This window comes from Polyodon spathula, chromosome 24, assembly GCF_017654505.1.
Source record: "Polyodon spathula isolate WHYD16114869_AA chromosome 24, ASM1765450v1, whole genome shotgun sequence".
Taxonomy (NCBI): Eukaryota; Metazoa; Chordata; class Actinopteri; order Acipenseriformes; family Polyodontidae; genus Polyodon; species Polyodon spathula.
Window position 1 is genome coordinate 21019813 of NC_054557.1, and position 72089 is coordinate 21091901.

Below are 72089 nucleotides of genomic sequence, written 5' to 3' on the forward strand. Positions count from 1 at the left end.
GCACAATATTTCTTTTTGTACAATCTGAAGGCCTAGCATTCTGCTTAATAATGCTTTCCAAAAAGGGAGGGTTGTTGTTTTGTGTTATTTGAGCATAGATCATTATTTGCCTTGCCAACCGCAAAACATAATTCTCAAAAGACTCCAACACTTATTTTCAGGCGTTCGGCCACAATGCTTTTACTGTATAGGCTTCAGTGCGCAACGCTGATATGCTTACCTAACGGATGGATAAGTCTTTTAAAAAGCATCATTAAAATAATTACTAAACGTGGCAACAAATTATATGCGCTCAAACAACAATAACACAGAACACGTATAATACAAAATAAAAAGTTAGAAAATGGGAAAATATATATATGTGTGTGTGTGTGTGTGTGTGTGTGTGTGTGTGTGTGTGTGTGTGTGTGTTAAACACAAATGTATTAAATATCACTTGAAGCACATCTACTTTTCTATATAGTCTGCTGTAATAATTGGTGTTGCATATTTGTAGGGTGTGTCTATGACATTCCATGATGTTAAATAAAAGATCAGAATGATGTCTCAACCCTAAAATTCTAGGTGAGGCTCAGCTTTTGGCCCTGGTTGTAACCAAGCATTTCTGAAAAAAAAAATAAAAAAAATAAAATAAAAATAAAAACTCTAAACTTAACTTAGAGTTTGAACATTTATTAAACAATAACAGCAAAAAAAAAAAAATGTATCAGAGGGTGTTTATAGAAGCAATGCACAAGTAAATAAATAAAATTCTGTAATAAAAACCTGCTTAAATGTTTTTAATTAAGCAATTACCATAGACAGTCATTCAGCGGTGGCCACGATTAACTTCTGCTGACAAGAGATATATTCGTACTTTATATGAGAAATAACAATCAAGTATCTTTAGTTCTTGGTGCACTATTAAGAGATCTACAGTTCGACTTCTACACCGTCTTGTGAAATAAAATGCCTTATTGTTACTGTCCTCTAAATTTGAACAGTCACTCTCCTGCTGTTTGAACGATTTCAATGTGGGAATTTGGACCAAAAATCTAATTCTATAGTGACCCACCTCACTGTGGCAGAACAACGGGCCATAGAGGCTAACTTGTGACATCTTCAGCAGCTCTTCGTAGGCAAAACTGAAAATGTCATCTTATAGATGCCATAAAAATGGCTTGGTACTATATATGTTCTATTAAGGCTGTTAAGTTCGTTTTTTAATTTAAAAAACCCTTTGTCGAACCCGGCTTTATAGAGAACCGCTTGGTTTGTATAAAAAGACCGGTAGATAAATATAAATCAAGATTTCAGAGACGTATTCCTAGACAGTCCTGAATGACTGACCCCTCAGTACCTGGAGATTAGCCTCACAACACCAATCTGATTAGTTTTACCTCCAAAACATAACCTAAAATCGCAATAGTGCTTCTCCTTATTTCAGGATTTTTCACTACAAAATGACTCTCCTGAAACGTGTCAATTGTTGATAGTGCATCGCTATTTTATATATATATATATATATATATATATATATATATATATATATATATATATATATATATATATATATTCAAATTTTTAAAAAGAGGATACATAAACTCGGCTTGCAATCTCAGAAGCTTGTCACAAATCAGGGGACAAGATGTGACAACAATTAAGGGATCGAGAGCGGGAAGCCGTGCAAGCTTGGGTTTGGTGGCTGGTGCGCCGGGGAAACGCAATAAAGAAGATATTTTAAATGCAAAAGCGCATTTAATTTATGTCAATATATTTATAAAGATACATGTACAAAAATCAATTGAAATAAAACAGGTGAGAGAGACCGAACGTAATATAATTTTTTTTTTTTTTAAAGGAATAGATAATAAGAAAAGAAAGGAACTATAGAAACCTTTTGAGTGGAAGAGTTGTGTATTACAATGTAACATAGAAGAGAAAGATTTGATCTGGGCAAGATGCCATGTCTTTCGTAATCTCTTGACCACTGTTTCACCCAGAGCGGATGTGATGATATTGTGGTTAAACTGATGTTTAACAACTAGACACACTACTCACTTACCATAATCCTGTCATTAAGGTTTATGAATAGGACCTCCGTGGAAGCCACAGCTTCACTGTAATAATGTACCAGCCGTCTCTTCTCAAAGTTTACCCTAGCTACACTATATTGACACCCTACACACTTACTCTTTGAACGTTTCACTATGTTCAGATAATGTTTTTATTTCTTAAATTGAAAATAGGTGGGCTAGAAATAAATTTGAGTGATGAACCAGAGTTATGATATTATCAGGATTGGCGTTTGATAAAGCGGGCGTGGCATTAACGAAAGTGGCATAAAGCGGGTTTGGCAGCATTGCGTGTCTGGTAAAAATAAATTAAATACAATCAATGCCAAGCCTTTTGACATTATTTCCAGATTTCTATTCTAAACTTTTATCAACAAATGTTTTTAGTTTATTTTGGTGTGTCTCTGTTTTTCCTCTATTGCGTGCTTTAGTTATGGATGAAAATATGTGCTTACCATTCACTTACGTACAGACAAGCAGTCAATTTCCTTTAAACTGAGTCACAGAGCACTGAGGAAAGAAATTTCCGGGGAAGTGAAGAACAGATCTCACCTAGTTAACTTTTACTTTGAAACATTTTGCTTTTTAAAACTTTCAATAAAAAAATGAAATATATATATATATATATATATATATATATATATATATATATATATATATATATATATATATATATAATATATATATATATATATATAGCGCCTTTCATAGTGGACCACCATCACAAAGCGCTTTACAAGATAGTGAGGAAGAATACATCATACGTTAAATACAATGAAATACCGGCCATGGTACATTAAATACAAACAGTAAAAAAAAAAAATACAAATACATTAAATACAGGCATAATACACTAAATAAAAGGCTAGGATGTGAATTCTAAACACTGCTGATGCGTGTGTCAGTCAGAATTATATGAATACGATGGAGTGAAGAACCTGAAATATCAATTTAGATATCTGCTAATAACAGATACCAGGCTTAGAGAGCATTCAAAGCAAGAGAGCGATTGCGGGAGCTGCACGCACTAAAGCTGGGAGAGAGTTCCAGAGAGTGGGGGCCATGAAGCTGAAAGAGCGCTCTCCTAGTGGGGTGCACTTTTGCTTGGGTGCAAGTAAGCCAGAGTCAGAGGACCTCAGCCTGCGTGCAGGGACATAGCGGGTCAGCGGGTTGGAGAAATTCCCTGAACCTGTATGATGAAGGGTCTTGTAGGCAAGCAGGAGAATTTTGAAAGTAATCCTGAACTTTACAGGTAGACAGTGCAGCTGTTATCCTAGCAGCGGCATTTTGAAACAGCTTCAATCGGTTTATGGCTCGGGACTGAAGACCGCTGAGTTGCTGCAGTCGAGTTGAGAGATGAATACACGACAGAGTATCTCCGCATCCTGGACGGGAAGGTAGGGACAGACCGTTGAGGTGTTTCAGAGGTGGTAGAAGGTGAATTTGACTACAGAGCAGATTTGGACATCAAAGGAGAGGTTACTATCCAGTACACCAAGGCTTCATATCTATCTATCTATCTATCTATCTATCTATCTATCTATCTATCTATCTATATATATATATATATATATATATATATATATAGAGAGAGAGAGAGAGAGAGAGAGAGAGAGAGAGAGAGAGAGAGAGAGAGAGAGAGAGAGAGAGAGAGAGAGAGAGAGAGAGAGAGCTGAGTGAGTAAAGCACTCAGTTGGTTGCCCCTTTTAAAAAATTTACCCTTTGGAGGTTTTGCGGACGTGACGCGCTATTTTTTATAATACATGCGCGATAAAAATTATAAACGAAAAAGAAACAATTTAATCTTTATTCTTTGTTTGTTTGTGATTAATCGTAATATATTATATATATATATAACTGGACCCTGTAAGACAAAAACCCATCAGTGTTGAAAGCTAGTGTTTGCTAAGGTAAAAAAGTTGTGATTTTGCTTCGCGTGACAACAAATAAAGTATTTAATTGCTATGCGTTAAAGTTCAGTTACACAAATATTAAGTGTTTAAATGCAATTAAATACGTGTTTATTAGGCCGAGCAAATTATAGAATTTCCAACGTGTTTCAGATACAAGCCAAACAGTTTGTTGCCATGACAAGCCCAGATGGATAGGCCAAGTGTTAAATAAATAAATAAAAACCTTCTGGCTCAATCCAGTCTTTACCAAATCTTCTCTGACAAGCAACCCCTATACTGGCTTCAGGCCAGGCCGGTTTTCTTCTACGTTTTTTTGCCAAGAAACAGAAGGTTTCATAATTGGGTAATTGTTTTTGAGGTGTTTGCACTAAGCCTAGGAAAGTGTTGAAACAATCTGGAAATCCCCAAAACAGAATGTGCAATTAGAGAAAAAATAAATAAATAAGGCAAAGGTTACAGGAAACAGGGGGGTGGGGGGGGGGGGGGGTGGGGGCGGGTGGGAGGGGAACGGTTATGCCAATACGTGCTTGCAAACTGATATATAATACCCTATGGGATTCTTATATATTTATCTAAATTGATGTAGCCTACTCTTTTAAAATTGGTCACAGAAAACATTCCTAAATTATGATAGAAATTTTCCCATTTAGCTCTTCTGTAACACTGCATATTAAAAAAAAAAACAAGCCTCCTTCCAACATACCTTTTTCTATGTATCCGTCTATTCCAAAGATTATGAAATACTTCTCATGTTAAAATGTGTGATTTACAGCTACAAGGTAACCACTTTGCGATTACAATACAATTTCAAAATTTGCATCAAACATTTGTTAGGAAGAGACTTTTTGAAGTGCACATTTTTTTATTCAAATTTTCCAGTAAAATAAATGTAACAGATCGTGAAAAATGAAAAACACAAGTTGATTTTTTTTTTTTTTTTACAGTCAGACACATGAATAGGTACATCTATTTTAATATACATAAATGGATATAAAATATAGAGTATTATACATATTTCTATTGTCTGACAGGAGAAAAACAGCTATTACCTTTACAAAACTAGTAAACATCTAAATAATAATTTTAAAGGTGTCTCCATCACATCAAGTTGTCATGTTCTTTAATGCAAACTTTTATCTTTAAAAAAATAGGAGTTAATTAAAAAGTAAACATTTTGAACACATGGTCCATGGGGTTAATGAACAAAACAATGGATGACCTTCATACCACCATCCTAAATGTTTTAAACCTGCTATTTTGTAGAAAAGTTTTGCATCACCCTATAGAATAAATTGATTTTGCTTCAAAGTCAAACCTGCTGAATAATCTTATGTTAACATACTGAATTGCATACCGCTTTGTAGTTTTCCATATACTTAACACAAAAGTGACAACAATTTGACATTTCAAAATCTAGCATGAACTACTATTATGGCTTCTGGTAGACTTTTGCGATATCATTTGGTGGTTTCTTCGATTGCATGATGTTAAATAAAAGATCTAAACTGTGTTCATATAAGTTTTTTTATGATGTCTCAATCCTAAAATTCTGGTGATGCTAAACTTTTGGCCATAGCTGTGTGTGTTTTTGGAACCCTTGCCAGTACCAGTCTTTAAAAAGTTTCTATGATTTAACTATTTCGCCTCCTGTTTGTGTAAATGAAGCCGTGCCGCTGAGCACGCCGCACCAGCTTTAGGGGTAAAGGAAGTGCCTCATTTATGACGAGTGTAGCACACAAGTTCAAAGTGAAAAAAAAAAAACAACAACAATGCCGTAGCCAGCTGCAATCCCGGCATTATACTTTGAATATAGTGGGATGAACAAGTAAGCTCTTGGTTTAGACTTGAATTCACACAGGTAGCCCTTTGAAGCAAATTCCAAAGCTAAGACTCTAAACTAAGCTGTCTGACTCCCAGTGTTTTCAAGGGAAATGACTGGACATAAAATTAGAAACACCTGCCAAACCACTGTCAATGCAGTCGATACGCAGGCTAGTGACGGTGCTTAAAAACTAAAAAAGCTTCTTATGGGTATATATATATATATATATATATATATATATATATATATATATATATATATATATATATATATATATATATATATATATATATATATATATAGATAGATAGATAGATAGATAGATAGATAGATAGATAGATAGATAGATAGATAGATAGATAGATAGATAGATTGCTTTTGCCAAAAGTTTTGCATCACCTAGAATTTTAGGATTGAGATATCAATTAAAAAAAAAAAAACTACAAAATTATATCACAAAAGTCTGCCAGAAGCTATAACATTAGTAGTACAGTATTTCATGTTAGATTTATTTTATTGTTTGGGTACATCAGTGGCTACATCGGCTGGTTAAATGAATAGATAATAATATAGGCCACCTCAGTACAAAGACCACCTCACATTTAAGGACATTTTTTACAGTCATGATTAGCTCCTATTGCCAACAATTTAAAGCCATCTTTAATATTAAGACCTCCCTTGCATTCAGTGTATACCTTACTAAGGCAAGGCTGTTACCCCTTACTAAGACAAGACTGTCTGACTTCAGCAGTGAGGTGATAACGACAACAACAGCACTAGTACTACTATCACTGTTTCAGTAGCCTACATTAATATACTTATTCACAGCTATGGCTCTCGCACTTGATAAAGGTAACCTTCATTTCATTCATTCAGTCTTCTGTATCTGTGGTTAAATTGACTGTGCTCTGGAGTGCATGTGTATTTTAAATGTAACACGTTTCAAATGTATGATCCATACATATGTTATTGGTATTTGTAAAATACCTGTATAGGTTTTTAGTATAGTGCAATAACAAATAATAACATTTATAGTGGGTAGATAAAGGTAGATAGATAGATGGGTAGATAGATAGATAGATAGATGTATTTTGTATGTAGCCTATTTAATTTATAACTGTAAATGATTATTATTATTATTATTATTATTATTATTATTATTATTATTATTATTATTATTATTATTATTATTATTATGTTTACTACTACCACATAATAGATGTATGAAAGGCAAGACATTTTCATTCATGAGTTCATTACGTGATTTAACTTCCTGTCTCGCCTATATTCAATTTCAAACAAACTTGTCTGTGACTGTATCATTGCCTACAAGTCTGATCTTGTATTTGCAGGCTGGTATTTTGCATTGAATCATACAATATGCTTTTTCTTTTTTTTTTTAAGCAGTTTCAAATGGCTCCAAAAACAAGTTGGTGCACAATAAATTGATCAAGATAAATGGAAGTTTCCTTCCTATTAAACATTAACTATATATATATATATATATATATATATATATATATATATATATATATATATATATATATATATATATATATCGAACATGCTCCTATTGTAGACCAATTCTGTTTTTGCTGAAAATTTGCTGCCTAATATAGCTGAGAATTGAGCTTTCATTAGGATGTTCTGACCAGCGTCAGTTAGCTAACCAATTCTTAAAAAACAGATACTGACTATTTGGTTTGTTGACTTGATCTTAGTTCATTTCTTTGCAGTTCTAGGTTTTTAAGCTCATTCTCTGATATGTTTATATGCCTTGCTGTATTACTAGGGTTTTGTAGCAGGTTTTCAACAGTGGGAGCTGGATCAGGTGTTGTAGGCGAGGATGGAAAAATTTACATACTCCGGTATTGATACGTGCCCAAATAAATCAAAATTTAGGTAGTTTGTCATGTTGTCAAAAAAGCCGGATTGATTTTAAATTTGGTTCACAGTTGGTGCTGAGACGTCTGTTAGAGCCGCTCAAACTGGAAGCTGATTGGCTGATGATACTGAGGTGGAAGCTGGTTGGCTGATGATATTGAGCTGGAAGCTGATTGGCTGATGATACTGAATTGTTTTCTAATTTATATAATTGTTTTAAATCTTGCGATAGCCTAGTTTTTCTAGGTGTTTTTACTTTTTTTTTTCACTGTTTGTTTGTAGTAACAATGATCTACCTTATTGTTAATTACAGTGTTGTTGTTTTTTTTTTCCTTTAGACTTGTGATTTCCATATTTTTTCCTGTTCTTAGTCATTAAACTTTGGATTGATTTATATGTAGGGATAACTTAATACATTTAAGTTTCAAATACATTCTGTGTGTTTAATATATTTGTCTTATTTCAAGATTATTATTATTATTACCTTTTATATTATTATTTTTTTAATGTATGAAAACCGATTGAAAAAAAGACATGACGGCTGACATTCCTGACTTTAGTAATAAAGTAATCGAACAATTTGATGTGTGATGTATGACTTCATTTCCATACTTTGATGGCAAACGTTGGGTAAATGCCTTAGGATGTCGATGGGAAAAGCAAGCGAAAACTACAAAATTGCTGTGAACATTTACTGTGGTAAACTTCAACAGGGATAGCCACTGACTTCTTCTGCACGTTAGCTTCTATCCTAGAAGCTAACCAAATAAAACGAGGAACAAAAATCAAATTGCAGAATAAAAGGAAGGATAAAGAACAATGAACAAGATGAAAACTCTCTAATTATTACAGAGATAACTGTCGCTAACCATCGACTATTACTAGGGATAACAGGTCTACCAAAAGCCCCATCTGATTTACCATGATAAGACATCACAGAGCAAACTTTTTGTATCGCTCCCAACAAGAAACAGATCCACCGGAAAGTGCTTCTACCACTGAGGCTGGCCCCTGGACCCCACCCCCTCACCTGCATCTGAGGTGTGAGCACCCACAAATTATGGCTACCAGCAGCCACTGCAGTGGGATAGTATTGTATTAAGCCACACAGACCATTGCACTGCTAGGAACTGTAACCAAATTATTTTAATAGTGTTTGTACACATTAAGCCTGACCAAACATGAAACGGTACATTAGTGTGGACGCTTTGAGCTGGATTAATTAAATTTTTTTTGAGTATGGTTCATGAGACCGGTTATGTAGTGTGGACAGGGCCTTAGCAATCAAACAAATGCTGTACTACTATTATGACTTCCGGTAGACTTTTGCGATATCATAGTTTATTTGATTACATGTTGATTACATGTTAAACAAAAGATGCAATTATGTTCATATATAACACCGTGTAACAATATAACACCGTGTTTTTTTTTTTTTTTTTTTTTTATTTTTTTTTTTGTTCCTGGGTAGTAAGTGTTATTTCCTAATTGCTTGTGCCTCAAAAGTATAGAAAATGGCTATTATTCCCCACAAACTTTGCTTTTGTGACCAGGACAGTGATATTTCAAAATATCACTATTTCCAATGGGGAAACGGGCAAATGTGTGTCTTTTCGTTCACATAAAGTCAGAAAAAAAACAACATATGAATCCAAATTAACATGTATTTATACTAAAGTAATACAAAAATGACTACAAAAGATTTAGAAGTGAGTAGTTTTTCGAGATTTACGATTATATATATATATATATATATATATATATATATATATATATATATATATATATATATATATATATATATATATATATATATATAATAATTTAATTAGGATTGAGACATAATTTATATATATATATATATATATATATATATATATATATAATATATATATATATATATATATATATATATATATATATATATATATAAATTATGTCTCAATCCTAAAATTCATGTATACATGTAGGTCTATAGTATGGTCATATTATTTGAATATAATTAGTAAAGCTTCTCAAAGTACGTTTTTAAAAAGAACATTTCATTATAGTAAAACAACTGGAGTTAATAGCAAATACTGTTCTACTATTCATCTAACTTTAGGGTATTTTGTAATTTTCCAGGAAGTTCTAATGATGTTACATTTGTAACTAATCTCTCAGTTATTAGATTCCAGTTTGGTTTGGTTTTATTTCAGTAAAAACATAGCCTGCAGCTGAATGTGTTTTGGCATGACATTTCCGAGAGAAAGTTATCAAATATTGGCACACGGCCTGTGGTGTATAAAAGGAGGCACGGACGACAGTAATTTAGACTCTTGGTTTTGCTGAGAAGAGAGAACTAAACTGGTACAGCAGCTCACACACTTTCACTGTAACTATCACTGTTTCAGTAGCCTACATTAATATACTTATTCACAGCTATGGCTCTCGCACTTGACTTAAACAACGAGGTATTCAGCTCCTTCTTATTTTACGCGACTCTGCTTCTACTCAAGATGTACGCAGTGGCAATCCTAACTGGACAGCTCCGTTTGCGCAGAAAGGTAACCTTCATTTCATTCATTCAGTCTTCTGTATCTGTGGTTAAATTGACTGTGCTCTGGAGTGCATGTGTATTTTAAATGTAACACGTTTCAAATGTATGATCCATACATATGTTATTGGTATTTGTAAAATAGCTGTATAGGTTTTTGATATAGTGCAATAACAAATAATAACATTTATAGTGGGTAGATAAAGATAGATAGATAGATAGATAGACAGATAGATAGATAGATAGATAGATAGATAGATAGATAGATAGATAGATAGATAGATAGATAGATAGATAGATAGATAGATAGATAGATAGATAGATAGATAGATAGATAGATAGATAGATAGACAGATAGATAGATAGATAGATAGATAGATAGATAGATAGATTCTATCTATCTCATAAAACATACTTCGGATAAATGAAATATTGACATTGATACTAATAATATTAATAATGATATTATGTTATATGACTACTTCCTACTACTCCTAATAATAATAATAATAATAATAATAATAATAATAATAATAATAATAATAATAATAATAATAATAATGCATCTATGTATCTATAAATGTCCATATCACAACATTAATTCCAATTATCTATCAAAATATCTGTGTGCGCATTTTATATGCATAGGCGCTATGTTACTAATCTGGTTCTGCAGTGTAAAGTTACACCAACAGTACTTTATTCCACGCACTCGAGAATTGTGTGTATTACAGAAATGTACGCTGAGTCTGGAGATGGCTGTTGCTATGAAATGGAAGCCCATGAGAACCAACTAGCGCATCTTGGACTGCATTTAACCACCTGTCTCACCTCCTTTAGGCTTTTGCTAACCCGGAGGATTCGCTGCGTCACGGGGGGTTGAAATTCTGCCGCGAGGATGCTGATGTGGAGCGCTGCAGGAGGTATAATCAGTATAATCAACTGCCTTGGTGCCAGGAAAAATCTGTTAATTGCCCCTAAAGACAAATGTTTCTCAGAAAGTTGATCCACCTATAGTAGGATTAATTTGTACTGTACAAAGTGACATTATCACAAGTGATATACATTATTTGGAAGCACGTTATAATAAGAACCAGTAATAAATACATTATTAATCATTTATAGACTACGTAGTATATAACCCCTATGAACAAACAGGTTATACATATTTATAAAGCAACATATTAGTGCTAATAAACATTTTATTAATGCTACCAATTATTTTAACATTTTGATTTTTGTGGATTAAAATCAGTACAGACTAAATATATATTTTTAATTCTGGGGAAAGAGAAAACACTTGTTATATTTAGTCTAGCAATAGAAAAAAACTAAGGTAGCAATTTCTAACAGAGAATAAAAAAGTCCTCTGCACTATCCTACTCTAGTAGAGTAATTACTGGTTGCAGTGGTTGGGTGCTTATTATCCATAATGATAATAATACAGTTGGTAGGAAACTGGATAGCTGTGTCTTCCTGCCTTCATAAGTGTGTTGTCTCAACAAGCCACAAACCAGAGCTTGTCACAGAGATAGAACAAGCCTGCACTGGATCGTGGCTACATTTTCTTCTACTGACATCATCTATTGCAAAATACTGTACCACCCTATAGCCCAAGAAACACCATACAACATATATCATACCATGTTTTAAACATAGATCATACCAACTTTTCAAGCAACTCATGATGCATTGTGTGCCTTATAACAATATCAAGATGTCAGCATGCAATATTAACCTTGTCTCTGTCTTCTTCTTTTCTCTTAGGGTTCATCACAATGATATGGAGTGTATCTACCCTTTCCTGTTCATCGGGGCCCTGTACTGCATGCTTGACCCCAGCCCATCCATCGCCAGGCTTCACTTCCGCATCTTCTTCCTGGCTAGACTGGTCCACACTGTGGCTTACCTGTTCGCTCTAAAAGCCCCTACCCGCTCTTTAGCCTACACTGTTGGGCAAATCCCCTGCTTCTCAATGGCCTTCAAGATTGTGGTCAACATCGCCTCCTACTGGTGAAGAACCCGTAGGAGCACAATCATGGTTTCAACCATTCCATTCATGGCAGTCCTTTTTGGGCTATTTGGTTTTGCTCTGCTGTAGTTTTAAGATGGAGAGGAGCTAGTCTTGAACTAGCAAGCTTATTTAAAGTGCATCCAGGAGAGAGCAAACAGGGCAGGCTGTCCCGCTGAAGTCCATTTTCAAGACTTCTGAATTAAACTTCCATTGGTAGATTGGTTCTACAGGGTGGTAATATACATAACAAAAGAATCACAAAGGGATGTAATACATATCATATCATATGACATCATACCATCAGATAGACAGTATGCTATCATTTTAGGACCACTGTTGGTACTGTGTACAAATTGTGAAGAAATGCTGTGGTTAGCTAGTGGCCCTGATTTTAATGTACTGAATTCATTCCAGTTAAAATGTCCCTGTTTGGGTTCATTCTACAGTAAATTAATATGTAAATAATACTTACAAAAGCCGTGGTGATTGTCAATATCTATTAATGCATTACTGTGTTTTGTATGTATGAATAATGTTTGAATGTGTATTTAAATAAATTAATGTTTTTGCTAAGTTGCTTGATTTGTAGTTTTTATTGTGTTTTTGCTCACCTTCTGCACAGGAAAGCAGTTTCTACTTCTTCAGTGTTTGTAATGTCTTTACATTACACATGGAAGTACAAAATACAAGCAGGGAACCGGAAGACAGTTAATAGATGAAAAGGCAGAATATATAATACTGTTCATGCTGATAAGAGTTAAGAAATAAATTATTCCAGCTACAGTTATTTGTTGCAAGGTTATTGTAACAGACATGCATTGAGAAGGGTTTTTTGCGCAACATTTAAAAGTAAAAGGTCACAGATCCACATAAGTGACAGTGCTGTTCTTATGCTATTCTGCTGGAAGGCATCAAATCATAGGTTTTAATTAAAATGACTCAAATATTCTCAAAATATAAATGTATTTACTTAGTGGAGGTATACCAAGATGTTAAGTGAGCAAGAAGAGAGAGGGTCTGTACTGTGGGGTAACAAGCAAATAATATCAGGCCATTTTTTCAAAGCGTTTATTCCACTCTTTAATTGAATAAAAAATCTACTGACTACTATCATATATCTCATTAACTATAATACATTAGTCATTTAGCAGATGCTTTTACCCAAAGCGATCTATAGAGGCTAGGGGGCGAACTATGCATTACAACTGCTGCTGCAGAGTAACTTACAATATGACCTCGGTTTCTCATCCACAGGATGGAGCACAAGGTTAAGTGACTTGCTCAGGGTCACACACAGCAAGTCAGTGGCTAAGCTGGGATTGAACTGGGTACCACCTAGTAACAGGTCCCTTTTTTAACCACTGGGCCACCAAGATTCCTACTAAAATACATTCAATTAATGTAATTGGATGTATCTTGAGCATTCTCCAGTTGTAGATTACTGTTAAACTCACCTTAAAAAAAAAACAGGAGTTGATTAAAGACTGGAGTAACTGCTTTGGAAATATGGCCCATCGTTACTTAAAAGGTTACAGAACACCTTGCTGTGGTCACATTACTTTCCCTTTATTCTATATTTGCTTTTAAGCATCAAAATGTTACTCAACATTATGTATGGGTTATAAAATAAACAATTTCTCATCTTATGTGGGTTCACCAGCACCAAGACAATTAGTCTTATGAGCAACATGGTGTAACCAGATTGTGCTCCCTCCTGCAACAACACTGCTGTTTTTACTGTTCCTACAGTAGACGATGCTAATCAGGGTCTGTGAAACCAACCAATAATATCTTTTGTTTACTAAAACAAAGTAGATGACTGAATCTCAAGACATTTCAATATATACAGTTATATTAAACTAGTCAGGTTTAAACACAAACTTTTATGTGTATTCTGACTGTATGCGCTTCTACCAAAGACTACTGAATTCTTTTGAAGTAGCGTTACCATATGACTCCATGTAGGTCAGTTTGGGACAGTTCAGGCTTTTCAACTCACATTGCAATGCAGTGCCCTAGGGCCAATTAAACTGGGTATGTAAGGTTCTACTGTATTGCCTATGATGCCTAACTAATGGGATACATGGTAATTCAATTAAAAAAATAACATTTCCATCAGCATTGATTTGAACTGCGCATGTTGGCTATCCACAGAAATCATCTTCAAATCTCAGCCTAAAGATATGGCACATTAGCGTAGCAGGGTGTACGCTGGGTGCGGACCAGCGACCATGCCCAGCACAAGCGAGCACCTTAACCGCTATGTAAAAGAGACATTCTCACCTGCACGCATAGTTAAAGTGTTCCTGACCTCATTTCACTGACAGGAGTCAGAATCCGTAATGGCAGTCTATCACGCATCACTGCCTGTTACATTATGATAAATCCAGATTGCCTAGCCACAATGCATAAAAGCATTACAGGACTGTATTGAAGTGCTACGGATATTTCCCAGTAAATTTATTTTTCAAGCCAGCCCGGGTCCAAGGTCTTACCGAGACTATGAACATGTTTCTGTTTAACAGTAGATCATTTAGAAGGAAATCCCATGATAAGTCTTTACGTTTAGACGCAGGATGAAACACGTTTGGACTGTGCTGGTCTACAGGTTGCCGTTGGGCTGCTGTGGCTCCAGCAGTTCTTGGTAGAGCTCCGAGCGCAGAAAGCGGGGGTAGGAATCTTTCTCCATTAGCCCGTAGACTCGTTTCTCAGCCTGGTCGAAGCAGGAGCGCGTGGGATTGAGGACCAACTGGGAGGTGATCTCTCTCGTCTTTGAATCCAAATTCACCTGGGGGAGAACAAGAGGCAAGTGTTCTACTGGTGATAATGTCATGTGTTCACTTCAGTTTAACATATGTGGCAAAGTCTTCAGGTTTGGATGACTTAGCAATTTACACAGTAGTTTTGTCCAATAATTTTTCCCCTCACAGGAGCAATTCCCCACACAGCTCAGAACTAAGGGTTCAGTGGACGAGCCAGTTTGCTCTTTTACAACTAAGGAACTTGAGAGTGGATGTCAGAGAGCTACTGGCCGTCTGATGCCTGCTTGACAACCAACATTCTCAATTTCACAAAGTGAAAGCTTTCCCCCCTCACCTCTCTTGGGGCCTGTGTTTTAATGTATTGGTTGAAGATCTTCTTAGCCTTGCGCTGCAGGTTAAAGATGGTCCATGTCTTCTTGTAGTCTTCACAAGCCAGCCAGAACTCTAGATTCTCTTCACTAAACTCTGAGCGCAGGAAGGCTCTGAATGCAGCCAGACCATCTGCAGAGGACAGCAGAGAGAAGGAGAGACAAGGGTGGAAGTGGGAGAGGTAAGTGAAGGTGAAGATATAGGTGAGAGGGGTTAAAAGAGAAGGAGGAAGGAAGGTTATGAGGAGAACGGAGGCAGAGAGGTGAGAGAGAAGAGAAAGAGTAGTGGGGGTTAGGTTAGGAGAGAGGAGAGAGAAGAAAACAAATACAGGTTGATTAGAAAGTAAGTTTACCAGATCCACGCATGGTACATGTATGTGGTAAACTTACGTTCTAATCAATCTGTACTATACTATTTTACTATTACTATTACTATATTCCTGTTCCAGATAATGGAAATAGTTCAAATGAAGTTAAGTATTTAAAAAGTGGAATATTTTATTTATATTTTTATATATATATATATATATATATATATATATATATATATATATATATATATATATATATATATATATATATATATATATATATATAAAGTATTCAAAAGTATTCCCCCCCCCCCCCCCCCCCTTGGACTTTTCCACATTTTATTGTGTTACAACATGGAATCAAAATGGATTTAATTTGGAGTTTTTGCCATTGAGCAACACAAAAAAGTCCATAATGTCAAAGTGAAAAATAAAATCTTCAAATTGTTCTAAAATAATTACAAATACAAAACAGAAAATAATTGATTACATAAGTATTCACCCCCTTGAGTCAATATTTGGTAGAGGCACCTTTGGCAGCAATTACAGCCATTGGTCTATTTGGATAAGTCTCTCCCAGCTTTGCACATCTGGACACTACAATTTTTGCCCATTCTTCTTTGCAAAATTGCTCAAGCTCCATCAAGTTGGATGGGGACCCTTGGTGAACAGTAATTTTCAACTCTTTCCACATATTCTCAATTGGATTGAGGTCCGGGCTTTGACTGGGCCACTCCAGGATATTGACCTTTTTGTTTTTAAGCCACTCCAGTGTTGCTTTGGCTGTATGTTTGGGGTCATTGTCCTGCTGGAAGATGAATGTTCCAATGTTTAAATTTGCTCAGTACTGGAGTCACCACCAGATGGCAGCATAATACTGGAAACTATGAATAACTTGTGCTAGAAAGTCTTTTCCAAGGTTCCTCACAGTTGAACTAGTGCTGAAAAATTTCCTAACCGAAGTTCATCCTAATTGGTTTGGCATTTCTGTAGACATATTTTAAATTGTAGGTGTGGCAGACAGACATCATAGGTTCCCAGATCTCGATGCAGTCAATAACTTGTGCTAAAGAATGTCCTGTTCTGCTCCCCTGTGTTGTGCCATGCTCTTCTGTGCTGTTTTCTTCTCCCCTGTGCTGTGCATTGCTCTCCTGTCCTGTATTCTACTGCCCTGTGCTGTACTCTGCACCCTTATGTTGTGCATTGCTATCCTGTGCTATATTCTGCTCCTCTGTGCTGTGCCATGCTCTTCTGTGCTGTATTCTGCTCCTCTGTGTTGTGCTTTATTCTCCTGTGCTGTATTCTACTGTCCTGTGCTGTACTCTGCACCCCTATGTTGTGCATTGCTATCCTGGGCTTTACTCTGCTCCCCTATACTGTGCCATGTTCTCATGTGCTGTATTCTGATCCTCTGTGCTGTGCCATGCTCTCCTATGCTGTATTCTGCTCCCTTGTGCTGGACCCTCCTCCATGTGCTTTACCCTGTTCCCATGCTCTCCTATGCTCTCCTATGCTGTATTGTGCTCCCCTGTGCTGGACCCTCTTCCATGTACTTTATCCTGTTCCCATGCTCTCCACCCTCACCTCCCTTCTTAGTTTATTATGCTTTCTAGCCATAATTCTACACTTTATAGCATTTCCCTGGGTAGATCTTGTACTCTGTAAGTGATGAATTCCAGATTTCTCTCAGTCACTTCCCTTTGCAGTCAATATAAAAAGGACATATTTTCTTGAGTGATTTGAGTGAATGTTATTGTGCGTGCAAGGAAGACTTCACACCCATGTTTCTCAAAGGACTTTTTAAACTATAGACCACAACACTGCAAAAATATGAAGCTTATTAACTACAGAAATATCTGAGTTGAAACATACAAGAAGTATGAACGCTGTCAGGTAGACAAACGTTTTGTGTTTACAGAAGTTGGCTGAAAAGTTTTTTCTACTTGACTTCCAACTTAATTCCATCCCTGCCAAATTGATGCGTAGAATGTGGCTGGGTCTGGATTGAATAGCTGATCGCCAATCAAGTCCCAGCTACATGGTATACAGAGGGAGCTGAATCCTTTGGTCGGTAGAAAGTCCAGTGAAGGCAAATGCCCAACTGGAACAAAGAGAAGCAAAAGACCGTGATAGCTAGGGTGTCTTTTGAATTATGTTTTGTTTAACTCTTTATCTTTGGTCCTTGTTCCTTGTTTATTTGCTCTCGTGTTTTCATGTCTATATGGGAGGTAAGGCTTTACCTTGTAGAGGTCATGCATTATGGCATGCTTTGCCTTCGTTTGTCGGGGAAGCCGGGACTGTTACAGTTTTCAACTAAAAACTCACTTTTGTAAAATGGCTTTCTTGTCTTAGTAGGTTTTAATATAACTTTAAAATTGCTGCTTTTGTTAAACTGTTATTTAAATCTATTATTTAAATGGTCTGATTGTGGCAGTTGTATGTGTGACATGCTATACAATGTATTGTGGTTTGTTCTTCTTTTCTGCTATGTAGTGTACAGTGCTTTGTGATACTTTTGTATAAAACGCGCTATATAAATGCAATAAATAAATAAATAAGATTGGTAAATAAATGAACTGCAGCTCTCTGTCTCTAAGTCTCCCTACTGCTGGTAACCAACCTTACCAGCAATGTTACCCTTCCTCAACAGTACTCTACATTACACGTCAAAACAGACTTGTTTTTCAAAATAGCATTTGTGAAAAGGGCCTACTATTTGCTAATGAGGAAGCAAATGATCCTGGCATGAGTGAAATTTTTGTAGCCTGGATTATGTTATCTTTCAGTAGTAAATGCATCTTGAGCTGTGACATTTAAGATGTTATTGAAATGGTTGGTGTGAGGAATGTAAACATGGTTGTGTTGAGAGGAAATGGCTTGAGAAATTCCGAGAAAACTTTTATATATATATATATATATATATATATATATATATATATATATATATATATATATACCAAATATATATATATATATATATATCAGTCATAGTCACAGGGAGTCAGTTCAGTGTTCTCAGTAATTTAGTAATGTTAACACATCTGTGTGTTTGAATGAGTTTCAACGTGTGGGCCACAAGATACAAAAACCTAACATAGAAATATGCCATTTACTGTATACAGTAGTGTACAAACATATGAGAACATCCCATTGCTGCTTCTGTAGAGTTGATTTATTGTGCATATGAAATCAAACCACCAGAACTGAAAAATAGGCAAATTAGTGATTGTCTGATTTAACTGATGACTTTAATTTGGCCACACGTGCAATTAATTTAAAACAGTAAGAGAAAATGAACATGTAGCCACAAATGGTAACATGCATAAGACTTGTTAGAAGTGGTTTGAGATGTCTGTTTAAAGCACAGCGGTCTAACATTTTCACACATGAGTGAGTCTGGTTTCAATATCACTGATTACTGAAAACTGAAATTCTCACACCCAGATGTTTTCATGCAGGTAGATACATAAAGAATATAAATGACATATCTTGAAGTGCTGTAATAAATGTGCACACTACTGTATATATGTGTGCTTTATTAGGACCATTTGCCTTGATCCCAGCTTGTTTGACAATTCAGTCATTGTGGTCTGTGGTACAATGGAAGATGCCCAAAGTCTCTGTCATGCTTCTCAAATCATTTGCACCCAATTCTGGCATGGTGAATGTCATTATTAGGGGACAGGTGCAGCACTGTGGGGTTGACTTGTGTCACTCCATGCCCCTCAGCAGTTTAAAATAATAAATCTGCACTTCACGGAAATTCAGTGCAAGGTCTACAGCTATGGCCAAGAGTTTTAGAATTAAAAAGATTTAATTCCAAAACTGATGCAAAACTTTTAGCCATAGCTGTACGCAATCATAACTTCGTGATTACAGTATGTGTGCGAGTGTGTATGTAATAAATATCGACTCACAGCGATGATCAAGAAGATTGTCCAGTGATTCAGACCATTTCTTCACTTCCTCTGAACTTGGCCTGTATAAAAAAAGAAGCACAGAATCATTCTCTTCTGTCTCTCTGCCTGTCTGCCCTTCTCAAATGATGTGTCAGTACAGAGGCAACTCAGTCACTGCATTAAACTGGGAGATAGTACAATAGCAGCTACGATGGGATGAGGCTGCTCTTGTTACAGTGGTACCATAGTGGAATAACATTTTGGTAGTGAGAGTGAATAACCAAACATAATGCATCTAATCCTCTAAAATGCATTGGCATATCAACATCAGATACAAGTATTTGGTAAAGATGGATAGGAACAGAGACATCTCAAAAGGAATAAACACTTCATACGTGGCGTGTTTGACATGACGATGGAAGGCATTGAACCGGTGTTACAAAATATATGTTCCCCATAGGATTCAATATTCAGTAATATTGGTTCCTCTTCCGAATATGTGTACCCCTTTATTGTTTTGTAACACTTTCTTTGCATACAAGCCAATGCATTTTCAACTAAAACCTTAATTTTAAGATCATTTTTCCTAACCCTAGCCCTTGTGCCATCCAATCCTCTCTGACAGGTCTCAGCTACAATAAAGCATGATAACAGCCTACAAACATTGTTCCCATTACTAGAATATGCACAGGCATAATTCACATGCAAATATAAAAAAATACAAACATGCACCTTAACCAGTAGGCAAGAGACAGATTTGTCTGCTTGTGGTTTTAACCTCCTGTCATCTCACACACTGGGGGCAGAATCTATAACAGTTTTTATATATAGTTTTTTTTATAATTATGTCTCAATCCTACAATTCTAGGCAATGCAAATCTTTTGGCCATAGCTGTACTTCTGCCAAACAACCATAGAACCTTTTCCTTTCTCATGTCTATTTGCTTCTGCCAGATAGACAGATGGAGAGTTGGGGAGGTGTGCAGAATGTCTAGAATGATATGTGCAGGCCGGTGTTTTTGTTGGATGTTGTAAACTTGCGGGACTAGTTTCTGAATATTTGTATAACAAGAGATCGTGGGAGTGGTAGTGAGAGTCTGAGGAGTGCAAGAACCAAGTACAAGCCCAGAGGTACATGTTCTTCCAAAAAGTTAAAAAAACTGGGACATCAAGAAAAACTTGCAGAAAACTTTTTTTTTTTTTTTTTGATATGGCATCCTTTGAAAGGGGCTCGGTGATGATATAGATTTTAAATCTTCGGGTCAGCACTGTTTTAAAAACAATTAAAAGACATTTTGACTTCTTTGTTTTAAAGTTTAAAATAACAGATGCAGATTGGAATGTATTTTTGTAGATTATGACCCCAATTTATTACCCTCCAGTGCTGTAACTTGACCGTGGAAAGTACAGCAAAAACAAACAACAGAAAATATGCCATTTTGTATTGAGAAATCTAGCACGAAATCAGATTCATTACTCATTGTTTCCAAAGACTTTCATAATGTTTTTATAGCTATGGCTAAAATTAACAATTTTGCTTCATAAGACGAAAGTCGAATGAAAACCTGTTGAATAATGTTACATTAGCATATTAAATCACATACTGCTTTGTAGTTTTCCATATACTTAATGAAAAACTGACAACAATTTAGAAATGTGACAATTCAAAACCTAACATCACATAATACTACTATTATGGCTTCTGCTAGACTTTTGAGATATCATTTTGTAGACACAGTGTAAATAAAAATAAAAACAAAATCTAAATTATGTTCATATCTTTTTTTGTTGTTTTTGTTTTTAATATGTCTCAATCCTAAAATGTTAGATGATGCCAGACATTTGGCCATAGCTATACACTACCTAGCCCCCAGACTAGAGCCCCCTACATGTTAAAGGAAGGAGAGGCTATTGAATTAGCCTGCACCACATAGCCTCACAGATTTGAACCCAGACCCACATAGGTGAAAAGCAGAAAGTTAATATTCAGTACAGTGCTACACTTAAGTATTTACCAAACAATGGCTTACAGCAATTGTACAGGGACTAAATACTTTTACAAATGTCAGTTCGATATGTATTCTTTAATAATTAAAGCCTGCTGTCAGCCCCTCCTATCCCTCCAAACTTCATTTACCTGAGTGTTCTGAGGTCACTGCAGGTCCCTGTGCTGCCAGCCTCACTCCAACGCTTCAGAAAGGCCAGCCATCTCTTCCTGTGAGGGGACAGTAAATATACTCTTAAAGGGGTGGCCTGTTTGTCTGTCCCATGATTCTGAAAGTTCACTTGCAATATGGTAACCACAAAAGGGTATTTTAAATTTTATTTGACTCAGCTGGACTTGACGCAGTTTGGAAAAACACTTCTATCCCCATGTTTATGGAAAACTGATTGTCCATGTACTTTAACCTCGAGTTGCCAGCTTAAAATTCTGTAGTTAATCTGATGCTTCTGAGCTAAGTGGTGCAAATTAAACTCCTACTTGATGTTGTGGATTTGAGAATAAAGAATGGTAGAAACTCAATAAGGTACGGGGGATGTCACGGATGGTGCTTCTTTGTTACTTGGAATACAGTGGGCGAAACTGATTATCTGAAAGATCTTCAGCAATATAGCCCTAGAGTGCCTTACCGATTCTGTCGGCTGTTCTCATCAGCGCAATCCAGGTCAGACTCCATACTGGCAGTGTTCTGAAAGAGAACCCTACACCGTTAAATGTTACACTGAACTCCTTTGTAAGAGTTTTCCTGCTGTCCTTTTGTTTTCTCTATTATTGTCATACACAGGGGGACTCCCCCCACCCTACCCACCCCCTCCATGAACCTGATCTTTCACCTCATACTTTTCAATTCCAGAAATAGATTTATCAGACATCAAAGTACTTCTGGAATGAGAAACAAATTAAAAGGATTGACAGTGATACAATGGTGCCACAGCTGAATCGTTGTTGATTCCTGTAACCAGGGCTGTTAGTTTCTGTTTCATTTTCTAAGCGTTTAAGCTCTTGTATTGACATGTTTCAACCTTTAAGCTCTAGCCAATCAGAAAAGCCATTGTAGAAGCCCATCACTTTTTACAATACACTTGTATAAGAAGACTGTTTGCAACAGATATTTATTTATGAAAACGACTGTAAATATATACTCTTTTTTAAATTTTAAACCTGAATACTTTTGATAATAATGAAACATTTAGGCAAAATTCTCAATGTTCAAACTATAGAATTAACACCTCTGCTTGTAATTCTAAACTATTTTTAGTATTCAAGCATAGTGCTTGAATTATTTGGCATTCTGTTTGTCTGTGACAGAGAGCAAATGAATCCTAGTCAACTAGTGTAACAGGAACAGTGTGCCCCGGACTGGATGGTTTGGCAGTTCATTCCAGGGTCAGTCGGAAATCGGGGGCAGGGTCACGATACCAGAAGTCATCGCCTAAATGTGATTATGTGATTGCACTCGCGATCAAAGGGGGCGGGACTGAAGGTATGTCAGGGGATGTGGCCAAGCAGTCTGTTCCTCTGCTATGGAGCACTCACTGTTGGACTGGTAATCGTGTAGGTGGTTTAAAGTTGTGTTATTATTCATTTTTTTGGGACTGAACCCGTGGTTTTGACTGGCTTTACACATCGCCAGTATTACTGTTATTTAAGCAAATAATAAAGCTTCGTTTTTCACCATTGAGCTGTAGTTGGATTGCTATTACTGAGCATTGCATCGCCTACACCTGCGCAATGCAAACCACTTGACCACACTGTTAAAATGTCAGACACATTTTTACAGATGCGCTAGATAGGTGATTATTTTATACATGTTGCTGATAGCTTTGTTTCTATACACAGCCATGGAATGGCATAAAGGTCTCTCACATGCTTGTTAAACCAACACATTATCCTGACAGTTTAGATAGCACATCTCAGCCAGTGTTAAATGATACGCTGTGCTAATTAAATGCATTAGTTTCACTGAATAGTCTGTCAAGCAGGAGGCGAGTTTATTGAGATTATTGGGTGTATTGCAGCCAGAAGGCAAGAGATTGTGCAGAAAGATGAGTAAAGCTTGTGAGAAAAAAAACCCATAAAATACTGTAGAAAAGAGGACACTGAAAGCGTCTATAAGATAGAAATTCTGCCTACAAGTGGCGGCTTAAAATGAAATATTTACAACAGAGGATGTTTTCCCTGCCGTGGAAGAGTCATAAGGTCTATTTTTTAATCCCCCTCGCATGTGCATTAAATGCTATGTAGGTCCACTTGTAAAATGTTGCTAATTTTAGGCATTTTTTTTCTACTTTCTATTTTGTAATGTGAGTGCCAACTTCGGTGTGTTGTTTAGCATGACGAGATGCGACACTTATTAAAAGACGATACAGTTTAAAAATGTCTGTTAAAAGATAAAGAAATGCAAAGTAGGGAAGAGGACCTTAAAAAATCAGCAAAATTCACTCAGCCCTGTCCCTTATTCTAACATGGGTTTGCAACCAGCTTCTAAGTGCCTTGTCCTTTATTTCCAGGGCTTCGTCTACTGTTAGGTCTTTGTATGGTTTTGGCGCCACTATATAATAACTGTTATTGGCATAATATAAAAAAAAAAAAAAAAAAAAAAAACTAAAAAACTGTTTCTCATCCCAGTGTGAAACATTGCATTGACAATATCTCACTGTCTGAAATGCAACGTGTAATAACAGGCTACTAACAGTCATGATAAGAGAAGTCAAAAGGTGACATCTTCATTGTAAACCACTGTCCCAGCTAGGTCAAGATAATCTTCCAATTTACATAGAGTAGAATAAAGCCTTAATTTACATTCAGCTCATTGACCCTGCTAAGCAAAGGTTCTGTCCTTTTATAAAAGCCTTGAAAATATAATTGTATTTTCCAGAATAAACCTGTTAAACCTATTACCAGATCAGCACATTACCAGCAAAAGGGATTTGAGACAAATATATCAAATAGCACAGGGAAATTGACTGTCCCACTTGCTTTAGATCCTACAATAAACTGGACAACATAAAAGCTTTACTTTTTAAACCTCAACAAAGCTCACACCTATTTAATGAAACTGACCCGACCTGTACTTTCAGAGTAGCTGTATTCTGTATCAATACTTTTGCCATAAATATCTCAAACTCTCAAAATTGTCTATGTTGTGCTAAAATGAACATTGTTTTAATTTGTATTTTATATCAGTTTTTTAAAACTGAAAACTCAAAGAGCTACTTCCAGCTCAGTCAAAGATTTGGTAACACGTTACAGCAAATGTCTCTAAATCCTGTTTATTTACATAGTATTTACTTAGTAAAAAAACAAGCACACGACTGTGACAGGATAGGCCCAAGATGTTACCGGCAGGAATTAGAGACTCAGAGACAGAAGCTGCAGTCTAAAGTACAAAGCGCACCTTTATTTAAAGAAACAAACAAACACAAAACACAGGACCTGGATGCGGTAAACTGTGGCCTCCTTTGACCATGGTGTTGCTTACCCACTTGGGAGGCCTGAAAAGCACCCTAAGATGCACTTTGGTTGCAGCCAGCTTCCCTTGAACTCTTTCCCTCCTCAGTGTCTCAGGAGATGGGAGGCTCCAGCCACTGTCACTGCTGCCTGCCTGACTGCCTGTCAACCCTTCAGCAGCTCCGTCACGGGCAAGCTCGCTGTCGCTGTATGCCCGGGACACCCCAGACAATCCTACTACTCCCAGAAAACAATCTGCAGCCATCAGACTTTCACTGCTTTGCCCTGATGCTTGTAATCCCAGGCAGGGCAAAGCGTCAGAGCTCAAACTAAACTCCTTTTCAATGCGGACTTCTGGCACTGTCCCCAAATAGGGTAGCCCCACCCCCTGAGCCTCAGGCTCCTCCCCAGCGCAAGAAGGTTCAGTTTCATTGCAATTTGGTTGTGTCTTTGCAATGGAAGGCCCACTCTCCAAATTTATAAGCCCAGTGCTGTCAGTGTTGTCCCGTGGCTCGTCTCCTAGGCTGGCTTGCTCTTCTCTCTTGGTACAGGCACCAGGCCTCCGGAGGGTAGTCTTATGCCAGGGCAGGTATTCGCAGAGGAGAATGGAGCCCTCAGAACTAGACCTGCGCATCTGAGAGGAGAGGAGAGGGGGGAGAGGATGGTTAGAATAATAATAGTTTCCATAGGGATTTGCCTGAGTGATACAGTATGAATGAGTCTTCAAGCACGCAAATCATGCAAAGAATACTCAATGGTTCTGATCAATACGAATAATCAATGTTCATAATCAATAACTGAGGGAAGACCTAATCACCACAGGATGAAGTCTTGTTTATGGATTTACTCACCAATTGTTTATTTTTGAGCTACCCACGAAGAACCATGTGTTTCTGCCATGTGCATTTAACGATTTACTGATGATGACAGATGTAATTAAGTAATTTAATTTTACAGATTAAATATTGCAGTGGGAATCTCTTAACAGAAGCTGTCATTGTGACATCACACTGCTACAGCTGGCCACTGCAATATGAAAACTAAATATGCTTTAGAACACCCACTTGTGTCATATGAAGATAGTTGACCATGTGAATGAAGGGATTAGCTGCATATACACTATGGTCATTTTTTATTGTATTGTTATGCTTCCCCTGTGTTCTTCTGTGTAAATATCCAATATGTGAAACTCTATGGTGGTAATTTATAGGTAACTTACAATAAGTAAATCATAAGTAATAGAGCTCTGGAACCAAACAAAGCAAATTACTGGTAACACTTTATATTATCTCTAATTACTGTGCATTTACATAGCAGTTATTTGGTAAAAACACATGTACTTACATATAATTACAATGTTATTATGCATGGTTACAACGTACTTAATCTGTAAATCACTTTGCATGATATAACCCTAACCTTTAAATCTTACCCAAACCCTAACCCTTTTACAATTGTGTACTTACATATATCATGCAAAAAGATTGACTAATTAAGTACATTCCAACTGTATCTAATAGCATTGTAATTAAGCATAAGTACACATGTATTTATTAAGTAACTACTTTATAAATACGCAGTAAGTAGAGACACTTCATGGAAAGTGTTACCAAATTACTTAACTGAGCAAAGCAGAATTTTAGATTAAGCTGGAGCAGAATTGTACAAATAAAGCGTTGTGGGTAGAGTATGTCTTTATATAGATGTGAATTCACACTGTTTAAGAAGCTCATTTTTATTTGGCAAACACAAATGCACAATATTACCTTTCTTATACCCCTACAAGAGGAGAAACCTTCAACAGGCAAAGTATAAAATAACTAGGCAATAGATGACACTATCATAGAGCCAAGATCAACTACTACAGTAATTTCCTAATAATTACGATATTATTGCGATTAAAAAATGGTAATCTGTGTCTTTATTGTTGTTTTTAACATTTTAAGTCTCGTTTAACAGATTTATTTACCGCCTTGCTTTCCTTCCATTTCCCTTAAAACATTAGTCATCCTGTTTGAAAGCTCTGCGGTCAACTACAGTATGGCAAAGCCCTGCCATGCAGCTTCCCAACTGGTAAATGAAGATGACTTTCTAATACTATACTGGGATTTTTATAAACCCTTAGAAGAAACGAAAAATATAATTTTTGATTTAAATGACGTAGAAATCTTCAAGCGTTAAACTGTTTTGATCAGTTTAAAAGAAAGTTGGACGGGTCTTTCACAACCACTCAGATTACAAAACTTCCAAGGAATATGCTATTTAACTGTTGCCAGCTACTAAAAATAAATAAAACCTGTTTTTCAGTGCCAGGCGAGTTCAGACAGCTTACAAGATTTGAAGAAATAGAATAGTGTGCTGGAAAGTGAGGCTCAAGACGGTCTGTTGTTGTGTTCTGTGAATGGGAGTCAAAGTCAGTTTAATCTACAAGTTCCCACACCTTCTCTTTACCACTGAAGTGATTTCAAATCAAATTTCATAACTCTTCTGAGCATTATGAGCAGTGTTACTGTGTTATTTTATAAAAGCATTAAGACATTACATTATTTGGCCTTTGCTCTGTCCAGTACAAGAAGGGAACATTTCACATGCCACTTGTTATTTTAACTGTTTTCAGGTAACCAGTTCAAAATTTGTGAACATTTGATGCATGGTAACTCTAGAGAAAATTATTTTGAATGGGACAATGCAATTTTTTTTTTCTAATTTAATACTTTTTACTGTGAAAAAATACAGCCCTACATGCAGTTTGTACACCAGAACACATCTTTTGGCAATATTCTCTAAAGGCTTCATCTGCTTCATCCAACCTTCATACGGCATGTTTTAAACAATGCAGGAAACACCAGAAAATGAAGCTACATGTCTCTATGTTATGAGAGTGTAAGGGAGTCGACAAAGTTATAATATCACAGGTCTGCAAACAAAATGATAGGCAGTTATACTGAGAGAGAGAGAAAAAAAAACAGAACTCGAAATAACTGAGAACGGTTGCAGCATCATAGAAAAATAATAGGTTAAGAACACATTGAAATGGCATTGAAATGTTAAGCTAACCAGCCTTCTTTAAATAAACTAGGCACTGATGGTAAAACCATGGGTGTGATATGTTTGTTTTTTGATAAAGAGGCTCATTTAAATGAAACCTGTCAGCAAAAATAGCAGTAATCAGTTACTGTCAACAGACTTTTTACACGAACCCATTCGGCGAGTCAGTTCCACGTAGGCCTATTAAATATTGACAGACTGACATTAAAAATTAATGTCACAGTTATTTACTAACAAGAATGTTCTCAATCATTAGTCAGCGAGTGATTTTTTTTATTTTTATTTTAACGAGCTGAGGCCCACGCAGAGCGATTATTATTTGCAGTCAAGCTGTGTTAATAAATTTTTCTTCTTCATCTTGAAGTTAGTTCACGATAATGAAGGCATTTGCAGAAAGGCAGGTCTACGGGAGTTGTAGATAAACTACTGATGCAGGATCACAAGATCCATTCACTTCAAAAATAAACTTGTTGGATTGGTAAAGGGATTATCTGAAATGATTCTTTACTAGACTTCTTCCACTAGCGTCTGCTAGGCTGTGTTCACACTGGGTCCGTTTTGAGGGTTTGGTCCGTACTCGATAGGGTTCGGTACGTTTGGTGTGAAGTGTGAATAACAAGTCTGGTTCTCTTGCTACAGCTGGACCGTATTGTTGCACATGGGAAACAAACTATACAAGGTAACCTGACAAGGGAGTAAACATTTTGCACTTAGTTTTAGTTCATATTCTGAGGAAACAATTAGAACAAAAAAACAAATGTCTTGGGGAACTACATGGATAGTGCAAGGAACTGATGCACTGATTGCAATTTGGTCAGACACCGAAATCGACAAACAGTAAACTATATAGTCTTTCCTCAATGGCTAAATGAGAAGGTTTTTAAAAGAAACTGTGAACAATGTCGGCTTATGGTGAAGAAACATCATCAAGATTATCTCAAGACAAGAGACCTATTAATGGAAGAGTGAACTTGCAAACTGTGTTGTGAACACTAATGAACTCTGTCCTGAAAAAAAAAAAAAAAAAAAAATGGAAAAGAACAAACTTTTCGCTTGACTCCAAACAAACTCACTCCCTTTGCTCGCTATGCCCCGCCTTGTGAGCCTGAAAGGCTAGAACTACTCCACCAGTCAGATTCCAGCTGTGCTACTTTTTTATCAATTAATGTAATATAAATCAGAACTATCACAACTGAAGATTATGACTGGATATCACCTGGTAGCCTGAGGTATATTAACAACAACTACATTACAGTGACGTATACAGCTAGAAGATTGCCCCAAGTGCTATATATATATATATATATATATATATATATATATATATATATATAGGAGAGAGAGAGAGAGAGAGAGAGAGAGAGAGAGAGAGAGAGAGAGAGAGAGAGAGAGAGAGAGAGAGAGAGAGACATTTTTCTGCCATTATTTAATAGATCACTGGACCAGGTTTAGACCAAACAGATTAATCCTGAATTTACAGGAGACTAATGCTCTGCTTCATGTCTTTGCAGTAAAATGACAAGGTCAGACAAAAGCATTCATCCTGATGATTGGGTTTGTGTGGGAGCGTCTACATGCAAGAAATATTTTGGTACTTGTCTCGATTCCTTTGACCAATTTTTCTGGTATTTCTATTAACCTCTTGGTTGCTTATTCTTTTTCCTTGCTTTTTTGTTATTTAATTAAACATGCATAAGTCATTTTAGTATCCATTAACTTTCATATGCGTTATGCAATCGTTCGGAATGATTCTTATCACAAGTACTGATAGCATAAAAGCACTATACTTACAATATATCTATGGCAGGCAACAGGAATTGAAAATCAGCTTCTGAACTTGTAGTCAAAGCACCTAAACACAGACTGATACAGACTGATCTTTTTAAAAGAACCACTCGAAATGATTACAGGCATTATAATTTTTTTTTTTTTTTTTAAATGTGACATTCCGAAATCTAACATGAAATACCGCTGTACCTCTATTATGGCTTCCAGTTGCAATATCATTTTGTAGTTTCTTTGATTAAATTCATATAGTTCGTTTTTATTTTATTATTGTATCTCAATCCCGAAATTCTAGGTGATGCAAAACATTTGGCCTTATCTGTAATGTAAGTAGTGTTAATCACAGGTAAGACATTGATTTTAAAGGCTTTTCCCAAAGAGGTTACTTTCATTTTGATGTAAGCACACAGGTAATAGAACTCCATGCAGGCATAACGTTCAGGTTGGTTACACAGATTAGCCAGGAATGTAGACAAAGTAAGTTCGCAAATCCACCGGTACTATATTAACTGTGAGATAACAAGGATGTGAAAGCAGAAGGACCTCAGTGACTTCACAATGGGGAATGATAGTGGCTAGAGGTGTTGCGAAATGGTAGAATCTAATAGAAAAAAATAAAACGGATTTTTTAACCTCTCAGTGGATAATGTGTATACTAATATGAATCTGCCTGTCTTCAGTTGTATTCTTCTGCTTGCATTTGAATAATAGCATTCCCAATTTATTGATTTATGACCTTTTTACAAGCTAGCGGGTCAAGCCATGTGCTTGTGACAAGCAACAATGGCTTAAATCACATAACCCTTCAATACTGGACAAGTCACCTCTGTTTTCAATCAAATACTTCGCCAGGAGCCGGGAGACACGCTCTACATACTATGAAGGGCATACACTAATGAGCTTCACGCTACGGAAGTCAAAGCGAAATTAAAAACCTCACGATTTGTCTCAGTCAATCAGTTCTGTGTACAGCAATCATATCCTTGGGTAAAAGCCGTCTAAAAGCTAAGAAGACTTTAAAATCTTGAAACTCGCTTTAAACACCTACTGTACATAAATATCATTAAAGATATTGTTTGGTTTAGAATAGTCTCGCTGTCTTTTGCAGTGGACATTACCTGTAGATAATTAACGTGCCTTAACATTTGGCTCGGCTCACCTAAATGTCGCTGTGGTCAGTTATCTATCAGGTAATGACCGCTGTATTGGACAGTACTGCTTAGTGGTATCACTTTTGAGAGCTCCTAATGAAGAATCACGAATTTGTGATTTGTACGGTACACAAGAACACGATAAGCGACTGCTAACTGACATCTCTCTATCAAATTCTGCCAGATCTAACCTGCTGCACCACCATGATTAAAACAGAGAGAAGCAGCTGCTTATCTTTTCTGCTTTACAGAATACATGGCAGCATTTCCATTTGCATAATAAATGAATCTGCAGAAAGAACGTCTGAATATTTCTGATTCTTCCAAACTTTTTTTTTTCTATTGTCCCCACGCATATTCCCTTATAATTGAATTCCAAAGTCTAAAATTAGCAGTGGTTCTTGGAAGATTAGTCACCCGTAACCGATAATACTAGCTATGATAAGAAACAGAATGATGCATTAAGGCTATTTTTAGGAGCAAAGTCTACCAGCAGAATTGAAGTATAAGATACTGAAGCACTTTGTGTTATATTCTGTTAGTAATACATTCTGTATCCTCATTTCTTTACACTAGCAAGCTTGGGTGTAACTGTTAAAATATGCTTGACCTTTAATAATGGTGGGGGAAGGAGACAGGCACACTTACAGATTGCCCCCCTGTAACTCTTTCAAAACCCACCACTGTCTATTAATACTATAAGCGTTATACTTTTCAAGCTTATTTAGTGATTAGCTTCATTGGTCAAACACCTGTCCTGTAAAAGGATCTGTCATGAATAACTGAAAATTATATATAGTCCAATATATTTATGGTTGCCGGGTGGATAAAGTTATTGATTCCACTGATCAATAAACCTATTGATTCCACCATATACATGACCAGCAGGAGTGATGAATCAGCCAATAAGATTCCCTGTCATTTTTACCATCTTGTAAGAGGAAGATGGATAGGGAACAAACAACATTAAGGGAAAGGATCATTTTGCCTGTTGCACATCATGGTAAGGATAGTATGGGTCTCCTCCCAGAGGCATAGGAGTCAATACTGAAAGGGGTGACTTTCGTCTTTGAACCGCGAGGTTAGCGGTTCGCGTCAAGCCCATGCCTCTCCATGCAGTTCAATGGGCTGAGATGCTAACTCTTTACAGTGGCTCCCTAAGGAAAAGAATCCTGGCCCTTGTGGTTGAAACAGGTGTTTTAATGTCTTATTCTTTGCATTGAAAGTTATAGCATGTAGATCTCTTGCTCTACCGCTTCTATTAAGCACCATGTTACTGGATCCTGAGCTAATGCATGATCCTTGCACTATTAAACTACTGTGTCATTGTAGATATAACTTGTTGTAATCTTAACTTGTTGCACAAGTGGATGCACACTTATCTTCACCCTTGAAGATGGGGGGAGAATGTATGCTGTTGCCGATGAGTTAATAATCCTGACAACAGCATAAGACACGCCTCTCAACTAGAGCTTGCTCTTTATCTGAATGGAAAGATGTTTATGTCAAGTCCTTGCCTCTGCATTCAATTGAAAACCATTATATGGAACAGGAAATATAAATAAGACATCTACTTACTGTTAAACTATTAAAAAAGGTCTACCTCCGTTTTTAACAGATTGAAAAGTGTTTAGCAGAGACAGGGTTAAGACCGGCCAGTCAGCAGAATTATGATCATCACTGCTTGACCTTATTAGTTGTAATCCTTGTATGTGCCATTGCCGGATATCAAACTATAATCGTCTTTTGATATTCATAATTGATAAACCATTCCATTCCATTGTAACACATTGAATAGTCTACCGGGTGAAGTAGTAGGATCTCAGACATTGGGAACAGTTAGATTATGTCCTATTAAATTAGATCATCCTAGTAGAACAAATGGTGTGCTAAAAGGGACTTGATGAGTTGAAAAGTCTTCTATTTTTCCTATCGTTATGTTCTGATAGTGTATCTTCCCTATACTTAGACTAACATCAATGCTTAAGATAATACATGAACACTGCATAGCCATTAGTACTTCCTAACCCCACCCTGGTGGTTTCATTTTTATTTGTATTTTTACCCTCATCTGTGGTAGTCATTTTTAATGAATGTGCATATCATGGCACAAGTTATATCTAACAAGCTAAATTGTTTGTTTTCAAAACTTCTGAGGCTGAAACGTCTCATAAGAAAAACTTTCTTGTCAGCACCCACCTGAAAAAGAGAAAGCTTTTTTATTTTATTTGCATGTCTAGCTGATCCTATTAAAACCAGATCTTTCTACATCTCATATGTGGACTAGCTTATCTTAATCTAAAATCAAAATGTGTAAGACTAGACTGAATCTGGTGAAGAGGTGTGTTTAATAACTACCAGTGGCACATGAACTCTTAATGTCTTCTAGTTGTCGCGTGACCACTGGTAATTATAATAAGGTTAACAGGACTGTCGGTTCCAGCTGTTTATACAGACATAAATATTTTCTGCTGTTACTACTAATAATAAAATAGTTTGTTCCAACATCAGTGCAGGTTGTTTTCAAGCAAACACAGGATATGAAAGTTTCAAATCCAAAATCACGTCTAAGTTTTTATTAGAAGAACGTAATCCTATAAAATCTCTACAGTTCCTCTTAAAAACAAAGCATAAAACTGGCCTTGCTTGGCATGAGACCTCGTTCGCAGTGACAATGTCTCCTTACACACTGTGCTTTCTGTATCAGTCATTATTTGTCTCTAGTCTCACATTAGGAAAAGGAGACCCTCAGCAGTATTTCTCAGTAAATATTCAACTATATGCACAGTGGTATGAAAATGAATTAGAACACCCTGCTGCTTCTGTTGTTTTGATTGGTTGCGCATATGAAAGCAAACCAGTGTAACTTGGAAAATTGTCAAACTAGGCAAATTAGTGATTGCCTAATTTAATTGATGATTTTAATAGGCCACACAGGCAATTCATTTAAAATAGTAAAAGAAAAGGAATGCACAGACACAAATGGTAAAATGCAAAAGACCTTTTAGAATTTGTTTAAGATGCCTAATTTAAGCTTTTTCACACATGAGTGCCTATTGTTTATATATGTCTGATTGCTGGCCAAAAATTGAAAATTGAAAAGGTTTTTATGCAGGTAGGTATAGAAAGGATAGAAATAACAAATCTTGAGGTGTTCTAATACACACACACACACACACACACACACACACACACACACACACACACACACACACACACACACACACACACACACACACACACACAAAAACTATTGCAAATAAATATAATTAAAACACAACAAAAAACAAAGCTAAATACTAAATACTACTATACTACTACTACTACTACTACTAATAAATAATAATAATAATAATAATAATAATAATAATAATAATAATAATAATATACCTGACATGAACATGAAATAGATGTCTTTCATACAATTAATAAGTTCCTGGAATAAGGGGCTGCACACAGAGAAATCAAGGAAATGCCACAATTAATCCAAATGAATCCACTCAATCACATCGTAAGACTCATTTTCACCAAACTTCAAGCTCTTGTCAGAAAACCAAAGCTCTGGTCTGGATCTCTACACCTTCTCCCTGCTTGTAAAGGCACAGCTAACGGGCAGTTCTCTTCCCTGAAACTCTTACATCCTGTCTAATGACAAATGTTTTGGACTAAAAGTCTCTTTCAGTGACTTCAGTGTTGAAACGAGTTTTGATTCATATACTAAGTTAAGTAGCCAAATGTTTATACATAACACACTTTTTGGTCAATGCCTTCTCAGTACACTTGTCTTCTTGAGTTTGTTTCTTATAGCTTCAACTTAAAATTGTGATTGAGTGGAAGTCATGGATGATTCATATACTTATATCACTGGTTGAAAGTGGATCAGTTAATGATACCATTAAGAATACTGTGCATATCAGTAAGCAGATCACTTTGGATGGAGTTCACACCTCCCACTTTGTCTTTGCTTAGTGAGTTTCTTTCAGTGTTTCAAAATGTGGCTCTACAGTTATAAACAATCCTGACAGCTCTTTACACCTCCTCGTTTGTACAACAAACTTGCGTATTACAAAACTAAACCTGTTTTGTTGTTGCAGTAGTAGTTGCTTTTTTTTTTTTTTTTTTTTTTACTCAATACGCTGGAAGAAAAATGCAAGCCTTTTAACCAACCTTATTAGGAGTGTGTGGTTGGCATCTGTCCCTGCAGTATTGCTGGTGCTTTCCTCTGTGTTCAGGGAGAAAGGCAAGGTGTTGTGCCCCAGAATCTGTGCTGGATCCCAGGCAGCAGTCAGCAGTTTGCTGGCAGAAGTGGAGTGTGTGTCAGTGGCTGTTGTGAAGCAGAGGGCTGGAATCGAAGAGAGACGCGAAAGAGGTTGGGCTGTTAGTACCTCCTTCTTTCCCTGCCTCCCTCCTTTTTTATCCCTCCCTCCCCTCATCCCTTATTCAAATCTCTGCTGAATAGCCTTGTTTATTGTGTTTTGTCACTGTCTAAAATAAAAGCACAATAAGGCAAAAAATAAAAGTGTATAGTTGAATAAAGGATGAGGGAGGAATACCACACTCTTGAAAGAAACCTTATTTAATTACATATTAACAAGCATACAACTTACTATTTTATTTAAATGAAGCAATCAATAATTAATATTTTGACATACGTGAATTAGTAATCATGAATGATCACATTATTTGAAATATCATTTTAAAATGTGTTTGCGTTGCTGACTGTAAAGTGTGATCTGTATTTCATTTCCAAGGTTTCTTTTTTCTACAATAGTTTGTTTGTAGCACATTTCTAAAACACACAGAGTTACATTACTTGTCCAAATTTCAATGGATGTAGAGACAAACAAAAAAAGCCCTCATAAGACTTTGTCAGTTTGTTTTTAAAAACATGATCAAAAACAGGATCTAGAGCACTGTAATCTTATTGGCCTCAACCAGGATTGCTCTTCATGTCCTTACTGTTAAAAGCACACAGTGATTGGCCCCCCGGCAGTATGCGGTCAGAAACAAGTGGGTGTTAGGCCATTGTTGCTCAATCCATCATATCCAACTTGCAGAGCTAAGCTTTCTTTCTCTACAAACACTCCAGACATTTTCCATTGGTAAGTGGATACTATTTTAGGGGTACCACTGACAAACATATCAAGTATTTTCCAATGTGTTCTTCTCGAAGTGCGATTGATTCATATTGATGAGGCCACCTACTTTTTGTATCAGCTGTTTTTTTTTTCCACCATGTACCCTTTAACTGGTCAAAAGCCTTTTCATCTGCCTTGTTGGGAGTTGTGTCCAATGCAGGTTTACATTTCTTACTTTTAAGACGACTTGGCTGTCTTTGATGTTTAGTCCACTTTGTTTTGGTAGCGGAACCCAGTCGTCCAAGTTGAGCCTCCAAAGCTAGTCTACCACGTGATGTCAATGACGCTCAGCCGTCGCCTAGGGAACACGAAGCATAAACACACTCAGCTTCAGCCTCGGTCAAGCAGTGAAGGAAGTGCCCTAACATGAGATCTAGAGATCAGAGGCTTTGGTTTTTATAATCAGCAAGAATGCAGTCAAAGAGGCCCGAGTAGTGGGGTAAAACGGGCAATAAATTTATTCATCCGTCCCAATGGGTATAAGAGCTTTTGTACACTATACAATAATCTTGGCAGAGGTTAAAGGCCAGTTGTCAGTTAAGTGCACAGGACTTTATCTGGCAGAGTGTCTCAAAGACAAACTCGTTTTTTAATGGATAGTTTGGCTAACTGCCAAACAAATATCATGGGAATTTTAATGAGCAGAAGAAGATGTGACATTTACAGCAATAAGCAAAGATGATGTCACACGAAATTTGAGCCCCCCTGGAAAATGGTCCCCCAGCCTATGAAAAAGTTCCCCCCGGGGTGTATTTTTTATAAATTTAAAGGAAATATATAGATTTGCAGGATGAATTACATTTTAAGCATGCATATTGTAAATTTAAAATGTAAAAAAGGCCTCAAATTTTGTAATAAAGTTCAGTTAGTGGCTGTTTTTACAACAGAAAAGGTCATGCAGTCATACCTTTGTCTCGTTGCCAAACCTCCTCCCTGTAATATAATTGCTAACATTACTGGCATGGAAAAAAAAATTTGTTAAAAAAAAAAAAAAGCAATTTTAATGCAGAATTTCTACGGATAAAGTAACGCAGCTGCGTTAAATATTGAAGCAGGTTAGATTTTATAGTATACTGGTTATTTAAAATTTAATGTGAACAACAACAATACTATTCCGACTACTAGCGGGGACCCCTTTTTCATAGGATGATCTATGAAAAAATAATGACAGTTGTATTATATGTAATGGGAGTTGTATTGTATTGTATTTAATGGCAGTTGTGTTGTGTTGTATTTAATGGCAGTTGTATTATATTTAATGGGAGTTGTATTGTATTGTATTTAATGGCAGTTGTGTTGTATTGTATTTAATGGCTGTTGTATTATATTTAATGGGAGTTGTATTGTATTGTACTTAATGGCAGTTTTATTGTATTTAATGAGAGTTGTATTGTATTTAATGGGAGTTGTGTTGTATTTAATGGCAGTTGTATTGTATTTAATAAGAGTTGTAGTGTATTTAATGGGAGTTGTATTGTATTGTGTTTAATGGCAGTCGTGTTGTATTGTATTTAATGGCAGTTGTGTTGTATTTAATGGCAGTTGTATTATATTTAATGGGAGTTGTATTGTATTGTATTTAATGGCAGTTTTATATATTTAATGAGAGTTGTATTGTATTTAATGGGAGTTGTGTTGTATTTAATGGCAGTTGTATTGTATTGTATTTAATGGCAGTTGTATTGTATTTAATAAGAGTTGTATTGCACTTAATGTGAGATGTCTTGTATTGTATTTAATGGGAGTTGTACTGTATTGTATTTAATGGCAGTTGTGCTATATTGTATTTAATAGCAGTTGTGTTGTATTGTATTTAATGGTGGAACCACATCTATTCTCTAGAATGGTTCAGAGTGTAGACACAGCAGTTAGATCACTTTTCCTTTGTGAATTTTCCTCTTGAAACAACATGGGGAGTGTGTGCTGTCTTGAATACAAAAGGAAGGAAGCATCTGCCAAGCGAACACCTACAGTAGTATCCAGGGTTATGGAGATTGAAGGGATCCGCAAATAGATTTCCATGAAATGCATAATACTTAACAGCAGTGTAATAATGTTCCAAGTACATTGCGGTGTACTTGGAAGCCACAACCTCAACAGCCTTCAAGAAATTATATTATAATCAATTTTATTCTTGGAAAAGCAGTTGGTTGCTTAGCGACACTGGAACTGGAGGATTACTGGACAGTAATGACTAAAAATCTGTGCCTGTGAGAGAGAAAGGTGAGGGGGGGGGCATGCATGGAGAAAAACAAGAAAATCATGTGTGATAGAAAGAGAAAAAGGACAGGGGTTTTTTGACCAAAATAAAATGGAGCTGAAATGTGTTGGTTTAGATTTCTTCCACGTTGTGTACTTGCTGTTATTCATGATTTATCCTTATATATATATATATATATATATATATATATATATATATATATATAATATACACACACACATGTATGACTGCTCTTATTGCAGCTCTGTAATTCATGTCACTGTGTGGGTCTGGATAAAATCCAGCTATGACTGGAAGACAGTAAATATTATTAACTGTACAAAGAAATAAAGATGGGTCTGTTGTTGCTTTAGTTCTGCTGACCTTTACTGTCCCCTTGTGGAAGTGTTAAACATTAAAACAAAAATCCTGTCTGGTGTTCCTGTTCTGTAACTGGACAACAACAATCCATAACTAAAACATGACAGACAGGAGGTTTATTCACTAACCTCTGAAAAAAAGCCTTATGTTTTTTTCATTTTCAAGGTAATCCATTAAGTCCTCTGATGCCAAAATACACAATCCAATTTGAAACCGTTCTATAAGAATGTAGTCCATGTATTCATAAGGATTCATTTAGGGATACAGAACTATTTACTCTGTCAATAATCCTTCAGGAACTGATATATTCCTCTTTTGTCTGACAAAATAATTTTTGCTAAATCAGCTATTGACTGACCGCTACAAATAATAATAATAATAATAATAATAATAATAATAATAATAATAATAATAATAATAATAATAATAATAATAATAATAATCACTGACTGTAGGTAAATAGAATGTATTATAAAAAGAATGATAACGATAGCTGTAAAGGACGCATTTTTGCAATTGCAAAAAATGACAAAACACAAAATCACTTTTTTTTAAATCTGTATTGTGGGGAAGTATATTAGTGTGGCACAAGTTTCAATCCACAATACTTTGCCTGTGCGCTTCAGTGCTCATATGCTTCCTCATCTTCCCACCATCACTCTTGGAACGCTTTTTCAAAAGCATTCTATTTTTTTTGGAATAGTTATCAAGCAGGACAAACAACAAGCACAGTAAAAACAACCCTAGAGAAGCATACAGAACGCACACACCTTGATAAGATATTGAAGTCTCGATATAAAACAATGATGTTCCAAATTAACCAATGCCTGATTTCTAGTCGCATTCTGCAATTCATCTATTATTTCCAAAACCATTTGCCTTTTTCATTTTTTATCTTATAATTTATGATTGCAAGTCGTGTTTTGTTTTGAACTATTATTTTTTTTTTAGACTACATTTTGACTACAAACTGAACACTGTGCTTTCTTCACTTCTATGGAGATAATTAATAGAAAAAAATGACAGAAAAAGTAATAGTAGTACACATGTATGGTTTACTAAACTGTATATCCTTTAATTCAATGTAGATTTACACCTGCAACTTAAAAATATTCAGCGGCTGTTTATTTCTACCTTTGTCACCTATACCAGGACAAAAGTAAGGATACATTTTCTCAGTGAACGTATCCCTGAAAGTGTAGAGATGGATCATGTCTTCTGCATTGTAAAAGGACACTTGACCCCTTTCATGGTCGAGGAACACTCCAATCTTTGTGGGTTTATGTTGCACTGACAGGAGGGTGCAAGGCAAGGTATATGCCTTGTACTCATTGCCATTTCTCAAAGCCAGAATCCACAGTCCATCCTTGGGGGATGATGTCATCTCCCCTTTCCTGTTGACAGACTCTCTGACCACTCCCAGTCCCCACATAGTCTTCTCCCCCACCTCCACCTCCCAGTAGTGCCTCCCTGTGCTGAAGCCTTCAAACCCCAACACAGCCCCCACTGAGTCAAACCTCTCTGGGCTGTCTGGGAGAGTCTGTTTGGCCTCTCCAAGTTTCACACAGCTCTGAGAATCAGATAGGACAAGCCAGGGATTTGCAGTGTTGGCATTCAGGGTAACTGGAAATGCAACTGAGAAATGGAAAAAACAAACATGAAGATATAAAAACTTGAGAAGAGTTAGATGGGAGGAGGCCACATGGCCCTTTGAGGCTCATCCATTGCTAGAACATTGTTAGATAAAGAAAGAAATTTAATTTAATTGTTACAGGATCACCTCATAAACTATTTAACTACCCATCTGTAATCTGTTATCCATTCTACAACTTTAAACACCCATAAAGACACAACATGTCTACAATATTAGAGTATTTGTGATATGTTTTGAGAAACCCTAGCTGTGTATGAGAAAAAGTCTTTACATGAACAGCTTGCATTCCAGGGAACAATGCTGGTTCATAGTACAATAGCAGTAAGAAAGGTGTTGTTTGTGTCCCGTACCCAGATCGAGGATATTTCTCATCTTCTTCCACACTCCATACATTAGAGGACCTCCATATTTTCCTAGACACTGGTCACTAGAAACACACTTTGGTTTCTGATAGGTCATGATTGTCCTGTAGTAAACAGAGACCTTGTTAATGCTGCGAGAAATGGGAAAGAGATTTGCAGATACTCTTTTTTTTTTAGGACAGTACTCACCTACTGAGAAGGTCTTTAATATCCTGCCAAAAAGAATGGAAACATTTTTTTGGGGGGGGTTATATTAGTTCCCAAGTTTTAAAAATCCCATTAAAATACTATCCCAGAGTATTACATCAAAGAAACTCCTGGACCACTGCATGACCAGTAATGGCAACTTCACAATGCATTTTGAACAAATACTGCACACTGGGCAGCACACTTTTTGTTTAGAACTGATGTGGTATCAGGTTACTGTACTACAATGTGTCACTATGAAATACTGTGCCAATCATTTTTAATCCTTTATCAAGCTTGCACTTGTATACTGCACTTTGTAGCCTGTTTGCATTGTTAATTGTCTCTTTTTACTTTCTCTACCTTCTCCTACCTTTCCCTCTACCACCTCTCCCCCTCCATCTCCATTCCCTCACTTTGTCTTCCTCACCCACTTTCTCCCTCCACTTAATTTCCCTCCTTCCCTTTTCACAACTTCTCCTCCTCTTGTCACCAATCCCTTTCCTCAGTGTATATCCCTTCTATCAGTCCCACACCTTCTCCCTATTTCTGTCCTTCTCCCCCCTCCCCTCCCCACCACCTCAACAAATCTCCTCTCTCACCTTCAGCAAAGCAGGCGTCTCCTGCAGAGTCAGTGTCTCTTCCAGATCTTTGGCTGCCTGCTGCAAGCGGCTCCTTTCTGCTTCTATGAAACTCTTGGATTCTTCCAGCTGGTTCAGTATCTTCTTTTCCTCGTTCCTAAGCTTGCTCTTAATCTCGCCCTCTTGCTGCTCCAGGAACTGGTGCATTTTAGTGAAGTCAGCACCAATCTGCTCTTCCAGACTCTCTGCCAACTCCTGCCATTGGGTTTAATATATAGTAAAAATATATACCTTATCACCTGAGTTGGATCCAAGACCTGACCCCTATGGGTATAAGAACACTAATGCCACATTTCCAGCTTCACCATGAAACCAGCCTGCAGTCCGATTTATCTGAAGTCTACAATCTACAGCTATGGCCAAAAGTTTTGCATTCCCTAGAATTTTAGGATTGAGACAAAAACCATATGAACATAATTTAGGTATTTTATCTAACATCATGTAATAAAAAAAAAAAATTACAAAATGAGATCGCAGAAGTCAGCCGAAGTCATAATAGTAGTACAGTATTTCATGTTAGATTACAAAATGTCACTTCTTAAAATTTTATAGTATATGGAAAACTACAAAACAGTATGTAATTCAATATGTTAATGTAACATTATTCAGCAGGTTTCATTTGACTTTATGACACAAAATGAGCTCTTTAGGGTGATGCTAAACTATTGGCCATGGCTGTACTAATAACTCTGTAACTGGAAACCAAAATACAAGATCACCTGTATTTGTCGATATTGTGTATAATTGCTATTTAAAACCTGTATTGGATGCTTATCAGATAACCCCCCCCCCCCTCCCCCCACCACCAATGCGAGTTGGTGAGGTCAACTTGTACCAGCCAACAATCTTAACTTGGGGCTAACATTTTCAGTTGAAATTGATTTTATCTGCTGCTGATGGAAATGAACGGGACTGATTTCAAAGTCAGCCCCAGTTGCAGACAGACGGTCACTGTAGTTTAAATTAACCTCACACCTCTGTGAACACATTCACACACACACAGCTAGTTTCTTTTAGTATTTCTACCTATTGAGAGATTTCTGTAATGTGACATTTTGTAATAGCTGTAAGTTGCCCTGGATAAGGGCATCTGCTAAGAAATAAAAAGTAAAGATTGCATACCACCAGAGGGACGTTACTGCATGTTTTTGAATCTTCATCCACACTTTGAACAGCATGTATAGAATCTTGCTAAGGGACAACAATGATGCCTTTTGGGTTTGGGATTAAGTTTAAAGTTTTGAGTAAGCTTGTGATTTAATGTTTATTTTTAACTACACCTTTGCCATTTATTGAGAAAGGGAATCGATATCCACTAACACCACAGTGGGGCTGAATTACCTTCATGTTGTTTATGGCACTGACTGTTTTGTCCTCTGATTCAGACACCTCTTTTAATAGCTTGTGAATCTTCTGCAGGGATTCTGACATATTCTCCTGCGGATAGAAATAGTATCAGACTTAGTAAGTAAGTAGCTTCACAATACATTTCCATAGTATTTCATTTGGGTTGCAATCATTCTGAGTAGTCAATATTGTTGTTGCTCAAATTTTAACTCTAGAAACCATTCTCCCAACATAATATCCTCCACTAAAAAATATTGCAACGTTTCATCTCTGTTTTAGTTATTCTATCTTCGTTATTTGAAAAGGCTAAATCAAGGCTTGCCTCCCCTCTAGTGGGTCCTGTTGCTGTCTCACTTCCTCCAGCTCCATTTCTAGCTACATATATAAGAACATTTCCAAGGCATTGAATATCCAAGGCATTGAATATCCCCCGGAGCACAGTAAAGTTCATTATTAAGAAATGGAGAGAATATGGCACAGCTGTGAATCTGTCTAGAACAGGCCGTCCTCAAAAACTGAGTATCCGGGCGAGAAGGGCACTAGTCAGGGAGGCCAACAAGAGGCCTATGGCAACTCTAAAGGAGTTACAGCCTTCTACGGCTGAGCTGGGAGACACTGTGCATATGGCAACAATAACCCAGGTGCTTCACAAAACTGGCCTTTATGGGAGAGTGGCAAAAAGAAAGCCATTGTTGAAACTCACATCAAATCTCGACAAGTTTGCCAGAAGGCATGTGGGAGACTCTGAGACCAAGTGGAAGAAGATTCTATGGTCTGATGAGACCAAAATAGAGCGTTTTGGCCTCAACGCTAAGCGCTATGTTTGGCGCAAGCCTAACACCACACATCATCCTGAGAACACCATCCCTACCGTGAAGCATGGTGGTGGCAGCATCATGCTATGGGGATGCTTCTCTGCGTCAGGGCCTGGAAAGCTTGTGAAGATGGAGGGCAAAATGAATGCAGCAAAGTACAGAGAAATCCTGGAGGAAAACCTGCTGAAGTCTGCAAGAGACCTGGGACTTGAGAGAAGATTTATCTTCCACAAGGACAATGACCCCAAACATACAGCCAAAGCCACACTGGAGTGACTTAAAAACAAACAAGTCAATGTCCTGGAGTGGCCCAGTAAAATCCCGGACCTCAATCCAATTGAGAATATGTGGAAAGAGTTGAAAATTGCTGTTCACCAAAGGTCTCCATCCAACTTGAAGGAGCTTGAGCAATTTTTCAAAGAAGAATGGACAAAAATTGTAGTGTCCAGATGTGCAAAGCTGGTAGACTTATCCAAACAGACTCATGGCTGTAATTGCTGCCAAAGGTGCCTCTACCAAATATTGACTCAAGGAGGTGAATACTTATCAAGATTGTTTACTTATGCAATCAATTATTTTTCTGTTTTGTATTTGTAATTAATTTAGAACAATTTGTAGATTTTATTTTTCACTTTGACATTATGGATTTTTTTGTGTTGATCAGTGGCAAAAACTCCTAATTAAATTGTAACAATAAAATGTGGAAAAGTCCAAGGGGGGTGAATACTTTTTAGAGCTACTGTTTGTGTGTCTGTGTGTGTGTGTGTGTGTGTGTGTGTGTATATATATATATATATATATATATATATATATTATATATATTATATATATATATATATATATATATATATAAAGGTCACAGGAAGACTGTTAATGCCAGCATGTAGGATACACTAGACAAGCCCAAACAAGTTTAAAGCCAGCCGGTAAAGGCAGTTTTAGAGAAAAATGCTAATAACTCCAGCCTGGAGCAACAGTGCTTGCAAACACCAAACTGATTTCCATTCCCATCTAATATCACCTTGGCAACTACATTTCACGACATTAGCTTGTTGCACCAGAATTTCATCCAAAAAAATAAAAAATAAGTACAGCACGTATAATCACAGAAATGTTAAGAACTGAAACAAACATCAGATGTGCAGTATGTTGATTACGCATCGCATGGGTTAATTTATTCTCTTATCGCATAAAAGTTTTTGTATATGACAGTTTTGAACAAGTTGAAAGGGTTTGTGTCTCTGCAGGTACAGTACGCTTCTCCACATACCTTGTAGCTTTGGAAAGCTTCTTTAATAGGGATGACGTTATGGGTTTTGTGCTCCCTGGAACAGCCACACACCACACAGATCGCTCTCTGGTCATCCTCACAGAACAGTTTCAGCTTCTCCTCGTGCTCTTCACACAGAGAATCGTGCTTGGAGCCCAGCCTCATTTCCCTTACGCTCTCCACCACGTTACCTAACAACGAGCTGGTCTCGAGGCTCCTATCCTCAAACGTCTTTCCACACTGAGGACATGGGAAGCTCTCCTTGCATTTCTCCCATAACTGGCTGATACAGGGCATGCAGAAGTGGTCTCCACATGCCAAATGAACTGGCTCTTTGAAAAGCTCCAGACAGATTGGACATGTTAGTTTGCTGTGTAGTTTCTCCAGGTTACTTCCAGAGTCCATTCTCCTCTACGGTTGTTACAGCTTGCATGTCTGCTTCCTGGCTGCTGTACATGTCTCTAGGGCGTGTTCAGTTTGGAATGTGCTGTAAGGTGTGGCTTACATGCCTACCTGACAGGGCAGGTAGGTATATGTCAGCTATACAATTATAAGTTGTGGCAGAGTAGGGGGAGGATAAGGAACAATGTAGTCCTGGGGTTAAAATAGTTACAAGACTATATCCCCCAGAATGTCTTGGGGTTTGGAACTAGATCCAGGTGACTCCAGACCCCAATGGGGGGATGTAGTCTGGGATCTTTCTACTGGACTACATTTTTCCTTCCCTTACTCTGCAAAGTAGGCAGCTCTTTTTCAAATAGTGATCAATGTGTGCAGGTGGTGGAGGCAGACAGATGGCACAAGATGTTTCAATCAATCAATCGATCTTTATTTTATATAGCGCCTTTCGCAGTGGAACACCATCACAAAACACTTTACACATTTAGAGGAAAGAGCTTTTGCACAGGTTTATTTTACCGAAAAGTAACAAAATATGATCTTCCACACAGAATATTATCAAACAAAACCCTTGCCATGATGGACACTAACTAAACAATGAAATTCCCTACCTAACGAGGAGTGATAATCCCTTCACCTCCAAAACAAAAAACAGGGATCACACAGTTACTAAAATGCGAAAGAAAACAAGCTAATAGTGAACAAAAATACCCTATTATTAGCTTGAAGAGATTGTACCATTGATTAATTATCATCCTCTTGAGGAACATGTCTGGAAAAGAGAATACAAATGTATTATTATTATTATTATTATTATTATTATTATTATTATTATTATTATTATTATTATTATATTGCATTTTTAAAACATCAGGTAAATGTGAATTATTTTCCGATAATTTTTATTGAATGCCTTTTTAATTTTTATTTTCCTGTGAATATAGTTTATCGGAAAATCTTTCCTTCTTTCTAACTTTCATTCCAAAAAGAGAGAAAAGTACCTCATTGCTGCCCTTGTGAACACCCACAGGATGAACAGACCCAAAGCGATTTTATCAAAAATCAGCACTCCCACAACCAGCAGGAATGAGGTAGCAGTATTGGCATCTGGAATCACAAATATGTCTGATTGAAATGACTGTAAAAACTAGAAGCTCTCATTGCTGAGCAATGAGGGTCTTATTAAGGGGTGTGAACAGAGCAATGTCACTGGCAAGGCTGTTACTCCCAGCGACAGAAGCTACAAGTTTAAACGCTAATGCGCACGTTGAATTACCACAAAAACAACTAACAAAATACAGTAACAAACAAAAAGGCACAAAGGCCAAAACAAACAGTTGAACAGAACACTAGAAACACTTTATACACCCCATGGTTTCAGGCTAAGTCACCTCTTACAAAGAAACATGGCTTCATCAACTCCCCTAAACACCAACGATAATAATCAATACATCACAGCACAGCACCGCACAATATATCTTCTCTTCTAACACCAACTTTAATTCTAACATTAACATCCATGATCACCCTTTTTACACACCTGTGGCTGGAGCCTAATTAATCATGAATCATGTATTCAATTTACAGCACTGTAGCACTGTACTATACTATACCATGGTTACTGCTGCAGTTCCCTTGTGTGCTGATTTTCTGTACAAGTTATGTGTAGGGATGTTGTTTTAACCCCTGGGACACTTTTGAAACAAACCTGTTATCTTGGCAATTTTCAAATCTTAAATGACTAAAGTTTTGAAAGGTGTAAAGGGTGTTGAGCCAACAGCACGGTGGCAATGGAGTACTTGTGAATGATATTGTGTAGCTGTAAAGGTTTAGCAAAGTATAGCAAAGAGCAAGTAGGGCCAACAGAGTTGAATATATACAGGATCACAGTCTTTCTCTGGAATGAGGAAAGCAAGGGCAAATAAACACTGGCACTGTACACACACTGCCTGGTCATTTTATTTGTGTCTTTACCTATTTGCATGTCCCACCATTTTCCCTGATCACAGCCTTGACACGACATGGCATAGACTCCACGAGGGGCGGAAACGTTTCTACAAAGAGGATCGTAATAATGAATGTTTCCTTCAAGTTCAACCCAAGCATGTTCAATTGGATTGAGACCTATAGATTTTGGTGGCAACGGAACATTCCTGTAGTTTCTGTGATGCTCATCAAACCATTTGTATTGTCTTGAAAGTAGACACTGTCATCAGGCTGCAAGTATAGTATTGCTGGGTGGAGTAAACTACAGCATTCAGTATAGCAGGAGAACAGACCCAAATGCCAAACCTAATGGGGGACCAGGTCCTAATAAAATGGCCAAGCTGTGTACTGTATCTCTCTGCATTACACCCTCTACAAGGAGGCTTCAGAAAGATGAATAATATATGCAAGGTGCCATGCAATTCCCATGAAATATATGCGCACGCCTGGGTGGTGATTATCCCCGAGGTGAAGTCAAGGCCCTTTAATCACCCAGACGTGTGTATATTTCATGGTAACTGCATGGTCCGAAGTGGTTTATACCGCTTCTAAAACATCTGTTTCAATGTGAATTGTGATTGTGGGGGGGGGGGGTCTGATATAGCAATGGAACTCACAAACTACTTACAAACAGACCAAAGTATTGTAATGAGGGAGCTTGTTGATATCCATGGGCTATCCAATTATGATTCAAGACTTCCAAATCGATCAAGACGTCTAAGTGGCAGTGTACTTTTTCCAGACTGACAATAGTTTGATATGATCTGAACTTACTTGTAGCCGTTTCTTTCTTTGGAGGTGTGGTCAGGACTGTTGGTTTTGAAGGATCTGTGAAGATAATATCTGAAAGTTTGGCAAGGTTGGCATATAGATTGAGAATTCCTCAAGCAATTGTAATAAATATTTGTAGTGCTAAATTCCCAATTTACCCGATTTTAATACAGAGTTTGTAATTGAACTCTTTGTGGGCTTAATGCACCTGGAGTTATGATTGCAGAGATTTTGAAAGAACACCTGCACATACATATTGCGTAATCACTTTTCTTCCACAAAATACTGTAGAGATACACATTAACAGCTTAAGCATGTTTTGTATATTATTGAGAATTTGGTGGAAACCAAGAATACACTAGGTGCAAGTTATGAATTCCACCAAAAAAACTATAGAAATGTATTTATAGTTATTAAAAATTGCCCTAATATGTAAAGGTTTGAAACTTGAACAAGGAAAGCAAGGGCAAGGGCAAAGAAAGGCTGGCACTGTGCATGCACTGCCTGGCCATTTTATTAGGGTCTTTACCTATCTGGTTGTGCCACCATTTTCCCTGATTACAGCCTCGACTCGACAGAGCATAGACTCCTCAAGCTGCTGAAAGGGTTCTGAGAAGAGGACCGTAATGACAAAAGGCATCGTTCATGTTAAAGCCAAAACGTTCTCAGTTGGATTGAGATCTAATAAGCCATCTCTTTTGTGTTTCATTTTTTGCTGGTTTGGTATTTTACATTTCGCAATTTGAGCAAAATAATTTGCTTTAACACCGAAATATTTAATTTCGTTCTTTGATAATTTGTCAATGCTCAAATTACAAAATGATTATTTTTGTCGGTCATTGACATTAACTCTCTCGGGCGGTGTATCGTGGGGCCACAAGGTCAGGTGGCCATCTCCCGTATCCATGGAGACACGGCGGCATACCCCACATTAAAAGTATATTTATGGGTAGGACCGTTAAAACGTCACCTTGTAGTCAGAGTGGCGGAAAGATTGCCACACCCAGTTATTCTGGGCCGAGACTGGCCAAAATTCAAAGAATTGATGCAAATAATGACAGTCTCAGCCACACACGCAAACGTGGCAGAAAAAAGGAACGGATTGGTGATGTGTTTCCTTTTCACACTGGAATCTTTTCCCCTCTTTTCCATCCTAGATAAACAAATAAGGAGAGACGGCCCGTGAAATGGGAGGGAGCGTCTTTGAAACAAGGCTGGGGTCTGGTGGGAGAGTGCTGCAATGGTAACAAACACCAGTCGAAGGGAGTGGGAGAGAGCGAGGTTACTGGGCCGACTAGGGCAGATGTTATTCCAGCCCTTCTCAATGTACCAGACCTGCGGTACTCAAGTGCGGACATAGTGTGGGGCCAACATAACAACCCGTCACTAGTGCACACTTGGGGACTGGTCCGGTCCATTGAAGGTAAGGATGTTGATGGCGCTGGGGCGCTAGTATATCCATATTTCAGTATTAAGGGGCAATTACTGTATAGGGTAAACCTTGCCGCGGGCACAGGACAGCCTGTAACACAATTGTTGGTTCCCCTGTCTTGTCGGACCGAGGTCATGAGGCTGGCGCATGATATCCCTTTTGCGGGACACCTCAGAGCGGAGAAGACGAGGGAATGAATATTGGCTCGATTCTATTGGCTCGGTCTTCATACTGATGTGTCAAGATATGTAGCCACATTGCCAGACTGCCAACGAGTAGCGCCGGGTCGGTGCGCCCCGCCCCTTTGGTCCCACTGCCAATTATTTCCACTCCTTTTGAGCACATTGCAATGGACATAGTGGGCCCTTTGCTACCTTCTGACTCTGGGTATATGCATATATTAGTAGTGGCGGACTATGCAACGCGATTCCCGGAGGCAGTTCCATTGAGGTCCACTAGTGCAGCTGCAATAGCCACCGAATTAGCGCAGATTATGGCTAGAATAGGGATCCCTAAGGAGATTTTGACCGATCACGGAACCAATTTTTTGTCCAATACGTTACAGCAGATGTACAAAATATTGAAAATACGTCCCATCAGGACGTCAGTTTATCATCCACAATCAGACGGTCTGGTGGAACGTTTTAATCAGACCTTAAAGTCGATGCTGAGGTGATTCGTAACACAGGAGCAGAAACATTGGGCATCGCTTCTACCCTACCTCCTTTTTGCAGTGAGAGAAGTGCCGCAGAGCTCGACGGGGTTCTCCCCTTGAGCTCCTGTACGGCCGGCAGCCACACGGCATTCTTGACCTGCTGAGAGAGGGGTGGGAGGAGCACAAAGGCTTGTCCAAAAATGTAGTGAAGTATGTGGTCCTACTAAGAGATCGCCTGGATTTAGTCGGTCGTTTGGCCCAAGACAACCTCAGATCGGCTCAGCACTGACAGCAGCAGGATTACAACAAAAATGCACAGATTCAAACCTTCCGACCAGGGGAAAAGTTAATGCTGCTACTTCCCTCATCAGAGTCAAAACTGTGTGCTAAATGGCAGGGGCCTTATGAGGTGATTTGGGCTATAGGGAAAGTAAATTATGAAATTAGACAGCCCGATCGCCAGAATGAGCGTGAAATTTACCATGTTAATTTGTTAAAGCCCTGGCAGGCAAGGGAGGTCTTATTTATAGCCTCAGGCAATATGGAGGATGATTTAGGCCCCTGTCCAGAGACCCCGAGCACAAGAACGATTTCTATGGGGGAACAATTGGTTCCGGATCAGCAAAGAGAGCTGCGTAAGCTTATTGAGGAGTTCAGTGATGTTTTTTTTCTGATTTGCCCGGCAGAACAACTCAGTTGAATATGACATGATCTCTCCACCAGGTGTCACAGTGCGAGAGAGACCGTACCAGATCCCGGAAAGTCGACGAAGTGGCGTTCGCAAAGAGGTATGGGATATGCTGGAGCTTGGGGTGATTGAACCTTCCAGGAGCGAGTGGTGCAGTTCAATTGTCATAGTGGCCAAGAAAGACAGCACCAACTGCTTCTGCGTGGATTTCAGAAAGGTAAACGCTATTGCTAAGTTCGATGCATATCCCATGCCTCGGGTCGACGAACTTTTAGACAGACTGGACCTGACGAAGGGATACTGGCAAATCCCTTTAACACGCAGCTCCAGAGAGAAAACCTCATTTTCAACACCAGAAGGGCTGTTGCACTTTAAAACCATGCCATTTGGGCTACATGGTGCGCCCGCTGCCTTTCAGAGACTGATGGACCAGGTTTTACGCCCACATCATGAATATGCAGCAGCATATATTGATGACGTGGTAATTTACAGCTCCACCTGGCAAGAGCATTTGGCTAGGGTTGCAGCCGTTCTTCAGTCTTCAGGGCTCACCCGTCTTGGCCAATTGCACAGACTGCCCCCTTCTGGCCGCTGGATGCATGGGCTCCCCCCTTCTGGGCGCTCGGTGCACAGTTTCCTCCTCCTCCTTATAATGGCAAATGGGTGAGTTGGCAAACCAATGGATTGTTTTTTCTTCCTTCCTTTTTTTTCCCCCAAACTCCACCAATTACAAAAATAATAAAAAAAAATCCTGCACTGTTGCTCCTGACCTGACACCTCCAAAGGCGCTGTATTCCTCAAGATACCATATGTCACAGATGGCTTTGTGTGGCGTGTGGGGGGTGAAGTCAGGTTCAGGAAGCAGTAGTCAAAACAAGGTATGGTGGGGCAAAACTGAAACGCAATGGCACTCAGTGCGTTTATTAAATAATAAAACAAAAGATTTAAACAAAACACCAAACAAAAGGGCACAAGGGCCAAACAAACAAACTGTAACAAGTAGTATGCTGGTTTCACAACCAGAACACATAGCAATTGTTTATTTCTTTTTCGCAAACTTGCGTCTTTCCTCTGACACTCTTCGCCTTCTAAGCAACGATATGAAAATTGTATATATCGATATCATGCACGTATTTCTGTGTCAATGTTTACATATGAAAAGGAATAGTTTACTTTAACTTAGTGGTGCTTTGCTTCACCATATCCATGGAGAAAAACAAGGTCTTGTTATATTGTTTTATTATTCCATCATCATCCACTTCAAAACTGAAATATTTCTATACTTCACTGTGCAAAGACTTCGGGGTTGTTCCTTTTCTAGCCAATCTGGAAGTAATTGACTCGAGTCAGCTGCTCTGCCTATAAATGCTGACTCGTGACACCTCTAAAAGTGTTAACCATAGTGTCATGTTATATAATTATAATGCAAAATGGATGGCCAAATAGTGCCAAACTTAATGTAGGATTCAAATAGCATTTGGTACCAATCAATGACATAAAATTGTTAAATATTACTTTAGTGTGTGGTGTTTGCTGACAATGATTGATATGTATCGGGTTTATTGTATCTTAATATAAAATAAACGTGATCATACTGCGTTTGTATTTGTATGTGTATCCGGTGGTCAACTTCGTCTTAGAGAACACTTCGCCTAAGAGAACACTGCGCTTGCTTCCTGAGGGGTGTTCTCTTAGTTGGAGACTCTACTGTATTAGAATTATAGGGACTCGAATGGCTTATTTTTGTTAAAGTTCTGATGCCACCTTTCAATGTAAACATCAGTCTTTCTTTTTTTCTTTCACCTGAAAGAGACCTCTGAGGTCTTCAAAGCTTGTGATTTAATTATTGTTTAGTTAGTCCAAAGGTGTCACCTCGCCTTCTCTTTGTTATTCTACTGAAATTCCTTATACTGCAGTTCACAGAGGTTTTTGGTTTTTTAAGGATTTGTGTAACTGTGTGGTCACCGTGAATAAATGCATTATTCATATGTGTTAAAAATGTGGCAGGCAGGGGCATATCCTCTACCAATACTATTTGATGCAAAAAATGATAGAAAACAAATGAATATGCATCATGCCAGAAAGTGCTATAACAACAAGATTTGAAGTTCAAAAACAATGGTGTTCCCTTTTCTTTACTTTAGAAGTTACACGATGTACACCCAGCAAATATTCATTCAGATATTATTGTCAGTTTTAAATACTGGCAAATATACTTAAGGGGACAAACACAAACCACTCACCGGTCCGCACGTTTAAATCAGCCACGTGGATCTTGTTACATTCATATCTCCCAGCGTCTGTTGATTTTACTTTACTTATGTAAAGGGATGAGTCTGGTTTAAGTTGATATAGATTGTCTGGATCATTTGTTTGTTTTGCAATCTTTCCTGCTGGATCTTTGTACAGAATAGAATGATAAATGCTTCCATTAACCCGGGTCCACCTGACTTTCCCTGCCCCTGCTAGAACCGCTGAGTCACCACAGGAAAGGGTTACTGACCGTCCCTCTGACACTGTGCGACTGGCAGGATCTGTGTAAAAGGGAGATTCATTATTAAAATATTGTATATATTAGAATGTATATACAGCAGAGATTTATTCAATCTACTCACCTGTCAGTACTATTAAATGTGTTTCCCGTCCTCCACACTCATAGGTTCCAATGTCTGCTGGATCAACTCTCTCAATATGAATGTTGAAGCGGTCCTTTATTTGGAAACGATTCTGTATATCTGCTATTTCTTTATCAACTCTTCCATCCTTCTGTATGGTCAGAATCACACGTTTATCCCCACTGACCCCTCTCCTTGTCCACTGGGCCTGTGATGCTGCTGGAAGGGATTCATTACAGTACAGGGTGGCGGACTGTCCATTTGACACTTTTAATATGAAGGGATCTGTGGAAACACATATTACAAATATGCAGTGACACACTGAAAAGGAGAAAGTAAGATTAATACAATGATTGACTTTCGAATACAAATACAGATTTTGTTATTCCTATTTCATTATTATTATTATTATTATTATTATTATTATTATTATTAGTGATGGGCAGCGATATGGAAATTGTATATATCGATATCATGCATTTATTTCTGTGTCAATGTTTACATATGAAAAGGAATAGTTTACTTTAACTTAGTGGTGCTTTGCTTCACCATATCCATGGAGAAAAACAAGGTCTTGTTATATTGTTTTATTATTCCATCATCATCCACTTCAAAACTGAAATATTTCTATACTTCACTGTGCAAAGACTTCAGGGTTGTTCCTTTTCTAGCCAATCCAGAAGTAATTGACTCTTCAGCTGCTCTGCCTATAAATGCTGACTCATGACACCTCTAAAAGTGTTAACCATGGTGTCATGTTATATAATTATAATGCAAAATGGATGGCCAAATAGTGCCAAACTTAATGTAGGATTCAAATAGCATTTGGTACCAATCAATGACATAAAATTGTTAAATATTACTTTAGTGTGTGGTGTTTGCCTACAAGACTGACAATGATTGGTATGTATCAGGTTTATTGTATCTTAATATAAAATAAACGTGATCATACTGCGTTTGTATTTGTATGTGTATCCGGTGGTCAACTTCGTCTTAGAGAACACTTCGCCTAAGAGAACACTGCGCTTGCTTCCTGAGGGGTGTTCTCTTAGTTGGAGACTCTACTGTATTAGAATTGTAGGGACTCAAATGGGTTATTTTTGTTAAAGTTCTGATGCCACCTTTCAATGTAAACATCAGTCTTTCTTTTTTTCTTTCACCTGAAAGAGACCTCTGAGGTCTTCAAAGCATGTGATTTAATTATTGTTTAGTTAGTCCAAAGGTGTCACCTCGCCTTCTCTTTGTTATTCTACTGAAATTCCTTATACTGCAGTTTACAGAGGTTTTTGGTTTTTTAAGGATTTGTGTAACTGTGTGGCCACCGTGAATAAATGCATTATTCATATGTGTTAAAAATGTGGCAGGCTCACAACACCAGGTGCACTAAAAGTTAAAAAAATATCCTTAGAGAGAAAAGTTTCAAAAACAGTATAAGCCTTTATAGGTTATTTTTCACGGTATTTGAGAAACCCGGATCACTATAAAGTTACCATATACTAGAAGTGTTTAAATGTATTAGAAGACCCCATTACGTCAGTTGATTTGTTGTTCATATGAAATCAAACCACTGGAACTGAAAATCTATGAAAAATGTCAAAATAGACACCTTAGTGATTGTCTTTTCTAATGGATAACTTTAATAAACCACACATGCAATTAACCACAAAACAGACACTGTCACAAATTGTGACACCTGTGTGCTTGCATCATACACACATGCAGCCAGTCCCATTGAGTAACTTTTCATAGCCACTAAATTCACTTCTTTATTTTATTTTAATATATAGTTGTATCTAATATGCTTGCTGAGCCCATGCATTTTCTAATTTGTTTTTAATCAATTCTTATAGGTAATATATTTTGTAATATTGAAAATGTCTTGCTATAGTGGATATATGGTAAATATATTTATGATAACAATGACCATAATCATTTAAATCAGTCCATCAGTTTAAACAGTGGCACCAAAAAAGAATCAGACAGTGTTATATACAGTGAAGTATATTGCTTTTATATGTTGGCCATTGCAAGTAAACCTAAGTCAAAAGATAATAAATAGTTTAGTTACTGCACTGAAAGTTTGCTTATTATTTAGTGGTTGTACATATGTATTTAGTGGTTAGGAAGAGTCAATGGCACATACATGTTTAGATACCGATATGTCATTGGAACTGCGTGTATTTGTGTAATTTCAAATATATTCCGTGCAAAAGAGCTTGGAAACTTATGTGGTAAAACTGCTAACATCATATGTAAAATGAGTTGTGGTTTCTCATAGTTTGCACATCTCTGCATTTAGCAAGCATACATAACCACAGCCTGCCGGTCAAAACAGACAGATTCTCACATCTGTATTTAAAAAGGAAGTTTATGTTATATTAAGGTCCTCACATTCTCTATATTTTTAATACATATATTGACTGTAGATTGAGAAATATATTTGGAATATATCATTCATAGTACAAAAACCTGAAACTTTTGTAGTTTGTAAAATTTTACTATACATTTTTTAATATAATATCAATAATAATAAAAAAAAACACAGGTAGATTTACAATTAAAGTAAATAAATACATTTATATATGGCATTTTTTTTATTCAAAAAACAAACAAAGAAAACGTCTGGATCCTTCTTTAATCACACTATAGTATTCTGCATCTATCTACAGAACTGCTTGTCTAATTGTGATGCAACTTGCATCATACTTTAACACAAATGATGTTTATCTGTTTGCCTGTATGTCACACAGAACCACTTATCCAGTTGTTGGGGAAGCTAAAAATGACATTTTACTCTGAGCAGAAGAATCCTGGGGAACTGGATGACCAGTCAACGGTCTGTCTGGAAAACTTGTATTTGTAGACGCTTGTGAAACCTTGTTCAACAGTTTGAGATGGTTTTTGGTTTATTCTCATTTTTTAAAGTAATGTTTAACCTACTGTTAAATGTTTAAGCTCACTTGAAAAACATTTTTTTAGCTACTCAAAGCTAATTACTCTATAGCATGATATTTTTACAAAATAATAAAACACCCAGTAAAGTCTCCAAGCCAGATATTTGATACTGGGGCTTGTGAATGGTGCTGAGTGCTTTCTTAGTCGGTCTAGAATTGTAAATGGTGTTTTTTCCCCCATAAGATAAAATAATACTACTGACGATTTGGAGTAAATAGCTTTGAGAATCAAGCCCTTATGTCTTATGTAGAAAACATTTTTCACATGGGATTTAATATGGAGCATATTTTGTTTTCATATTACAAAGAAAACAGCTAACATTAGACATGTGAACTAAATTCATAAAACTCATCAGTTATTTAAAGAAGGAAAACTGTTCTTCATTGTAGATATACTCTTATACAACAGTCTAGAAAAGTTTGAATTTATCAATACAGAAAAGGAATCTTTAAATAAAGCTTTATTAACAGGACTCTGTGTTCCACCACACCTGGTACATTTGATATTATAAAATACATAGGAATTTACCACAATGTATAGCCGATAGTGGATCTCACTATATATATATATATATATATATATATATATATATATATATATATATATATATATATATATTATATATATTAGATATATATATATCTCAATACGAAGATCTTAGCTTTTTACAATGAGAAAAAATATATCTCAATATACAAATCTTTGTCCTTACCATTGAGTGCCTCTTTTATCATCGATAGTATTATTAACATTACAACCGTGAAATGCAGCTTCTTCATTTTCTCTTCTGTGGGTGTAAAAAATTACTTTTCTTTTCAAACTAATACCGTTTTAAGTTCTTCAGTCCCCCAGCTTCCTCAATTCTGAGAAAAATCCCTTTTCATGATACATATTTGAGCCTTCCAACCAAACAGCACAAGATAGCTTTAAACTCACAGCCACAGCCTCCCGAACAGCAGACCTCCGAATAGAGATCGCACTGATCAAAGGGGCCACCACATAGCCCACACACACACACACACACACACACACACACACACACACACACACACACACACACACACACACGATCCACCCTAAAACTAGACACACTGCAACACAAGCACACTCATTTCAAACATATAAAAACATTGGTTACATGGAAAGCAGAACCTCCAGATCAAACACAACATGTGCTTGTTAACTAGCCTTATGTTAAGGATGTGTTTGAATTGTGTAGCAGAGAGAGTCACAGTTAAATTAGTTTGCTGGCAGTTCTACAGCTTACCACAAAAGACTGTTCAGCTTGAAGCTTAAAGGGATACATACTAGCATGTACATGTCCCTAATATCATTACCTACCTGTTTAATACCCTATTAGGGTTAATGCTTAATAAATTTCATAATAAATCATTAATGGTCATGCTTACCAACTATTCAGCAAAAATGGTTTTGTCAAGGCTGACTGTGGGCAATCATATCAATGTAATATTAATTCACAGTGCAACACTAATATTCTTCTCCACCTCATTTGTAGGGTTTTCTTGTTTTTTCTGGAATAGTTAGTAAGCTATTATATTAGTCATGTAAAAATGAGGTTTTAGGAAAATGTAGATCCATTTAAGAGTTTCAAAACCACATTCTTTTCCGTTGTTTGTTAGACATTTTAAAACAAACACAATATATAAATAAATGTAGATTTGTTTTTACTGATTTCTCAGCTTAAAATACACACAATAACAAAAAGTGATTTCTTATGTAAATGTTTCTTTTGTACAAAGCATAACATGATGAGCTGTATAAAGACATGACATCTACAAATGGGCGAAGTTACCAAAAAGGGTCAGCTCAATAAAGGGACAATTTGAACGATCAGAACTAACTTGGGAGGAACGTTTTGAAACTTGTTATGTGAGCATTCCCTCTCTGACTTTGCAAATGGAAGAAACATTGCTCCCAATACATATAGGTGAGCAGAAAATGAAACAAAATAAAAGAAGTGTGGCACCCAAAAGTATTTTATACACTGTATCTTGAATTATTAGCTTGAAGATGTGATTGTACCATTGATTAATTATCATCATCATCTTGAGGAACACGCCTGTAAAAGAGTAAATAATTATTATTATTATTATTATTATTATTATTATTATTATTATTATTATTATATTATTATTATTATTATTATTATTATTATTATTAGTCATAGTAGTAGTAGTATTGCTATTATTTTACTGCATTTAGACTACATCAATTAAATGTCAATTATTTTCCTATTTTCCTTTTAATATTTTTATTGAATGCATTTTTCGTTCTTATTTTTTTATGACTGTAGTTTATCTTAAATCTTTCTTACTTACTTTCAAAAAAGAGAAAACAGTACCTCATTGCTGCCCTTGTGAACACCCAGAGGATGAACAAACCCAAAGCGATTTTATCAAACGTCAGCAATCCCACAACCAGCAGGAATGGGGTAGCAGTAGTGGTGTCTGGAATCACAAATATGTCTGTTTGAAATCACTGTTAAAACCTAGAAGAGTTTAACTGCTGAGCAATGAGGGTCTTATTAAGGGGACAGCATGCAAAACTACAAGGCCTTTGGTTCCTGATTTCCTTTTTTTTTTTATATTTCTTAGTTATTTGTTAGGGTGGCGCAACTGTTTTTGCAACAACGTGTCTGTGATTTCACAAAGCACAATAGCAATGGAGTTATCTGATCTGAACTTGCTTGTGACTGCTCCTTTCTCTGAAGGTGTAGCCAGATGTAGCTGTGAAGTAAAGATTTCAATCTTGACATTGTGTTTCATTGTTCAAAGACAGTCTATCATAGAGCAGACAGAGTCAGCAGAATTCAAAGGCTACAGATTCACAGGATTTATCAGGAATGAGGAACAAGTGAAGAAACCAGGGTTCTACTGAATATCAACGCTGTCTATTTCCATCCATTACAAATGAACCATATCCATGGGATACTCCTCCATACCCTGATTTCTCTCTTCCTTCTTATTGAAGGAAAAACGTGTTATTGATCAGAAATGCGTTTTTACGCAACTTCAGTATTTGGCCATGTGCATTTCTGATTTGCTCTCACCAACTTCGGAATCTGAATCTTGTAAACTGGAATTTTAATTCCTTATTTTTTCTGTATCTTTACAAATCATTTTAAGTCATTTGCAATGTGTTCTTTAACAGTGCTACTGTACATAACTGTTGCAGTTCATTGTATTGGTTCTGATCAAACATGTCTTTATACACTCACTGGCCATCTGACTTTCCCTGCCCCTGCTAGAACAGCTGAGTCACCACAGGAAAGGGTTACTGACCGTCCCTCTGACAGTGTGCGACTGACGGGATCTGTGAAAAAGGGAGATTCATTATTAAAATATTGTACAATATAAATATATTAGGCTGGTGAGCGAGACCAGTTCACCCACTATCGAATGTATATACAGCTACTACTCACCTGGCAGTACTATTAAACTTGTTTCACGCCCTCCACCCTCAAAGGTGCCCATGTCTCCCTGATCAACTCTCTCAATATGAAGGCTGGAGTGACCTATTTGAAACCGAGTCTGTAGATCTTGTATTGCTTTAACAACTCTCCCATCCTCCTGTCTGGTCACAATCACACTTTTATCCCCACTGACCCCTCTCCATGTCCACTGGACCTGCGATGTTACTGGAAGTGATGCATCTTTACAGTACAGATTAGTTGGCCCACCCTTTGACATTTTTGATATGAAGAGATCTGTGGAAACAAACATATACACTTTGATGAGGAATGTTGCAATGAACAACCTTTTCCATGTTTTTTTTTTTTTTTTTTGGGGGGGGGGGGGGGAGGTTTAGGGACTTTAACTGAAAAATAACGAACGAAACACTCCACTGTTTAATTATTTTCACCAAAAAAAAAAAAAAAATGTTTATTTTTGAATATTTTGTGTGCATGAGTAGAAATTATTATTCACTTCAGTATTTATTTATTTTTTCTAATTTATGTTGCATTTGTATTTTCATTGTTGTGGATTTTTTTTTTTTTTTTTGGTTTCCTTATGCACACCCCAGCAACCAAAAACTAGCACACCTGAAAGTGATAATCGGCTGCCAGTACAGTTTATAAACCCGCAGAAAAACAGAAGAGAAAAGAAAAGGGAGGGAAAGGAACTGAAAGCCAGAAAAACAAGGCCAGGAAGCCGCAAAAAAAGGGGAACTAGAACTGTGGTGATTGGAAATAAAGTCTGAACAGGAGGATGGTGATAAAAAAAGAAAAGATTAAAAAGGAGCTAGAAGCACATATTGTTTAGGGATGGAGCTTGCTGTAGACCAAGTTTCTCCAAATAGTTATATTTCAAAATGTCCTTTTAAACATGTTTTAAATCAAAAGGCATCACTTAAAAAAAGAAAGGACCCTTTTAAAAATGTCTTGATTGCATGATGAGATTTCCTGCCTCTGTGCCGTTTTTCAGTACCAATCAATTATAATGAGAAAGCGTCTCCTGACAATCTGAATACTTTTACAGAATGAAAACAGAATGTCCTACTATCTATTACCCCAAGGAGAAAGTGCAGTAGGAAAAAAATAAACAGAACAAATACCTTGGAATATTAAATGGTAAGAAATTAAATATTTTGGAGGAAAAAAAATAGATTCTATGAAGTAACCATTTAATAAATAGAAATATTGAGGTATGTAATGTTTTCATACAGCGTGGGCATGGTTATGAGATTGGACACTGGAGGATAGCATAGAGATTGAGAAAGAGAAGGCGAGAACATGAAGTTTCTTAGTCAGAAAAGGGTCTAGATTTGCAGCAGTAATCAGCAATAAAATAGTTTGTTTTTATCTGTGAATTGAGAATCTCTGTATTTTATATTATTGAATTGCTACTGTGTAATGTAATAACTATACTTGTTGTGTAGAAATGAAATTACAGGCAATAAGATAATATATTCACAAAAAAAAAAAAAAGATTCTACTCTGAATATCACCATGAGTCTCTGCATTCACTTTCGATATGATGTTAGATCATACACTGCCAAAGAGAAAATAAAAACCCTAGAGCTCCCCTTAGCGTGGAAGTTGGAAGTTATTCACAATATTTCCATACTGTCCCAGTTAAAAATCTGGTTACTGTTTATTGAGAATCTACCTGTGAGCGTCCAAGCTTGAAAGCATTACAGCAGGTTTACAAATTGTAGTTTTAATATATTGTGCCAACACGCCTTTATTCCATCTGTATTGAAGCTTAAAGGAGTATCACCTATTTTTTATTTTAGATTTAGAGGTTATGCAGCACACCTTGGGGGAAGGGAAATTGGAATTGTGTAAATTGGGGTACGAGTAGCCAGCGCCTTACACTAGGTGCAAGTGACGTGAACACCACTCTTCTCCTTGTCTATGCAGACAGTAAAGTAATGAGGTCAATTAAGCACTTGTAAACTTCGAGTGATTTTATTATTAATAATAAAATCTTTATATAGCACCTTTCATAGAGGACCAGCATCACAAAGCACTTTATAGAGATAGGCTGTGAGCTGTGCATTATATGCAGTGTCACTTACAATAGGACATTGATTTAACATCTCATCCACAGGATGGAGCACAAGGAGGTTAAGTGACTCGCTCAGTCAAGTCGCTGAGTGAAGTCAGTGGCAGAGGTGGGATTTGAAACAGTGACCTTCTGGTTACAAGCCTTGGACGTTAACCACTGGAACACACTGCCTCCTTTCACTAAAGTAGAATAAAAATAGAACTATTTTGTTAACACTTTATTTGTTGTGTTCTCAAGTCCATGATTGATGGCATTTGAGCTGCTCCCCTCCAAGATAATTGCAAACTTGTTAGCTGTTGGAGAGCTCCAAATCTCGCATCTACATAGTTATATGAATTTCACACCCGGCTCCAAATTAAGGCTCCAGCCACGAAAATAAAAGACCCACTCTCGGCTTAGAAGGCGGAAAGTGTCAGAGGAGAGATGTAAGTTTGCGAAAAAGAAATAAACAATTGCTACGTGTGCTGGTTGTGAAACCAGCATACTACTTGTTATTGTTTGTTTGTTTGGCCCTTGTGCCCTTTTGTTTGGTGTTTTGTTTAAATCTTTTGTTTTATTATTTAATAAACGCGCTGAGTGCCGTTGCGTTTCAGTTTTGCCCCGCCATACCTTGTTTTGACTACTGCTTCCTGATGTCACCCCCCACACGCCACACAAAGCCATCTGTGACATATGGTATCTTCGAGGGATACAGCGCCTTTGGAGGCGTCAGGTCAGGAGCAACAGTGCAGGATTTTTTTTTATTATTTTTGTAATTGGTGGAGTTTGGGGGAAAAAAAAGGATAGAAGAAAGATCAAGAGGTGAAGGGCAGGGAGGAGGAATGTTGCCTAATGGCCAGACATCCAGGGCAATATAGCCAGTCATCGCCGGTGTGCCCCCTCTGCAACCAAAACTATCTGTTTGCCAACTCACTCTTTCGCCATTATGGGGAGGAGGAGGAACCTGTGCATCCAGCGCCCGGAAGGGGGCAGCCCATGCAATCAGAACAGATGGGGTGAGCCCTTGCACCCAGTGCCCAGATGAGGGGAGCACAAGGGTCCAAAGCCCAAGGGGACCTGTTCCCACCGCCACTGCATTAGGGAGAGATTGATCATTTTGAATAAGGTCCCAGCCTCTTGCCTACCTTGGCTGAATTCGAATACAAGCTTCATTTAAATTATCTGTATACAATGTGTGAGTGCTAGAATCTAATATTGCCTTCAAGTGCATGAGAGGTAGCAACCACCTTTAATTAACTACAAGTATTGTTTCAAACCATAAAGGAACACTGCATATTGAAAGGCTAGTGTACTAATGTACATATACACGCATTATACTTGTAAATGCTTTCACGGTTTCCCAGTGGGTGGGTGGGTGATAACTTCCTGTTTTTAATCGTGCAACATCTTGGTTTCCTGTTACTTGTACTGACGAGAGAAAGAAAACTGTTTAGTGTTAACAAGGTTTTTTTTTTTTTTTTCCTTGAGATATAGGCCATTTGTACAAAAAATAACCCACGACAATGATCTCAGTCTTCCTCCCTCCAACCTGCTTGTCACTGCAGACACTTCTAAAGATAAAACATGTTTGTATGTTTGTTTGTTTTTTTATTTTCATAGAGGGCTTTTCCTAGTGTTCAGTTAATCACAAGCTGATTAGGCCTGCAGCAAACTTGATGATTCAGCCTTTTACTTTTTCTGCTAGCTGTTTCAGGCATTGATCAATAAATAGCATAGTGCAGCGCGTCTAATATTTTGACTGCAATTTCTTTTATTGTGATTAGTATCGCTATTATAGGTCAAAGTCACTGTGTGTTTTTAGCCCGCTGTCCTTTATACCTTTTCTGACACTGCAAATTGGAATTTGGAGTTCAGCTAGTCCTATTAAAAGGTATGTGTATAGGTGTGAATGGGTCATCCATCGTTAGGTAGGATAGGTCATTGAGACAGGGGAGGAAACAGGCAAGTGAAAGTGAAACGTCATTTTTATTGATTTGTTTCACCTTCCTGTTTTTGCAATCATTGACAGTGATTTTGGGATCTGATGCTCCGTCACTGACTCGTGATTTTTTTTTCTCTTTGTCTTTTTACCTGGCTGTGAAGGTGTCTGAATAATAGAGGCCACCTATCGCTGAATATATGCCCTCATTCCATGCAAACCAGGTGACAATCAATCAATCAATCTATATTTTATATAGCGCCTTTCACAGTGGACCACCATCACAAAGCCCTTAACAAGATGCAGCAACAGCATGAAAATCCTTAATACTTCAAATACAGAGAAATACATAATACATGATGCAGTATATATAATGCATAATACATTAAATACAATGGAAAGTACATAATACACGATAGTAGCATAATACATGAAATAGTACATTAAATACAGTGGAAAGTGCATAATACATGATAGTAGCATAATACATGAACTAATAGCAGCAACACAGCAGCTAATAGCAGATATCAGGCTTAAAGAGCAAGGAAAGCAAGCGAGAACAGGTGGGTCTTGTGAACTTTCAACTCTATTCTACAGAAGGTGAGTAGATAGCACTAGTCAATTGAAACGTCATTTTGTCACATGATTTGAATGGAATGGTTATGTCTCTTCAGTCCTAGACAGCTGGATTGCTGGCTTGGTTTTGTGAGTCAGATCATTTAAGGAATCAAATTAACCAATACCAGAAACGATTTCTTCCTCATTTCATTGCTCAGATAAGCAAATTTGAATTTAATTTAGGCTACTTTAAATATAAATCTATCGACTGACCACCAAATAAGTCGCCTATTACTATTATTATTATTATTATTATTTTACACTTTGTAAAAGAATAATACAAAAATGACTTAAAAAAATTGACAAATGATCTTGTCTTGTATAACCTCCTGGTTATACAGTATGTGGTCAGTACTTCTATGAAAAGTAATCTGTAGAGAGCACAGACTAGAACAGCAAGCATGTGGGGATTGGAAAGCTTGCAAAGATTCAAACCTGACCAGCATGTTCTGTTTGTGGTGAGCTGAACACAAGCAACAGCCCTTGTCAGAAACCACAAGCACAGTGGTTGGAACGGAAGTACTGAGCCTTTGCGGCTCCCTCCCTCCCCTTTGAGAAGAATGACAGTCCCTCCAGTCCAAAGATGAAGCATAGGCATTGCATGGCTCCCTCCCTCCCTCCCAAAAAGGAAGTCAGTAGTGTTCTCCTATGATAAAATGTGCCTTGAACATTTTCTTATTCAATTGTAATTAGTTCAATTTTAACAAGTTTGTCCAAAATACTGACATGGCATCTAGTCAGAATAATTTGTGTTTCAAATAATTGTTAGTTTTACTAAGTTGGTGTGTGTACATTCTGATATTTAATTGTTTATTTGATGCATCACCTTCAATATTGGACACATATTTGATTTATAGATAAAGCATTTATGTTTAATATTGAAAGAATATAGACACCAATATATAGTCCCTGTGGAGCAATTTTAGTTTTATTTCAAGAACACAGAGAGAGAGAGAGAGAGAGAGAGAGAGAGAGAGAGAGAGAGAGAGAGAGAGAGAGAGAGAGAGAGACTTTGACTTTTAAGATCCTTTATTTAAATATTCCAAATAAAATCCATTAAAATTCAAATAAAGGTAAAACACAACAAAAGTTAAGATTCCTACTGCCTGAGCAAAATTTAAAAAATCCTAAAATACATCGTGTTCTCCTTAAAAACAGATTTTAAACAAAATAAAAGGATCATTAAAAAATCAATATTAAACAGTGTTTTTTTTCTTTGTTGAAAACAGATAAAAGCCAAAATAAAACACTGTAAAACAAAAATTAAATAAAATTAGAACAAAAACTGGAGCTCCCCCTCCTCACTCACAGCACACAAGGCGTCTCCCACACACCACCTCTCCTGAAAGTCCTCCAGGTTGCTGACCAGTTTAAAATACTCAAACTCTACTCTGATCTGGCTGACCACGAGCACCCTGAACTGAACCACTAAACTGGTCAGTCCAGAACCAGAGAGTTGATTTTTCCTTGTCTTTAAAATAGCCAATTTTGCCTGTCCAATTAAAAAATTAATAAGAACACACCTGTTTTTCATTTTAAAACTGTATAGAACCCCAAAAATAAAAAGCTCCTTACTAAAAACGACCCCTAAATTATTCAGGATTCCCTGCAGTAAACTAAAAAGTGGCCGCAGCCTCTCACACTCACTGTAGGCATGAAAGAGAGTTTCCTCTGCTGAGCAAAAAGCGCACTGCTCACTGATGCTGGGGTCCACTCTATGGAGAAACCTGCCTGTGGACACAATGCAGTGTAGAATCTTCCACTGCAGGTCCCCCACTCTCTTGGCGAGAGGCGGCTTGTACAGCACCCTCCACACCGGCCTGTGCCCCTCCTCTACAGCCAAGTAAGCTCGCCACTTAGAGTCTACCAGACCCCTTAGCCTACTATACTCTGTGGCTTTAACACACAATTTGTATATATGTTTTCCATTCATTGTGTGAAAGATAATTTCCTCCACATTCTGCAATTTAAGCAAAGTCCCTCCATTCTCTCCACCGCCCTCACCTTCCTCACCTACTGCTGGTGACACGATCATCCCTGGAAATAAGGAAAGCTGTCTCTGCTCTGTGCCTCTGGACAACTCCTCCCTCAGGACTGCCTTGAGCCGCGGGGAGAGGCAGCCCCTCAACTCACCCATCAGTCTTTCTGCAAGCCTCTCTGAGTGCCAGCCTAGCTGTGCAGTTAGCTGGGAGGCAGTTAGCCAGCAGGAGAGCTCAAGGTTTAACAGGTGGACCATCCTGGTTACACCTGCTTTTAAAAAACTGGCACAGAGCGTCATCGACTGGAGGAACTTAACTGGAAAGAGTGGATTAAAAAATAGGGGCTCCTCAAACAGGTCCTGCCCTGTCAAGGACTCCACATCCCTTTCCACCCTCACCAGCTGCCAGGCTTTTAAAATACTTTGATAAAAAGGAGGAAGTCCTGCTTTACTAAAACTGGTGTTCTCAATTAAAAACAGGTGTTTTCCTAACCCCAGCCCCCCAAATCTATTGAGAAGGAAACAGGCCAGCCTCTTCCAATGAGCCTCCTCCTCAGTGTACAGGAGTCTCTGAACCGCCTGCAGTCTGAAGGCTGCCACCCTGCTGGCAATGCTGACTAGCCCCTGCCCCCCCTCATCACTAGGGAGGTAGAGGACTGCCGGCCTCAAACTGTGTCTCCCGCTCCAAAAGAACTCCAGCAACACTCTCTGGATCTCCTTCACCAGGCCCTGGGGTGGGTCCAGGCATACCAGCTTGTGCCACAAGCTAGAGGCCACCAGATTATTAATAACAAGCACCCGGCCCTTGAAGGACAGTTGAGCCAGCAGTCCCTTCCACCTCTGCAGCCGCCCCCTCACCCTGTCCAACAAACCCTCCCAGTTCTTTTTCATGTAGTTTTCTGTTCCGAGGTGCACCCCCAACACTTTAATACCTGTTCTGTTCCATTTCAGCCCCTCAGGCAGGAAAGGAGGGGTGCCCTCATCCCAGCTGCCTGACAGGAAGGTGTCACATTTTGCCCAGTTTACTCTGGCAGAAGATGCTCTCTGGAACTCATTTAGAGTCTGCTGCAGCGCTTGGACATCTGCATCCCCACTCACAAACACAGTCACATCGTCTGCGTAGGCAGACACCTTCACTGTGGCAGAGGAGGGTGTGGAGGGCGAGGAGGGCACTGTCCATCCAGCTAGCCTGACCCTCAGCAGGTGCAGCAGGGGCTCTATAACCAGTGAATACAGCATACCAGACAGGGCACAGCCCTGCCTTATACCCCTGCACACTGGGAAGGGCTGACTCAGCCCATTGTTGATCTTTAAAATACTAAAAATGTTGGAATATAAAAGCCGAATATAAGAAATAAAACCAGGACCGAACCCGAAGGCTTCCAGTGTATGAAAGAGGTAGGTGTGGTCGACTCTGTCGAAAGCCTTCTCTTGATCCAGGGAGACCATTCCTACATTAAAATCACAAATATCACTTACAGTTAAAAAATCTCTAATAAAAAACAAGTTATCAAAAATAGAGCGACCCGGTATACAATATGTTTGATCCATATGTATTACAGTTCCAATAACACTTTTTAATCTATTAGCGATTGTTTTGGATAAAATCTTTAAATCAGAACATAAAATTGACACAGGTCTCCAATTTTTAAGCTGGCATAGGTCTCCCTTCTTGGGCAGCAGTGTAACCACTGCCCTACGGCAGCTAAGAGGCAGTTCCTTGTGGCTGAGGCTCTCTCTCAGAACCTGGAGCAAATCCTCCCCCATTATATCCCAGAAATTATTATAAAATTCTGCTGGCAGTCCATCGATCCCGGGAACCTTTCCGCTGGAGAGCTGCTTGACAGCGGCGGTCATCTCCTGGTGGGTCAGCGGTGCGTCCAGCTGAATCTGCTCCTTCTCACTGAGGCTGGGTAACCCCTGGAGCAGCCGCTCAGTGTCCTCTATGTTGCACAGTTCTTTATTATAAAGTTCCTTGTAAAAACGCACCGCCTCTCTGCTGATTTCCTCCCGGGTGTGCAGTTCTTTCCCACCAGGAGTCCTGATACAACACAGCTGTCTACTGTCCGCTCTCTTCCTCTCCAGGTTGAAGAAGAAACTAGTGGGGGCATCCATGTCTCTCAACTCCATGAATCTGGAACGCACAATCGCCCCCTTCACTCTTTCCTTCAGCAAGCTCCCCAGCGCGATTTTCTGCTCTTTTAGGTTCTCCAGGGTCTGTTCTTTAAATTCTGAATTTAAACTTTCCTCTAGGAGGAGGATTTTGGACTCCAGTTCTCTCACGGCTGTGTTCAGTGACCTGGTTGCATTTATAGTATATTGTTGACAAAAACATTTGATTTGTATTTTGCCAATGTCCCACCACTGTCTTAAATCTTTATATTGTGCTTTTTCTTTTTTCCAAATTATCCAAAAAAGTTTGAATTGTTGCTTAAATTTTACATCTTGTAATAATTTTACATTGAAATGCCAGTAAGATGCTCTGTGGGGTTCTGATTGAATTAATACTGTAATTAATAGACAGTGGTGGTCAGAGAGACTACTGGGGATGATTCTTGCTTTGATAAATTTATTTAAATCGTTTTTAGTATAAAACCAGTCTAGTCTTGCTCTATATACACAGTCTGTGTGATACTGAGACCAGGTGTATTGTCTTGAACTGGGGTGCAGGCATCTTCATATGTCAACCAGGTCACTGGACTTAACAATGCAGCCAACTCTCTGGAGGACTGAGGGTGTGGTTCATCATTATTTCTATCAATATTAAAATTAACAGTACAATTAAAATCTCCTCCTACTACCACCACATCATTATTATTAATATTAAAAAGAGCTTGCTTTAATTTCTTAAAAAATAAAATTCGTTCCCCCCCTCTATTGGGGGCATAAATATTAATAAAAACATACACTGTACTGCCCAGCCTAGCTCTTACTTTTAAAATCCTCCCTTTCTCGATTTCATCCTGTAACAAAGTGCCCGCCCCTGTGTATATTATCTGTTATGTGTTGCGTGTGGTGTGTTTAAATGTTGGTGTATAGACATTGGTACACGGGATATAAACGGGTCTGTGTAACACGAGTGTTTAAAAATGTATATGTGTATTTAGGCACGAGGATTGCACAGCACTTCACGTGCAAGTAAAATGTAGTAATATGTGAGCACGGGGAATTGCACTTTATTAATTCACGTGCTGGGATTCAAGTGAATAATTAATTGGTAATTGAATCCCAGCACAATAGTATATATAGATGCACGTTGTCACATACTGGCGGTTGGGTGTTCGGTGAGCGGAGAACGGGATTGGAGACGGAGGAAATAAGCAGTAGTAGTAGTAGTAGTAGTAGTAGTAGTAGTAGTAGTAGTAGTAGTAGTAGTAGTAGTAATAATAATAATAAGAGGAGAAAGTATCCGCTCACCGTGTTTGTCAGTGTCTGTCCGTGCACCGTTTTGTTAAGTTTAGTCTGTTTTTGTTTGTCTATTTATTTTGGCGTAGAGTGCCGTGTCCTGTGTTTTTCGTGTTTGTTAAACCTTTTATTTTGTATTAAACCGGCGCCAACAGGCGTCTTCATCATTTCATTTCATCCGTCCTGTGTTTTGTGTATTTCATTACTTTTCCTGGCTCTGACGCCGCCCACTTCGGCCGTCTCTGTGACACGTGGTGTCCTGCGTGGGATTTAACAGCGCCTCCAAGCGTCAGACCAGGAGAGGTTTTTTTGTGTGGGAGGAAAAAAAAAAAAAAAGGGGGCGTCTTTGGATTAAAAAAAAAAAAAAGAGAGAAATGGGGAGAAGCAGGAAAGAGGATAAAGAGGTGAGGGACAGGGAGGAGGAGTGCCGCCTAAGGGCCAGACATCCCCGGCGATGTAACCAGTCCTTGCCGGGGTGCCTCCTCTGCAACCAGGACCATCTCTTTGCCAATTGTCCCTTCCGCTGCCCCTACCAGGAGGGAGAGGAGGAACTGCCACAGAAGAGGAAGGCAGAGGACCCACCACTGTCTCCAGAGCCGCACCAGTCTCCTGCAAGCGAGGGAGAGCCGCACCAGTCCCCTGTAACAAGGGGCGACTACATGCCGCTCCCACCTCCACCACCAGGAGACTACACGCCGCCACCTCCACCGGCAGGGGGAGAGCAGCAGGAGCTGCCTCTGCCTCCGCCACCTCCACCGGCAGGGGGAGAGCAGCAGGAGCTGCCTCTGCCTCCGCCACCTCCACCGGCAGGGGGAGAGCAGCAGGAGCTGCCTCTGCCTCCGCCACCTCCACCGGCAGGGGGAGAGCAGCAGGAGCTGCCTCTGCCTCCGCCACCTCCACCGGCAGGAGCAGAGCAGCAGGAGCTGCCTCTGCCTCCGCCACCGCCACCAGCAGAGGGTGAGTGCCTGCTGGGTCCCTGTCCACCAGCAGAGGGTGAATGCCTGCTGGGTCCCTGTCCACCAGCAGAGGGTGAATGCCTGCTGGGTCCTTCCACCAGCAGAGGGTGAATGCCTGCTGGTATCACTTCCCCCACCAGCAGAGGGTGAATGCCTGCTGGGTCCCTGTCCACCAGCAGAGGGTGAATGCCTGCTGGGTCCCTGTCCACCAGCAGAGGGTGAATGCCTGCTGGTATCACTTCCCCCACCAGCAGAGGGTGAATGCCTGCTGGGTCCCCCACCAGCAGAGGGTGAATGCCTGCTGGTATCACTTCCCCCACCATCACGAGGAGAGGAGCTGGAGCTTCCTCTGCCTCCACCTCCATCAGGGGGAGAGGAGCAGGAGCTGCCTCTCCCTGCACCACAAGGGCCAGGACTAGATGCTGGCGGTCCTCAGCAGCCCTTGCATAGGCTGCTGAGGGAAGCACGGGGAAGAACCGCCCGGCTGCAGTGGCCGAAAAGAGGGCCAACACCCGCACCCCAGCTTGTCCTGACTGCCAGCCTCGCTTCGCCCAAGGATGCCAGCCTCGCTTCGCCCAAGGATGCCAGCCTCGCTTCGCCCAAGGATGCCAGCCTCGCTTCGCCCAAGGATGCCAGCCTCGCTTCGCCCAAGGATGCCCGCTCTGCATCGCCTGGGGTTGCCCGCCGCTCTGCATCGCCTGGGGTTGCCCGCCGCTCTGCATCGCCTGGGGTTGCCCGCCGCTCTGCATCGCCTGGGGTTGCCCGCCGCTCTGCATCGCCTGGGGTTGCCCGCCGCTCCGCATCACAGCCGGAAGTACTGTGGCCGGAACCCCACGAAGGGGAGCTGCCGGCCACGAAGAAGGGGGAGGAGGTCTGGAGACCGCCAACCCCAGCAGCAGTTTCGCTGCCGGAGGAGGGGGAGGAGGTCTGGAGACCGCCAACCCCAGCAGCAGTTTCGCTGCCGGAGGAGGGGGAGGAGGTCTGGAGACCGCCAACCCCAGCAGCAGTTTCGCTGCCGGAGGAGGTCTGGAGACCGCCAACCCCAGCAGCAGTTTCTCCGCCGGAGATCGTGGGGGAGGTCCGGAGACCTGCTCCCTCTGCAGTTTCTTCCCTGCAGGAAGAACGGTGGTTGAAGCCCCACCAAGGGGAGCTGCCGGCGCCGAAGGAGGGGGAAGGTCAGGAGACCACA

The 72089-nt window shown here is 38.3% G+C and overlaps 4 protein-coding genes across 6 annotated transcripts; 1 reads left to right on the top strand and 3 right to left on the bottom strand.

The window, feature by feature from the left end:
- The first annotated feature begins 6562 nt into the window (after nt 1-6562).
- Nucleotides 6563-12796, top strand: LOC121298745 (prostaglandin E synthase-like). 2 transcript variants are annotated; one of them, XM_041225962.1, is made up of 4 exons: nt 6563-6597; nt 10075-10219; nt 11050-11132; nt 11977-12796. In XM_041225962.1, exons 2-4 carry the CDS (start codon nt 10097-10099, stop codon nt 12224-12226), a joined length of 456 nt encoding a protein of 151 aa, XP_041081896.1. In that variant the 5' UTR covers nt 6563-6597; nt 10075-10096; the 3' UTR covers nt 12227-12796. The 2 variants fall into 2 exon arrangements, with proteins under 2 accessions (XP_041081896.1, XP_041081894.1); XM_041225960.1 differs by lacking the exon at nt 6563-6597 and having other exon boundaries at nt 9985-10219.
- Nucleotides 12797-13277: 481 nt separating this feature from the next.
- Nucleotides 13278-36413, bottom strand: LOC121298687 (regulator of G-protein signaling 3-like). The gene is made up of 8 exons (XM_041225874.1): nt 36313-36413; nt 35167-35341; nt 25047-25649; nt 22195-22253; nt 21701-21778; nt 19582-19643; nt 15320-15486; nt 13278-15011 (listed from the first exon to the last, which is right to left on the bottom strand). The coding sequence occupies exons 3-8, from the start codon at nt 25647-25649 to the stop codon at nt 14826-14828; spliced, it is 1155 nt and encodes a 384-aa protein (XP_041081808.1). The 5' UTR covers nt 35167-35341; nt 36313-36413; the 3' UTR covers nt 13278-14825.
- Nucleotides 36414-39262: 2849 nt separating this feature from the next.
- LOC121298673 (zinc-binding protein A33-like) lies at nt 39263-45453 on the bottom strand. Its single transcript, XM_041225851.1, has 6 exons — nt 44994-45453; nt 42903-42998; nt 41523-41756; nt 40924-40946; nt 40723-40838; nt 39263-40353 (listed from the first exon to the last, which is right to left on the bottom strand). The coding sequence occupies exons 1-6, from the start codon at nt 45396-45398 to the stop codon at nt 39809-39811; spliced, it is 1419 nt and encodes a 472-aa protein (XP_041081785.1). The 5' UTR covers nt 45399-45453; the 3' UTR covers nt 39263-39808.
- Nucleotides 45454-45887: 434 nt separating this feature from the next.
- LOC121298711 lies at nt 45888-57493 on the bottom strand. 2 transcript variants are annotated; one of them, XM_041225911.1, is made up of 6 exons: nt 57207-57493; nt 53540-53824; nt 53168-53458; nt 48153-48206; nt 46394-46499; nt 45888-46164 (listed from the first exon to the last, which is right to left on the bottom strand). In XM_041225911.1, the coding sequence occupies exons 1-6, from the start codon at nt 57271-57273 to the stop codon at nt 46137-46139; spliced, it is 831 nt and encodes a 276-aa protein (XP_041081845.1). In that variant the 5' UTR covers nt 57274-57493; the 3' UTR covers nt 45888-46136. The 2 variants fall into 2 exon arrangements, with proteins under 2 accessions (XP_041081845.1, XP_041081844.1); XM_041225910.1 differs by lacking the exon at nt 46394-46499.
- Nucleotides 57494-72089: the final 14596 nt, after the last annotated feature.

Coding starts and splice junctions, on each gene's coding strand:
- LOC121298745 (XM_041225962.1), top strand. CDS start 10,097: ATGGCTCTCGCACTTGACTTAAACAACGAGGTATTCAGCTCCTTCTTA. Junction 10,220..11,049: donor AGCTCCGTTTGCGCAGAAAG/GTAACCTTCATT, acceptor CACCTCCTTTAG/GCTTTTGCTAACCCGGAGGA. Junction 11,133..11,976: donor GATGTGGAGCGCTGCAGGAG/GTATAATCAGTA, acceptor CTTTTCTCTTAG/GGTTCATCACAATGATATGG.
- LOC121298687 (XM_041225874.1), bottom strand. CDS start 25,649: ATGCGCAGGTCTAGTTCTGAGGGCTCCATTCTCCTCTGCGAATACCTG. Junction 21,779..22,194: donor GAGAACAGCCGACAGAATCG/GTAAGGCACTCT, acceptor GTCCCCTCACAG/GAAGAGATGGCTGGCCTTTC. Junction 15,012..15,319: donor AAACACAGGCCCCAAGAGAG/GTGAGGGGGGAA, acceptor GTTCTCCCCCAG/GTGAATTTGGATTCAAAGAC.
- LOC121298711 (XM_041225910.1), bottom strand. CDS start 57,273: ATGAAGAAGCTGCATTTCACGGTTGTAATGTTAATAATACTATCGATG. Junction 53,825..57,206: donor GATAAAAGAGGCACTCAATG/GTAAGGACAAAG, acceptor GTGTTTCCACAG/ATCCCTTCATATTAAAAGTG. Junction 48,207..53,167: donor TGATTTAAACGTGCGGACCG/GTGAGTGGTTTG, acceptor TTATCTTCACAG/ATCCTTCAAAACCAACAGTC.
- LOC121298673 (XM_041225851.1), bottom strand. CDS start 45,398: ATGGACTCTGGAAGTAACCTGGAGAAACTACACAGCAAACTAACATGT. Junction 41,757..42,902: donor GTGCCATAAACAACATGAAG/GTAATTCAGCCC, acceptor ACCCAATGGCAG/GAGTTGGCAGAGAGTCTGGA. Junction 40,839..40,923: donor ATTAAAGACCTTCTCAGTAG/GTGAGTACTGTC, acceptor TGTTTACTACAG/GACAATCATGACCTATCAGA.